Here is a 72,089-nt window from a genome sequence, read left to right on the forward strand (position 1 = left end):
ATTTCCCTTCTTTTGAAAATTTCCGCCCTTATGGAATCCAATCCTATTTACATTCCGATCTTGTAAATTTCCGGCTTCAGACTTTTCTCCATAAAATGGAATATTTCTCTTCTTGTTATCCCTTTCCTTTCTTGACTGCATCTCATTGTTCTCAATCAGAGCAGCTTTCTGTACTACTCCTGCATAAGTATCAAGCTCAAACATAGCCACTCTATCTCTGATCCAAGGCTCTAATCCTTGTTGAAATCTCTTTACTTTTTCCTCCTCACTGCTGGTATACTTTGTCACAAACCTTGACAACTCTGTGAACTTCTTCTCAAACTCCAGTACAAACATATTCCCTTGCTTCAATTCAAGAAATTTAAGCTCCATCTGATTCTGCATGTACTTAGGGTAATACTTTTCCAGAAATAACTTCTTAAATCTTTCCCAAGAAACTTGTTGAGTTGCTTCCATAGCTTTTACTGATTCCCACGAATAGATGACTTCGCCCTTCAAGAAGTAAGTAACATATGGTGTCTTCTGATCGCCCCCTAACTGTACCAACTCAAAAGCCCTTTCCATTTCCTTAATCCATGCGTTAGCTATTATTGGATCATTAATATCATGAAATGCAGGTGGATTCACATTCTGAAAAGCCTTGAAAGTGACAACTTGTCGAGGTGGTACTGGTGGATCAGGTGGTTGGTGTGGTTCACGGTTATCTTGGTTTTCAAATCGTTGTTGAAGAGTTATTTGTTGTTGAGCTATAGCATTGGTTTGTTGTTGTAAGGTTTCCAGTAATCGAAGAATATTTGGATCCGTGGTAGATGTGGTTGTTGGGTTCTTCTTTTTGGGTGGCATGATCCTGAAATAAGAGTTATGTCAAAACAGGTATGAATGATGAAATAATTCGAGGGTATCGCATGGCATTCTTATTTACATATGAGGTCAAGTTTCAAATTAAACAAATATGGTGATGCATATAAAGGCATAAAATAACAGTTGAAAACAAATGGAACGATAATGCATAATAATTGAAATCTAAAGGTCTCAATACATCAAGATCAGGATAAAGTCTGATTCTAGGAATAACATGCTTATTTAAAGGAAACAACTGGGAATTCTATGAAGTCCGATAATATAACAACATGAAAGGTAGATAATGGAAAGAACTAAGGCTCCACTCAATCGGAACGGGGCTTGGTAGTCTTCTCCTCTCGAAGTGTCTTCACAATGCTCTGGAGCTCATCCACCACCATCTGGATGATATACTGGCTGGTGCGGTCTCGGTGCGATGACATCTCCTCAAGCTTAATGTTGACGTACTGAACCAAAGTCTCAAGTCTCGTAGTCATCTGCTCCTTAGGCTTCCCTTCATAGTTTTGGCTGTCCGGATACACGTTCTTCAATCGGTCTATCAGTCGGTCGTACTTGCCCTGAAGCATGTCAAACTCGCGCCTTAACTCAGCATACACGGAGAAAGCAATAGTGTCGTCCGACCCAGAGGATGACGAGGAGTGCGCCCTTTGCTGACAAACCAATAAGAGGAGTATTAATAATAAATTTACTTAACCTACTCTCTCACATATTATTTATAACCTATATTTTATAACCTAATTGGGTTGTCCAGGGACTCTAAACCGTAGCTCTGATACAAAAACCTGTCACACCCCCAACTAAAAAAAACATAATATATAACTATTACAATATTTAAAAGAAAGTAAATACATCTGAATCCAAGATTTTACAGTTTAGGGTATGGAACAGCCCAACACTACTAACTATTACAACTAGTTTTAGCATCGTATCCTCACACAAAACTATCTCTTATTCTACCTGAGCTCGGACATACGCATCGGCGTCACAAGTCTTACGTGCTGTCTGCTTAAATCTAACCATAGCTGTTAGCTGTAATATCAGGGTTAAAGCAAGGAGTGAGCCAAATGCTCAACAATTGCTAAACAATATGATACAAAACATATATCGAGATATATATATTAAAGAATGACAATGCGAAGATATAACTAATAATAACAAGAGATGAAATTTTGGGTGATGGCATCATTTGCTTGAATCAAAACATTTTCAAAATCATATCTTAATAAAAATCATTTTATGACGCTAAGGCGTTACAGCCGGTGATCAGTCGCGAAGTAATCCCGAACCTCGCTGGGTTCTAAAATATTAATGGGATCCCTAGGCAACTTTTAAGCCTACAATATAAGTGTGGAAATGACTCGCGTCTCAGTCCAGATCCACTATTCAAAGAAAGCATTTATCCCCCTTTGGGACTGAAAATCCACATTTTAATCATTTCAAAAACTGATGTCGATTGATAATAAATTTCTTAAACAGTAAACATCTTTATCAAGGGATTATAGATCAACTTTGAAACACTGGAAATATGTCACAAAATCTCAGGGCCATGATCCACTAGACTTTACTCTTTTAGGGTAATTGAAAGGTTTCCATTTACAAGAACTTTGACAAGGAGATTTAGCAAGGCTATTGTATAATATGAAAGAGTAATGCCAAACTAGGCTTAAAGCAATAATTTTAGATAAGGTATAGGTATTAGAACATCAAGAAGATAAGCATTACTGGTTCCAAGTATGATAGAGGTGTTAAAATACAAAGAAAGTGATCATCAGCTCAAGGTATAACAGCGTATCAAGATTTAGGGTAAGGATAGGGTTATCAAACAATCATGAATGACTTTAAGAAATGATTGGCTTTTAGGTATCAAGATAAAGTTTCTATCGAGGTTATTACAAGAGTTGAATCAAAGCATCAGGGTGCAATATCAAGATTTCTCAGGAATCAATAGCATGATAATCAAAAGGATCAATAAAGTATTATAACAAATCTCTATTTTATCATGGCATCACCATTACTTTGGTATACTAGCATGGTATGACTTTTGATCTACTTGCAATATGTACTTGAGGGTTCATGGCATTTCTATATAATACGAAGATAGATTTGAGAATCACTTGGTTCAAGTATAACATGATAACTCAGGATACTCGCATCATATTTATATAGGAACTAGTTATCACACATTTGCAGTATAAACGAAAAAAAAACAGGTTGAATCACTTGCCTTGAGAAAGGCTGGACTGGACTGGAAAGTAGGAGCAACTGGAAGCTTTACTCGACCTTTATAGCAAGTTTACCCTCGTCTCGAGATCCTACACAATTAATAATAACCTCATTATATTCTCACCAACGCAACCTATTTACAGCCTAAAATTAAACACAAATGACACTTAGGCCTATATGCACGCAATTTATAATCACCTTATAAATACAATAGTACACATAACCACATATACTCACATATCATATTTTAATACCAAATAATATCACACACACCATAATGCAATACTAGGCTTGGATGATCTTGATCCCCAACTAAGTCACTTGATCGCTAAACTAGACAAAGTCTTCAACTTTGGTCTCCTAACTTGATGTGCCTTTACTAAACTATCCAAAACCTATTGACCCTCACTTGGGCCTTTCACTCTAATGGCTTTATGCTATCTTGCAACTATAGTGGTCAACCTAGGTCTCACTCATAAGTGCTCTAAAACTATGTGGTACGTGAAAGTGCTTACTAAGGTAAATTTCAGAATGGCATCTATGGTTTCTTGAGTGCATTAGACACTCTTACACTACAAGTTTACCTACAAAAATTCTACACTAGACTCTTCTGATCATAAGGAATCTCCCAAACTTTATGTGGCTCAAGGGCCTAGCTTGGGCCTCCTTGGGCCTAAGCTTAAAGTCCATGGTTCCCCTGTTTTTCTGGGCAGAAAATGCCCTGACATGAACTAACTTGTGACATATGATTCTAACTCAAATCCTATAAACTATGGCTGAAAAAACTCATCTGACACTCCCTCTAACTAAGGCTCAACAGGGCCTAATGAGGGCCTACCCATGACATGGTCAAAACTTCCTATTTCTAAGTTGCAACAAAATTGTCCCCTGCTGGACAGATTTTGTGATTTCACTCGTGCACCTAACCAAACGACTTACAAACCTCCAACAAACACCTAAAACCTTTTATATAATCCTAGTTCTAGCTTCTGGTGGCTTGGGCTTCAAAGTGCACAACAAGTGCTCACTCAAAACTTCCTCATAACTAGTGCATCAAATCTGGAAAAATGCAAACACTAACTACCCTTTCCACCTTGACTCCCACTTATTAACCAAACATCCAACCTTTACCAAAGCAAACCTAGTGCATCAACATCCTAAAATAGTGCCTCAACAGGAGTGGAGATCTCCATGCCCTAGAACACCAACATGCAAATAAAAATATAACATGCAACTCATGAAAAATACTTAACAAGATTTTGTCTAAAACATAGAGTTTAAATTCTTGTAAATTCGACTTGTACCTATTACTCAACCTTAATAATCATGAAGTATATCTTCTCTTAATTATTATTAAGAAATATATCATGGAAACAATCTATTTCAAGCATAAATAATTCGAATATATAGATTTTTAAACATGAAAACATGATTTCGAGAAGAGTAGCATACACATCATGGTTGATCATCATATTAACATCTTAAAACTAGCATGCATGGCTAAACATGATTATATAATGAAATTTCAGTAGCATGCAAAGGATTTTAAAGCATGGTTTCTCCATAAAACACTTAGCTAACACATATATAAAATGTATCTCATAGAGAGCTCTTGAATTCACAAGAATCAAGAGTTTCTCTTTGGAGATCACACAAGAACTACACATGCAACCATGAAACTTCATCTTCCAAGTCACAAAACTCTTGGGAAGTATATAAAATAAATGTAGGTGGAAGATTTACACTAGGGAAGATGAGAAATGGAATGAAAAATGGAAGAGAGTGGGGGAATGGGGGCTTCGGCCGAGAGAAAAATGAGGTGTGTTGGAGTGTGGAGTGAGTGAAAAATGACTTCTCCCACTTTGTTTTTGGTTTTATTGGCAAAAAGAATGAGTGGAATTGAGAATGTACAAAAATGACCTCTAACTAAAGTTAGGCCATTTTGCATGCAAGGTTAGTGTGGTAATTTGGTAATCAACAAATGAGTTAGTGGGGTTGGAAATGTCTCATTTGCCCTTTAAGAGAATAGAAGAGTGATTTGCATGCAAGGGCTTCCATGTAATTTGCTAATTATAACAAATAAAATTTTTAAAGATTTATTTTTATAAAATAAAATACAAGTTCAAAAATTATAAAATTTATACCACAAAATAACTTGGATTTTTAGAAATTTTATAAAATCACTTTTGAAATTTGTGAACGAAATAACTTTTAAAAGAAAATTTCTCCAAGGTTTAGAATATTCCTTATAAATCAAAAATAAGGGAAATAAATAAACTTTTGCTTTGAAAAAAATCATATTCTATATAAAGCAATTTATAATGCAGAAATTTTCATTCACACAACGTACAATCATTAAGTATATATACATTCGGCTCTAATATTATACCAAGTCCACAAATAATATTACATAAAATGCCGGTCGTAACAGGAACACCTCCACAAAGTGGTCATCAAACACTGATATGGTACTCACACCAATTTCCTCATAACTGAAGAGAAGCACGTTAAATTTTCTGAAGTTTTGAAGGCCTACTATGGAGCAAATTTTACTTAGACCGGGAAATTTCCCACTTTCAATATTATATAATCCCTCTGTCTTCTTTCCATTACTGAAAAGGAAGTTCTAATATCCCCGCAAAAGGCCACATTTGTTTTTAAATGAGTAGGGAGGCTTCTAAAAATATAAATCCATGTTATACATATGACAAGAATGTTGGATATATTTGAGATGTCATGTCTAATATGTTTCATGTTTAGTTTTCAGATCTTAACTAACAGGAAATATCAGTTCTTACTGGAAGTCAGGACTTAAGGATATCAGGATTTAGATTATCAGAAGATAATATCAGAAAATGGATATCAGAACTTAAGTACTGGATGACTAACAGTTAAGTAAGGAAGCTGATTTACAGGAAAGAAGATCGAGACTAATACAAAAAGAAGATATGCATGAAAAGAGTTAGAGGACTAGAAGAATTATATAAGATATCTGATTGATATATTATAGGAGACAGAATTATATTCCATATCAATTAGAAGTTATCTTGTAATTGTGTGTCTATATAAACACAAACATATGTTTACTCTATAAGAGTTACGATCATCGAGAAGATCATACATTGTAACCTAGCAGCTCTCGTGATATTTGTTCATCACTTAGAGAGAACAGTTCCATTATAACAGAGTTTATTATATCGAATACATCTGTTTTCTGTTACTTGTGTTTTAAATCGATTTGATTGTATTCTACACTGTATTCAACCCCCTTCTACAGTGTTGTGTGACCTAACAAAGAATGTACAAATGTTCCAATTCGGAAGTACATAAGGGTACTTATAAACTCATCATACAGGGGGTCTTCATCCTTGACAAAATGAACATACTTCAAGCCACTAATCGATCTCTGTAAGATAATTCCCTATAACAAACACATTGAAATCCCGCACCCTGTTGTACTCGAACAGTAGCATTTCGCCCCCGTTCAAACCGAAATCGTCAAAAAATGTAAAACCCCCAAAAAGTGAACCTCTTTATTTGTTAAAAACTATAGCAATTTCATAACCATTTCAAAATTTCAAGAGTATGCTTTCTTCAAGCCTTGGACCATTTTTTCTTAGAAACTCTCTTGACATTTTCTGTGAAAAATACAAATTAAGATTTCAAATGTAATTGAACTAAACACACAAACAAAATGTACTAACCATCTCATCCAAAGTAGTATCAAAAGCAGTGAGAACCTTGATGAATTTCTCGACCACAACACCCGACCATTCCATGTCTACACAGAACAATGAAAATAATAGTTCGATACTACTTGCATGCAAACAAAAAGAACACACCTTTTAAATACCCACAAACATACTTTATCAATTCGCCCAAGCGGAGAGAAGATGCTTTTGAAGATTGAAGAGGGCTATAGTTTCAACTGTTACAGTCTTAATGGACATTGAATTTGTACGGTTACGAGGTTAGCAGGCAGCGCAATGAAAATGTAAATGTTGTTTAAAATTGAGATTTCATTTCTTTGAAGTTATTTCCCTTAATTGATTTGTAATTTCTTTCTAAATTTCTAAGAAAATATTTCAAACTTAATACCTTAAAATATTTTTTCCTTCAAATTTATTAGTCCCAATATATGTGAAACAATTTTATGTAAGCGTCTTATATATTTTATGTAAGCGTCTTATATATTACAATAGTCATTAGGCAGCAGCTTAGATATAACTTTTACTTTAAGTATATCACATTTACATTTATATTTTTGTTAAAAAAATGCAAAGATATAAATTTGCATTTAAATTGACAAAATTCAAACAAGGGAATTTTTAAAAAAAAATGGAAAGTCGATTTGAATACAAATAGATTTGTGCATTGGTTAATATATATATACAAATAAAATACAATAAATTCGTTAACATAAAAGATTGTAACACATCATTAACGAATAATTATTTTCATATTTCAGAAAGATTTAAACTCATGTCCGGAAGATACCGAGATCAATGGTTATCACATATGTTCAGGTATTTAGTATAATTTTAGTTTTAATTTTAATATATACTTTGGTAATATGATTTTGTAGCAGTAATATTTTTAACTACCAAAATATATAATTTAATATTAATATGGTATTTATTTAATGATATCATATATATATTCCATATTTCTTATTCAAACTGAAAAATTAATTGTTAAGTTCAAATAAGTAGTGCAAAGTAGAAATTTTGCACAATTATATTCTGTGACCACATATAATTTAAAATGCCAGAATTTAAATGAGCATTACATATTTCAACTTTAAAATAAAACCTATCTTTAATTTTCCAAAATAAATAAATTTCAATGAATAAACAGTACTACACATCCACCCAAGTTGTTCACTTTCCCCCGATGCTTCTTCCATAGCTTCACTGCCCGACGACAAATCTTGTTCCTTATTCCTCCGGATTCAACTCCCCCATACCTTCGTTAAAGTCCCCTTCCTTGATTTTTCTGTATTGTTCTTCCGTGACCAGATCGAAACCCATATCTGTGGTTCCTAACCCCATGTCCCGATGCCAAATTTCTTTCACCCGACCAAATGGCCTCGCCATGATCACAGGCAATGTCCGATTAAGAGCTCCGTCCTTTGCAAGAAACCGTGCAAGCTGATTCTTGCTCTCATTCACTACAGAGACATGCAGTTTGAGCCTTTTGTCCGTCCTTCTCTTAACGAGACTTCTTATCACATCACTGTATCTTGGATCAATGAAAGAGCTCCATGCTTCCCATTCTGCAACGGCTTCAACATGTTCAGTCTCAAGAATTACTTTATGTTTCCAAACATACAAGCAACCCCTAAGACCCAGTAACAGAGACCACAGTTCATTCACTCTCTCATTCAGAATCTGGAGCGACCCTGTCACCATTAGTAGAATATCACCATTTGAATCCCTAACATCAATCCCCAGCCCTGACCTATTGCCATTTGGCAACGGGTTCTCACAGAAAACCCCAAACATATTAACTTTGACAAATCCTTTTGGTGGCAAGCTCCAACCCATTTCCATGATTTTTGAAAGAAAGATGAGGGTATTGTCGTTTGTTTGTAAGAAAGATAAGGGTATTGGCGTGAGAGAGGTTAAGTCTTTTCTGTTTTCATAAATTTATAGCCATCTTTATTAACCATTTTAAGTGCCCCATGTAGCATGTGTGTCGTGACGTGACTAATGGCTATATCAAACAGTCATTTATTGCAGGTATATGCAACCCTTTCGCATTCGGAGGGGGGTGCTTACCGTCTCAAGGATTATAGTAATGGTTCAGAGTACTTCCGTTTTTGGCCCACAAAACAATGTCCGGCCCAGATCCATTGTATTACATACGTAAGTTTATTAAAAATTTTAAAAAACATCTGATTATACAAAAAATAATAATGCTGAAATGACTTTTTCTACATGTTCCGAAATTTCTTCCCCACTCAACTGTTTTATTAGAAGATTAGAGGATAACTTTCATTTAAAAAGAGTTGAATATTAAATTTTTACTCCCGAACTCAATATCAAAATAAATATAAAAAAATTTACACTATACAAGGTAAAAGCGAGTTCATGTTCCCCTTCCTGGAAAAAATAAAAAAATCGAGTTTACAAACAATAAGAAGTAATTTTACTTTTGGTTTAAAATATTTATAAAAAATGTCTCAGACGAAAATTTTAAAAATCTTAATAACAAAGAGTTTTTAAAAACTTCTCTTATTTGCCTTGAATATCTGTTTTTGTCAAATCAAATATAAATTCCATATCATATGATTACAAACATTAACTAATGACAATTACACTGTATATTCTAATATTATAAATTTTATTACAAATAATAATAGTCCATTGAAAAAAATACAAAAAAAAAATAATCTTATAATACTACTCCTAAGGATGGTTTATAAAGTATGCACTATAGTCTGAGGAGTGATGGCAGATGTCAGATATGCCAAGTTAAATCACAATAAGTAGGTGGACAAGTTATATAAACTTAAACCAAGTAATCATAGTCAGTGGCAGATCCAAAATTTTATTTATGGTATGTCAAACATTTATGACATAAATATAAAAAGAAACTGATTCAAATAATAATAAAAAGTACTTGAAAGTTATTACAATTGTTCTTGACAAATTTTTATATTTTGATACCTATCTATACTATCACTTATCTTAATAGTCGAAAACAGATCTTTCTCTTGATAATACATGTGAATATCCTAAAAAATGAATTAATATGATATATTTGGGTGTTTATGGTATAAAATTAATTATGAAAATTTGGGTTGAAGGCATAAAAGAGGGGAGTTGCTTGGGAAAAAAATAGGGAATGTTTGAAAAATGAAGAAGAAGTCACCTATCTATATTATAATATAACATCGCGCGCTTTAATTTTTTTAAATGAAACAGGCCTCATCGAAAAGCCCACTATCTTGAAGCCAAAGCCCACAATAAATATCACAGATAAAGCCTGACTATCAGTTTAAAAAAAATTATAAAAAAATTAAAATTTATGGTGTGTCATGTGACACACCTTGAACAATGGTACATCCGCCACTACTGACCATGGTATAATCAAGCCATGTAAGTGACCATAATAAGTCATGAGAAATATATAAACATTTTAGAGATGGTTGCTGATTAGAAGTTACATATGACCACAACATCCGCAGATCACAGTAATGAAACACTCAAATTTAAAGAAGTGTAAGAACTTGACACTTTAACTTTGTAATAGAAAGCAAGTGCAATGAACAATAGAAAACAAAGCAACATGGTTACTAGGCACTCTGTAGAATCTACAAAGCATTAAATTCTAATAGACTGCATTACAACATTTGATAGCAAAAAATTAAAAAACTACAGAACTTTGCATACTACATAACATTAAATTCTAATAGACTACACTAAAACATTTGATAGCAAAAAATTAAAATAAGATATAAAATCCACATTAAGAAGATTCCTAAAAAATGCAGAATTATATAACATAACAAATCGTGTAAAATAGTACAAGAAGTCAATTAGATCAATGACATATATACAGTCTCCTACATAAGTCATTAACAACAATAGAAATAATTCCAACCAACATCCATCTACGAAAGTAAAGGAAACTACCAGGTTGCCTTCAAAACAAATCTAATTATTTGAAAAACTGCCTTCACAATTTCAACCTTGAAATGATGATCAGATTCATCAACCCATCTGAAATAGCAAGAATCACCAACATTAAGTTGCATCGCATTACGGAATTCAATCCATCCTCCATGGATGGATGTTCGATTCCCTGGACGTCGCTTTCTGATTTCAAACTCCCATGAAAAACCACTTTTGTACACATGCAATTTGTCCTTTTTTTCCCATAACGCAGTTAGGCGGTGGAACTCAGCTGGAACACACTGCATAAAACAGAAAAAATGTTAAAAGCTTCTTACAAGTCCAACAAAATGAGATATACAGTAAACAATACAGTTATCATACATACCACACCATAACAGTAAAGTAACAGATGAGATTGCACAACCTGGATCTTGAAGTGTAATGGATACCGAAGTGTGAACCGTAGAGACCCTGCAATTGAAATCAGAGAAGGTCAAGTTTTACATCGAAATTCACAATTAACAACAAAACTCATGACACTTACCAGATGAAACCACATTAACATCCAACCCTATATCCCCATTCTGTCCATCAAATAAGCTGAGCTTAAAAACACGCCCCGCATCATAAGTAAAAACCAACAGTTCCGATAAACTAAAATCAGGCAGTCTCAACCCCTCGCATACGCTCCTCATTCTAGAAAGCTTACGGTTAACAAATTCATAATGAGCACCAAATATGGAATGATTCTTCAGATTGTAAGTTAACCACTCAGGGATTACTGAACCAAACATGTGCATAAAAGATCTAGGGGGCGCCTAAGAAGGATAAACAATCTAGGTCAGTCCTAAACAACAAATGCAATTTTTTTAAAATATGTTGCAAAACTTAATCATAAAAATTTACTCACAACTTCGTCCACTATTGGATCAGCAACACTAATAAACTTAACAAACCTCCACCCTCCATCATTGGTCGAAACTATAATCAATCCAAAGACCAGAATCTAAAAAACCACCCACAAAAAAGGAATCAACATGCAACCAATTAAAGTTTCTTACCAGCCACCGGAGAGGCTTCCTGGGAACTATGCACAACTGCCGGATACTGGATCTCGCAACCGTCCTCACCCACTATATATACCTTCAAATTACGGAAATCCACATATTCAAACAGCAGCAGATCAGAGAACGGATCCCCCACCCCGAGCAACTTCCTATTTTCGCGATCATATACAACATCAATCTTATACCCATTCCTAATGGAAAGGATCCAATTTGCACCAAGATTATTCCGCTGCATGTCACAGAACTTTTGCGGAATAGCCTGAAATAAAAATGAACTGTCATATACCAATACGCAGATAGAGCATATAAAGATTAAAGAGGAACTCACCAATTCGTTTGAAGAACAATCAGCACATGTTAGGAACTTGAAAAATTCGCGCATATGTGTTGGCCACTCCATTTGTGTTGATTAGACAGTTGAAGAGAGAACAAAAGATGAAAGAGAAATAAAGAAAACTCAAACAAGGAAGACAGTACAAATGTCTTGGAATGTTGAAAATAAAGTTGTAATACAGTTAACAAGGTCTTTGTTATTCCCATATAAACGATTCAAATTAAAAACCGTCAGCACTGTTAAATGAGATTAACTGTTATATTTTATTCACAATTTTACTTAAATTATTACTTTCCCTTAATATTATTATTATTACAAATAGTAATTGTACCCCGTTCATTTTTAAATATTTCACGTTTTCGGATTTGCCACATATCTTTAGGTTCGTTGACCCGAAAATAAAATTTATTGTTAAGTTTTCCTTTCTCTCATTATTTCAAAAATCAATAATTATTCTTACATCAAAAAAGAATTGTTTGCAACAAGATAGGTCTATGATTTAGAAAATTCGTCATAAATTCATAGATAGAAGAGCCAAAAATGAAAGAGAAAAGATTTATGCCTAATATAAAGAAGAAGAGTTAGTACGGAAATTAATATACATGCATACAAATAGAGAAAATAAATAGCATTAAATATATTATATATAATCGCGAACATTTTTATTAACAAATTAAATCAATAAAAAAATTTTTTTTACCGAAAACATATTGCCTGCCAATGCTTAGCCGGCAAGCATACTTGTTTATTAAAATTTCGACCCAGTTCATCTCGTCGAGGGGCCATGTCAATATAGACTGAACCCAGTTTATAGTTCACTATTTATTTTGTGGGACCCAGTTTTTAAGAATAATCACTTGGGCGGAGTTTTTACAAGTTGCCAGCATAAATTAAACAAATTTTAATGCCTTTTATATTTTTTAATTATATCATATTCCCCCTTCTTAAATAAGAACTTTTATTATTTTTTGACATGCATAATTAAAAGTAAAACTTAAAAATATCTACTTATATTTATGTAAAATTCTCATTTTTGTATCAAAATAAATTTTTATTTGATAAAAAAGTTAGCAATTTATTTTAAATAAAATTATGTATATTTTGAATGATTAAACTTATAAGTTTTTATGTTCTCACAATTCTCCTCATTAAACAAAAATTAAAATGAATATATATTCTAAAAAATTGTTGGATAGAGCAAAAATCGAAACTAAAATATAAGAAATGATATAAAATAATTTTTTCCAATCTGAGATATCCTTTGCCCCCAATTTACTTATTCCTGTGTTGTCAAAAAAGTCGATATATTAAGTAAAACTCAAGTAATAAAAATATAAAATAGAGTAATATATTTAAAACGGAGATAAACAGCAGAAATACCGTAACCTCGCATTTAAAATACACACACAACTATGCCGACGTCGGACTCTCCGCCGCCGGCTCCGACCGACTACGCCGCCGAGCAGGCCTGGCTGTGGACTCAAATCAAATCCGAGGCGCGCCGCGATGCCGACGCCGAACCAGCACTAGCGAGTTACCTCTACTCAACGATTCTCTCTCACTCATCACTCGAGCGTTCACTCGCTTTTCATCTCGGTAATAAGCTCTGTTGTTCTACTCTCTTATCTACTTTGCTTTATGATCTCTTTCTCGATACTTTTTCGAATGATGTTGAGCTACGCGCCGCCACGGTGGCTGATCTACGCGCCGCCAAGCTCAGGGATCCGGCGTGTGTTTCGTTCTCGCATTGCTTGCTTAATTACAAAGGATTTTTGGCTATTCAGGTGTGTGTTTTTATTGTGTATGTTGATTGAGATTTTTGTGTAATTGATGTTTGATTAGGTGAATTCAGTTTGTGATTGTTTGTTTTTGATGTGGTGTGATTGGAGATGGATGATGAAATGAGGTTAATTAGGATTAATGAGGTGGTTTTATTCGATGATTGTTTCATGATTTACGAGTTTAGTGTATGTAGTGTAACTGCTTCTGGTGTGTGTTAGTGTTGCTGCTTATAGTGTCTGTGTGTGTATTTTGACTGTAGTTTGAGTGTCTGTGTCTGTGCGTTTCGATTGTGGATTGAGTGTGTGTGCGTGTGTAATTGACGAGTTTAGTACTTTTGTGTATGCAGTGCAATTGCTTCTAATGTGTGTGTGTGTGTGCTCGTGTAGCTGTTTTTAGTGTCCGTGTGTGTATTTGAATTGTAGATTAAAAGGGTGTGTGTGTGCGCGAGATAACTGCTTCTAGTTTGTGTGCATGTGTATTTGGATTATAATATGAGTATCTGTTTTTGGAAATATAAATTGAGATGTAATGCGCACGATTAACTGCACCTATTGTGTGTGTTTTTGGATTGTAAATTGAGTGTGTGGGCGCGCAATGCCTGTAATTGTTTATACTGTGTGCGTTTTTGTGTGAGTCGATTATAAATTGTGCGTGTGTGCGCGCGGTAACTGCTTCTTTTCTCTGTAATTTTTTTTGAAGTTAAAGTTTGTGTAATTAATGTTTAGTAAGTGAAAAAGTAGCGTGCAAATATATAGTATTCGAGTATCGTTGTAATTGTAAAAGGATAAAAAGTTGAGCTAGAGAATGTGATGATAATTTATGACGTGATTTTTTTTGTTGATTATAGGTGTGATTGACGAGATTAGTATATGTAGCCGTGAACTGAAAATATGAATAAACTGAAATATGAATAAATAGTTGAAATGTGATTTAGTTGGAGGAAGACACAGTGTATGAAGTAATGTATGAAACTACGTGACCATAGTGATGGAGAAACTGGATGTAGGTATTGTCGAAATGCTTCAAACCTTGGCTGACATGGTTATTATTTTTGATTTTGTGTGCTTTAGATTTATATTGCATGAATGTGACGTGTGACGTGAAGTGTGGGTAGTGATTGTGGGGCATCATGATTGCTATGCTCTCACTTTTAGCTACATATTTTTTTATGATTAATTGATGTGTAAGCATCCTCTTGTGTTGCGCCCCGGGGGGGGGGGTTGGATTTTGTTTTGGTTTAGTACGTTGCGGACAAACTTTAAATATCCTTATTTCTGTGGCAAAGGGGAGAAAGTTTGACTTTTTTGTTGGTTCAAGTCATCATTTTTAACTCTTTCCGGAAAGGGTAAATATATTGACTTATGTTGTGGTTGGGCTCATTTATATTCTTATTTGCAAAGGGGTAAAAATTTGAATTTTGTTTTGATTAAGATCATTTATATTCTCCAGAAAAAATGAGAAAGTTTGGATTTGGTATGGCTCATTTATATACAAACTTTCTATATCCTTAATATGGAAGAGTTTTTGTTTGTGGTTTGATTCGGGTCATACATACACAAACTTTCTATATCCTTATTATTTCTGGAATGAGAAGCATGTTTGAATATTGTTTTGGTTCAACTATTTCCACCATCATATATGAATTTTATAACCATATCAATTCTGGAAAGTGAAAAGTACTGTTGTTTTGGTTTATTGACTGCATTGAGAAGCATTTGTAAGTGTTTGTCTTCGATGTTGTCTATTTATCTCAATAAAGAGGAAATGACTATATTTATCACAATTTATTTTGAGAGACTGCCAGCAGATGTTGATAGTTGCACAATTTACAGCTCTTTTGTGTTATGTAAATGTTTTGTAAAGCCTTTGACTAACAGTATATTGTGTTGCAATCAGGCCCACAGAGTAGCTCACAAGCTCTGGACTCAGTCCCGAAAACCACTTGCGCTTGCACTCCAATCCCGAATCTCTGATGTATTTGCTGTTGATATACACCCGGCTGCTACAATCGGGAAGGGCGTACTATTTGATCATGCTACTGGAGTTGTTGTTGGCGAGACTGCTGTGATTGGTAACAACGTATCAATTCTCCATCATGTGACATTGGGCGGGACTGGCAAGGCAGGAGGTGATCGACACCCGAAGATTGGTGATGGGGTGCTAATTGGAGCTGGAGCAACTATATTGGGGAATGTGATGATTGGGGAAGGGGCAAAGGTTGGTGCTGGGTCCGTGGTTCTTATTAATGTGCCTCCTCGGACAACAGCTGTGGGGAATCCAGCAAGACTGATGGGAGGGAAGGATCATCCATCACAGCACAAGGATGTCCCCGGGGAATCAATGGATCATACATCTTTCATGGCTCAGTGGTCTGACTACATCATATAGTTTCGGATGATTTAACCTGTATATATACCTTAATACCTAATAGTATGGTTCATCTTAATGTGTTAGTTGTTGTTATGGTTTAACTTAAGACTCGAATAATGTTGGTTGTATGCTATGATGTATCGTTCAACAACTGTTTTGTTTTTCTATGAATTGCGGGGCGGCACATAGAGTGCTGTGAGCTCTTGCTTCTGTACTTGTTTACCCGGAGAAGGGTTGTTAGCATTATATTTAGTACTTCAAGCAGCTGTTGATTAGTTTTCCATTTGAAAGACCAGAATATTTTCCATCGAAGTTGGTAGAGTTCAATAACCCAAAATGAGGTCAGTTTTGATATTATGCACCTTGTGCTTCACCTAGATTTATTGCATCATATATCAAATTCTTGGGGAAGAGTATGATACAGTAGATGGTTGCCATCTTAATTCCTTACATAACGATATTACACATTCACTGAACTACACAGCAGTAGATGCCACTGGAGCATCTACGTACAATTTATTTATTATGAAACATAGTACAAATAGAAAGGTAGATGCAATGATACGTGCACTTGGAATTGGCTCAGCCGATGTGAGGAGCATAAACAACGATTCCATGGGTGTTAACCACAACCCGAACTCTGTCACACCTGTAATCCTGTGTCGCAGCACTTCCCTCCAACATCAAAACTGCATTCACTTCAGGATTTTCTTGCTCCACTTTCGCAGCTGCTACTTCTCCCTCTTCTCCCACCAGCTCCGGCCAAGAACTTTTACCTGTCCCAATTAAAATTATCAATCACAATTCACAACGCCGTGAAGCTTAATATTAATAATCAAATGATATATCTGCACAGCCTATGGAAACGAGCTATTTGTCAGAATGGTAAAGTCAATTTTAATATTATGCATAGTTCTTATTCGAGCCGAATCATAAAGAAATTCTATGCATAATTCTTATTTGAGCAGCATCATAAATATATAACAGACATGAACATATGTACCTATACAGTGAGTTGCCATTTGTGTTGCTCAGTAGGTAGACTCCGGTAGTTTGTAATTTATTCTGTACAAAGTGAAAGATGAAGCCCTCTTATGTATAATAGAGGGCCTACCTTGTTGATATAGATTAAAATCGTCAGCTTGACACATGTAAACAGTTAAACATGAACGCGTGCAATTATGTTGTCTCAGCCATGAAATTTTCAGTGTTTTGATGTTTATCATTCGAGTCTGATGTATCATGTTTGAACAGTGACGTACATGTACCCTTCAATACGCTTCTGCATATTTTTTATTTAGCCTGACAGTTAGGGATGACAATCGGGTCAGTCGAAACGGGTTTAGCAAAAACTAAATCCGAACCCGATTATTTTTGCCAAACCCGAACCCGAACCCGAACACAGAAAAATCCGAACCACTAAACCCGAACCCGAACCCATCGGGTTCGGTTCGGGTTCGGTTAGGATTTGGGTTTGTAGATCACTATCAAATTGCACCTTAATTTACACAAACTTTAGTGAAAAATTACTATGATCTGGTTTGAGCAAAGTGCTCATTAATACGACGATATTGAAATTTTTGGGATTGAATTAGAGGGTTTTGAGAAGACAATGGATAATATACCTTTATGAATAAAATTGTTGGTGAAATAATGCAACAATCTTGACCTTTAGTATACTTGCAGTGAAAATGCTACTAAAAACATATTTAAACAACTTTAATGCAATAGTTTGTAAAAAGTATAATTTTTTAGTACTAATATTAGTAATATATTATATTATTACTTATAAAATATAAAATATTATTTATATATTAACACCGGTTTCGGATCGGGTTCGGGTCGGAACGAAACGGGTTTCGGGTTTTCGGGTCGGGTTCGAAACGGTATGCCTTAAAACCAAACCCGACCCGAAAATGGTTCGGGTTTAAAAATCAAACCCGAACCCGAATCCAAACCCAAAATATTCGGGTTCGGTAAAACCCGATCGGATCGGTACGGATCGGGTATCCATCGGTTCGGTACAAATTGCCATCCTTACTGGCAGTTCCGGTCATTCTTAATTTTTTTTTTTTTGTGTCCTTGCGCACATATTTATCCGGTGATACACCAATTTAGAGGTGAGCAGAAAAAACCGAAACAGAAAAAATAACCGATAAACCAAACCGAAAAAAACCAAACTGCTAAAAAAACCGAAGAACACCGAACCGACAAAAATCGAATTAGCGGTGCGGTTTCGGTTCCGGTTTTCAATCAAAACCGAACCGAAACTAACTGCACCGATATTATATATATATATAATATGTTGGTAACTCTTTTGATCGGGTAACTAAGTAACTGTCGGATTGATTGTATATTGATGGTCCAGATCATCTGAAAAACCTAAGAAATTACTGTCAATTTTAGGGAACAACGTTTAAAAAACTAACTTGTCTGTTGAAAATACAAAACAAAATATGCATATTATATATTTACTTTTCATGTGAACATCTTATATTTTAATTTTTTTTCTTCTTCTTTTTATATATTCTAATCTAACTTATCTTTTTAAAATATATTATGATCAATTTTTTTATTATTAAATTTCTAATTTCTGAAATTACAAGTATAACATTAACCAAAAATTTTAAAAAATAATGTGACATGCTTGACACTTTTTTAGATTAATATTCTTTTCAAATATAAATTTTAGTGAAAAAATTCTTTAAATTCAATATATATTTTAAGTTTAAATTTTAATAAATTTAATTCAGAAAAGAAAGATATATATTATACATATGTCATACAAATTTTAATATATTAAATTACAATATTTTAAACAACTTTTTACATGTTCTAATTATAGAAGACATATAATTTTTTATTTTTTTGATAAAAATATGTTTATTTGATTCAAAAAAAATTAACTACAACACAATAAATTAACTTTTGTAATGAAAATAAAAAAAATGTGTTCATGCGTTCAGTAATTTTTTTTCATCAATTTTTTTTTCAAATATTTTTAATCCCTACCATAAAGGATTGAAAAATAAGAAAAACTAAAAAGAACATTAAATAAAGAATTCAAAAAAATACAGGACATGCAAATAAAATTAATCAAAGAACACAAAAATAATACAGAACACAACATTAATAAAAATACAGAACACTAAAGAAAAAATAAAATTACAGTACACAAATAATAAATACAGAACATACAAAATAGACACAAAATATCATTATAGTACATATAGATACATAACATCTTTAGAGTACATAGGTACATCTTTAGAGTACATAGATACCCAAATTTACTATACACAAATAAAAAATTAACTAACACTTAATTATAAAAAAATAAAATACAGTACACATGCAAAATAGTTAGAAAAAATGTATAAATTTTACTGGACCTATAATAATATATGCTAGATATATAAAATTCTGGAGTAGAAAAAGTAAATAATATAAAAAATAGTAGACCACAATACATAAAATACGTGTTCAATTATAATCTAATGTGTTAAAATAATTAGAGAACATAACATTAATAAGAACATAAATAAACTTAATTATAGAACACATATACAAAAATATTGAAGAACAATTAATAAAAACACGTATAAAAAGTACAAAATAAAAGATAGAGAGAACAACAAAATTAGTAAATGATGTTAAAAGTTAGGTGTAAACGTCGTTAGTGGGTGTAAACATTGTTATATACGTGGACCTATCAAAACTAGTTACTTAGTTACTTTAATAAATAAGTTACCCACTGAATCTGACCTATATTATGTATTTATACATGTATATATTATCATAACTTAATTAAGATTAATATGTCAATACTCTTAAATTATAATTTTTAACATGTATATAATTAATTTTATCATATGTTTTGATATATACTCTTTTTTTCATTGTTGTGAACATATATTGCTATCATATTTCGTATCTATTATTTAAAATAATACGAATTATACATTCAAAAAATAACTTTATGAAATATCAATTTTATTTAACGAATTTTAAAGTGACAAATCTTTGGTGATTAATATAATATTATCATTTAACTTAATGTTATTTTTTTATCCAACACATTACCAACAAAAAATCGTACAAATAAAAAATGTATAAAAAAACCGAATAAAAACCGAAACCGATGAATGGTTAACCGAAACCGAAAAACCGTCTTAAATGGTTTGGTGGCAGTTAATAGCAATTAACCGAACCGAACCGCATGTATTGGTTTGGCTACGGTTAATGCTAAAAACCGCACCATGCACACCCCTACACCAATTAAATATGTTTTAATATTCTTTAACTAAACTAGGCATCAATATTTGGAGTATTTCATCTATTATCTTTATAATACTGCAACATTAAGTTTTTAGAAAACATTTTATTTTAATAAATATCAAAAATAGTTGTTGTTGATAGGAATCGATCCTATGCCAACTATTTGCAAACTTATTTATTTACACGAAATGTCTTGCATTACATTGAATTTTATATTTATATAAAATCTGTTATCTTTATAATCTACAACATCACTGTTATCTTTATAATCTACAACATCAAGTTTTGCTGATAGGAATCGAACCTACGCCAACTATTTGCAAATTAAACACATCAATCACTTGAGCTAGATACACTTTTGGTTAAACTTTTATAACATTAAGTATTGAGTTGGAACTTACTTATTTACACGAGGTGTCTTGCCTTATATTAAATTTTATATTTATTTTAATATTTATATAAAACATAATGATTTGAGACTTGATTGAATAACTCATTTCAGCATGCTAACTTTACACTTATAACAAACATATAACTTCAACCGATTGAGTTAGAAGCTCATTTGATTAAATTTTGATAAAATCAAGTATCGGGTTACATACTTCTTTCTTTATTTTGGGTTACTAAACCTATATAATTCAATATTTATATAGAATAAAATTATTCTAAGACTTGGTTAATTAGCTGATTACAATATAATAACTTTACACTCATGAGCAACAACGGGATTATAATTTTTTTTAATTTATACATTCAATAAATAACTTCTTGTTGATAATATATTATCATATTAACTTGTTGATAATATCTTACCATATAATAATAATTTATTAATTATCAAAAATCGGATAATTAACTCACATCGAGATACTAACTTTATACTCGTGTAACAACTAAGGTTATAATCAATCCGAGTCGAGTCGAAAACTGTCAGGCTCGTACTCGATTAAAAATGTTCGGGTTCGAGCACAAACTCAAGTTCAACCGAACTTTAGATTTCAAACTCGAAATTTAGGTTTCGATAAGTTCAAATTTTTTAGGGAAACATATAATTCAAAATTAATATTTTGCACCCTTATTTGAATAAATATGGAAAAATATTATTGGCTTGTAGAATTGAACCTGTGACACCTATATCCAAACATTTGACTTCAATCGATTGAGTTAGAGGCTCATTTGATTATATTTTGATAACATCAAGTACCGAGTTATATATTTGTTTATTTATATTGATATATAATAAAATTATTTTAAGACTTGAGTAATTAGCTCACTACAATATACTAACTTTATACTCATGTACAACCACGTGATTTTAATTATTTTTTTATTTATAAAAAAATTACAAATATTAAATAAATAACTTGTTGATATTATGTTACCATATTAACTTATTGATAATATATTACCATTTAATAATAGTTTATTAAATATTGAGACTTGGGTAATTAACTCACATCGAAATATCAACTTTACAACAACTAAGGGTATCATCAAGCCGAGCTGAATTGAAAACTTTCAGACTTGAACTCGATTAAAAATGTCTGGGCTCGAGCACGAGCTCGGTTTCACCCGAATCTTAAATCAAGCATGAAATTCGGGACGTAAATAGTCCGGTAGCCTCAAGTTCGGCTCGAAAACTTGAATCAATTTCACCAAATATTGACAAAAACTCGAAATATGATAGGTTATGCTCGAATTCGATTCTAATAAATATATAAAATATTAATAAAATATTAAATATTTAGATAAAATTATAAGTCTATTAAAAAATAATATCGGCTCAATAAGACTCGTGAACCTTATGAGCCGAGTAATTTGAAGTTCGAGTTCGACCGTGCAAATTTTTTTACTATTTTGCCCCCATATTTTGATAAAGATGACACCTAAACATTATAATATTTTTGGTATCTAGAATTGAAAAAATCATTGAGACTTGATAGATAACCATTATTTTTAATGGTAAGAGTGCACTCTAAATTTTACATTCGCGACATACTATAAATTTAAGGATGTTCATCGTTATAGTAGTCCTTCTAACATGAACCACACAATATGGTATGAAACAACACGCAAATATCATAAAAGTACACAAAAAATAGCAATTTTTTTATAAATAAAGCTAGCCCGTGCCTTACACGGGTAATAAAGCTAGTTAAATAAAAATAATTAAACATCAATAATCAGAAATCATGGAGTGTGATATACCAATAAAAATGGACTCATAATAAATGCGCTCACCCTAAAATTTATTGAAATGAATATTCAATTATAAAATACATAATTCCAACTATGCAAAAAAGTTATCAGATGTTAAATGAGCACCAATAAAATTTCAACAATAAATAGGTGAATACATTATTATTTTCTCAATAAACATTGCTGTAAATTTTATCCAACATCCGATTGTAGCATTAATCGAATATGTAAAAATTAAAAATATAAAAATATCCGATTCAACAAGTTGGTATATCGGGAGCATGTCTTATGACTATGACCGTAAACTGGGTTTAGCGAACCGACTTTCGAGTTAAAATTTCTATCCGAACTCAGCTTGTTTAATTTTACGAGTCCAGTTCATTCAAATTCGTTTAACTAAATAAGCCAGAACCTCTACCCTAATTTCGAGCCTGTTTGGCATCCTCTGTTTAAACTACTTATCTATATAATCTTAAAGGCTACTATTGCCCATATAAGATTTACCCACTAATTTACCCATGACCCATTACCCATGACCCATTTTAGTTTTTAACACATAAAACTTTATATTATACAAATATCCATGGATCTTTCACATTTAAATCCATCTTAACCCATAAAGAAACTAATCAAACATATCAATCTTTACCCCTAAACTGCTCCCTGATTATTGCAACTTAATAGTATGTTTGAATTTTTTTAAATTCTATTTGTCATACTCTTTGTTACAAACAAACAATTTCTCTCAGCCTATTTTCAAAATTCAAAATTGTAAATGATTCTCTCATATATCTTTCAAGAATGACGATACACACGATCAATCAATTATTTCTTCTTCTTTTTTTATCTCTCCTTCTCTATCTTTGTTCTCTCTCAATATCTATGTTCTTTTTTTTTGGTTCTGTGCACTTTAAATTCATCATGTTCTGCTTTTCTAAGCTCTGACTTTACGAACTAATATTATATATATATGTTTATATATGGGTGATTGATTTGTGATTTATTTTTCTCTTATCAAATCTTATTATTGAAGCCTGTATACATCAAGATTCATCATGAATTAATCCAGGTACAATAGACTACTTTTACATACTTCTAAAATTTGTATTTATGATACAGGTTTGGATTTATTTTTAAGTTTGTGTTACTCATTTGTATTTGATTATTTTTTTATTGTTTTTACAATTGTATAAGTACCAATATGGTGAAAGACATTTTTTTTATCAAAATACGCGGAAATGATACGAGTTCAACCAAATCAAGTAAGTTCTTAGGACAATGATATTAAGATTATGGCCTTATATATCCTTTTAAGATTTTTTTTCGTGATTTTACGTTTAAGTTAATTTTTGATGTGTTCAATTTTTGTTTATAACATGTTTGATGAAATTTTCAACAGAGGTTTGTTATTTTTTTCCGAGGTCAATTTTGTACATATGTTTGTATGAAGCTTGATTTTAGTCCTGGTGGTGTAAAGCATAGGATTTTTACTAAGAAGGCTTTACAATTGCTTCTGGATAATTATCAAGAGTTTGTTGAAAAACATGTATTTTTGTTTTCAGTGATTTATTTGATTGTATAAATGGACTAATTGTGTTTTAATGATATTTTGGTTCTATTAATGCTTTATTTGATATTTGTTAGGACATGTTTCATTGTAAAATTATAGTATTAGTTTATGAATGTAAGACATGTGATTAGATTAGTTTAAAATATATACTATAAACTATAAACTCGCTATACACATTGAAATATGTAAAACTGCAAGAGGTCCAAAGAAGATAAAGTGAGCAAATGTGCAAAGTCATGGAAGCTCCAGAAGTCCCAAGAAGGACACAAGTTAATGTGCTTGCAAATTTTCTTTTTTAATTATTTCTTGCAAGGTTGCCGTGCTCTATAAATACTGTTAAATTGTGTAATATCCTAACATTTTTCTATTGTTGTTGTTATTTATTGTCTCACATGTTCCCATTTGTAGATATTAGGAACTGGATTTGTAACATTTAAGATTGAACAACATGTTTTTGGTAATGTTAACAAGATTTTGGTGGGCAACAAGGCTCACATGGATGAAAGCAAAATAATCTGATCTGTTCTCTTTACCATTGTTCAGCTTCCACTAAATGCAGAATTAAAAGCAGTAGAATAAATGATGAGATCATTTAATCAAAAAAATTTAGCTCTTGGAGGTTTGTAAATTTAATCGGAGCCTTTTATTCTGAAATTTAACTTGCTTTTGGAGATTTGAAAATATATTTTGTGTACAAAATAATTGAACTACTTACGGCCAGACGTGAATGTCCATTATTGTGGTTGCTTTTAACAATGTTTTTCAAATCAGGTGGTACTTTTCTCCAGGAAAATAATTCAGCCACGTGGAGGACACTTAATGACGCACATGAGAAGGATTGTCCGAGAAGGGAATGAGCCCTGGGTACAAATGATGATGCAGATGTTAAGAAAATTAAAGCAAGACTTTAAAACTGGACACTTTCGGACAAACTCAAGGAAAAAGCAGTGTTCAGATACTGCCTTTGAGTGTCGGTTTTGAGCGCTCTATAATTCAAGTGGTACTAATGATTTCAGGTATCTGAGTTTGCATCAGGTAATTCGTATTAACATGTTTTTACTGATTATATGGAAATTAAGTGAACATAAATATGATCATGTATATGCACTTCAATATGTAGTATTGTAACACCCCAAATCCGGGATCAAGATTTGGTGTCACTAAACAATCCTTACATAGAATAAAGAAATAAATAAATAACCCCTTGAATCCGGATCGTTTACAGGTTATGGTATGAAACAAGAATGTAATCTTCTACAACTTACAACAACTAAAATACAATTGTAAATACCTCTGAACTAATGCTCGAATCATATTCTTCTAACTTCTTCAACCTCTCGCAGCGGAGATTTCTCGAACTTCTGCTGTCTATCTAAGCTATTCATTTTTATCCTTATCTGTTTCTGGCAGAAATAAGAATTGACAAAGCAAGAGTGAGCCAAAAATGCCCAACAAGTATATAATTTGAGTTTCAAACATTAATTTCAAAGAAAACTTCCAGATAAAATCTCTGAAATATTTTGAAGGGCGAAACACGAAATCATTTAAAGGATATACCTCGTTATCTTAAAAATCAATTTTATTTGCATTGCTATGAATCACATAGGACATAATGACATTTTTGTAAGAGCTTTAGAGATCGCGTGTTTTCAAAATAGCTTCTGGTATCATTTCATAATTGAGCGATGAATGCAATAACTATTCATAAAATGACGTTCAAGAAATTCCTAACTATTCAGTATCCATCATTATCGACTAAGTTTCCATAGACTTAGCCTGCTAAACCAGCCTGATAAGGACGTGTTGAATAATTAAGAAGATCTCAATTCATTCAAGATCCTAACTATCACTGAGCAACTAATGCTGCAGCAACAATCTGAACCTCGAATATATTTAGAAACATTGTAATTTCCCAAAACTGAGTGCTAAGAAAGAATAACTTTAAACTATAATCACATTTTATTTCAAGAGGGAATGCCATTAAAGGCGAACAACAATAAATTGGACTGGACACTAGAAACCAACATATGCACTATAACCTGCTGATCAGTCAGGAGATAGTGCGGATCTATACCCAACTGCATAGACCCAACCAACATATGGGGCACCCAGGCAACTATGGCCTAATAATTAATGGTCTGGGTAAAACCCAGCCTGTATAGCAACAATCCAGCCCGTAGAGTATTTTGATATCAAATCATTTTGATTTCAAAACATCCCAAATTAGGGTTCGCAAATAACCCGAACGAATGGGTATTTGCTCAAGAGAGCAATTGAATTATAGGAACAAGAATAAATGAACAAGCATAATATGAGTAATTACAGCGAAATGTAAAACATTTAACTATTCTGAACTTAGAATAGTAGCGAATAATATTTGCAGTATTTAAAAGAAATTCAAGAGTACTTGCAGTATTTTAAAAGAAAAATCCAGAATACTTGCCTCAATAAGCTTTAACCGTTATTACTGGTTGACTTTGGTTCGACTTTGACCGTTTGGCTTTATCGTCTACCTTTTATCCTATTCTCGATACGATCCCAACATTCAGACCCTTTGGTTGGAACTTCATTGATCTCGAAGTTTAATCACTAGATCGTTCCTAGTCCGATGTCACGTCTCAGTCTTCTGTCTAAAACCTACAGGGTTGAAATACCCTAATTCAGATAACCGCTTAAGCTTAACATCAAATTATCACCCCATTCTACCCATACGATTTCATAACCAAATTTATATTTATATATATTATCGAAATACACATAGCAATTATGGTTCACATCTTCGAAACTCGTTTCGGTATTTATTTTCAGAAAATACGCATACTCGTCGTTTTGAAAAAAAACAGGGTAATCGATTATTTATAAATTATCTTATCTCAATCGCAGTCAAGTCCATTTAATATAATTGTATATGGTTATTCGATGTCTCTAATAATTATAGGTTACGTTCCCGTATTTTCGGAATTAATTTCTTGAAAATCGGGCAGCGTCTCCTCTGTTTATCGGCCTACCCGTCGAAATCAAATCGACGTCAATCACAACATAACAACAATCAATCATCCAATTCACAATCCATACGCCAAATCCAATCACCAATACAATTCAGTTATTAACTATTTTTATTCGTACATTTATTCATATTTTTATGTTTTTACTCGTATTTTTATTTTATTCGTAGGACTCAGAACCGCGTCATCACCGTCCACCGTCGGCTCGCCGAGGCTCATCGCCGACGGCGGTAAAATTCGCGGGTTCCCGTTTATAACGGGCGTCCAACACGAATCCCACCGATTAATTACTAAGAATTTTCTGCACGAATTTACTTTATTTCATTAAAATAATCAAATAGTTTCCTGCAGGATTTAAGAAACTGAATTAAAATAATATATGATCGTAACAGTAGACAATATTCAGCAAAACTAAAAACAACACAGGACACAATTCCATCAAACTGCACAAGCATTTATATATATACATGTGTATGTATATATATAATCAACAAAACCCAATTAAGGAACCGGAAAGTACTCAGGCGCGGCGGAAATGGCCGGAAACAGGGCAGAAACGGCGACCCAGTGATGGGAACCGAACACAACACACGCAAACGCAGAATCACACACAAACGTGCGCACACGCGCAGACACAACCCTCGCCGGAAAAAAAAATAACCGGCAGCGAGGGAAGGAAGAAGTACAGAGGCGGTGGGGGAGGAGATACAGGGGAAAATGGGGAAAACGGGGAAGAGAATTGAGTTTGGGAGAGATTAAAGTGAGGGATGCGAGGCGAGAGATTTAATCGAGTGAGAGAGATACAGAGAGGAGAGATGTACGAGAGAGAAAAAAAGAAATTGAGAGAGAGAGACGACTGAAATGGGGGTAGGAAAACAGGGGTTAGGGATTGAGGATAATATCAATCGTGTTTATCTGATTATCTGTCCCGAGAAAATCCGAATTTGCATCGAATTTATAAATTCATCGAATAATTACGGGTAATAATATTAACCCGACAATTCACAAGAATCACCTTAAAATTTTCGAAATAATTTAAAACTAATAATATACAATTCTCGAAATTTTTAAATCATTTTTAGAATGCGCTTCAAACCCTTATTTTGCAAATTAACGAACAGATATTCGGGTAAATAAAGTCCAGAAAATTTCTGAAATAATTCTAAAATTCTCCAAATATTTAAAAGTTAATAAAATAAAATTTTCATGATTTTTGAAATATCTTGGAATTAAATATTGATTTTACAATTAAATGGAGTCAGGAAATCATTTTAAAATTAAATAATAAATAAAATATTCATTTCTAAATTTTATAAATCCCTAAAAATAATAAATAAAATTATAGAACAACAAAAATAATTTTAGAAACAATTTTAGCATTTTTAAAAAAATAAATATTTAATAAAATCACTTTAAAATGAATTAAATGCATACAGCTCGATAATTTATTATAAAATTAATCTTCGCGTCTAACAATTTATAGACAATTGGTAATACAGCAACACATAGCAGTCAGAATCATCACACATTTTACTTATTTAATATTTCAATAATTATATTTACATATCGATCTTAAAATGGGTTACTTAGCCGCTAAGTAACTAAATAACGATACAATTTTGATACCCGATTCGGATAATTATCAAAACGGAGCTTCATATAAAATAAATTAGACGAAAATAAGATAATAATGTCTCATCTTTTGAGAATATGGATTCTTATCGATATATAAAATGATTTGCGTATCGAAAATTTTACACCGGGACTCGTATAGATCAAACCGTTCCCCGGATCGAAAAAGTCAAAACATGAAAAGTGTTCAGAATTATCAGATTAGGTTAGGAAGGAGTTTTCGGAAGAGTTTCGGGTTGTAAAAACGGAAAAACGATTGAAGTGGAATGATTTCTGATTCTAAAAAGAAATTTTATAATTATGTAAAATAATCATTATTAATTCTATAAATCCTTATAAAATCATATGATTATTCAAAAATTACCAGAAAAATACCAAAATTATCTAGATTTAATTCTGGATAATTAGAAGTTAAAATATTCACATTTTCATCAGAAGTAAACATCCAAATATTAATATCAGTTATCAAATAATTCACCAAAATTTACATAAAAATCACATAATAATTATTTATTGATAAAAATAATTACATAATATTTCCCAGGCGTTACATTCTTCCCCCCTTAAAAGGATTCTGTCCTCAGAATCATGCTAGAGAACAGACACTGCTACATTTCGAGTATCTACTTAAAACTTCTCAGGACTCATTACTTTAATCACATTTCAATGGTCTCCTACCGTCATCAAATTTATCAGTTGCTAATACAACCTCTAACTCAATCTTTTATTTCTCATATTGAGAGCTAAATTATTCTTCATAGTCATACACGCATGAATGCCATATGGACTCGGTACACTTGTGACAACAAGACCAACTCATTCATAATCGTTCCATCTATTTCACTATTTCAAAGGACTAACTTAATCACACTAACCTTCTTTTCTTTCCAATTCTAATAGATCATGTTTATGAAATTTCTATTTTCACTGACTGTTCTACTTTACATTTCAGGCCTCTTTCCATTCGATTGGCCCGACCCGTGATCGTTTTCAATCGTATTCGAGAATACTTAATCGATCTCTTGCATTTTCTATTCGTCTGCACCCGATATCCTGAGTTCAGGACGTCTGATGCTTCGAAATGTTCTACATCTATTCAAATGCTAAAAAGAAAAATCTCGGCAATTGCATTTACCCACCACTTGGTAGCATACTTCCAGTTTTTTTTCAATCACTATTAAGTAGCTTCATCAAGCGAGAATCCCCTAATATGTAGAAGAAAGTACATTAATTAGAAAAGGAATGAATTAGAATTTTGTTCAAAATCCGGTCTCTTGGTATTAATACTCATTTTGTTGTCCTATCATATTAGATATCAATACGAACTTTGATGCTCACAACGTTTCCTACTGAAGTCAACATCAATCATCTGCATTAATACCACCTTTGATATTCAACAACAAAGTAAGCATCAACATAACCCAGAAGACGGATCAAAATCTATGCTTCAATTTCTAAATTTTTCAATTCTTTTAACCATTTCTCAACAATCTTAATGGTATTTCCTCTTTTCTTTCTATTTGGAACATCTGTTTCTAAATGGACCTTTTCGGTTTGGTATTTACCCACACACTGGAGCTCATAACCAGAGTTCATATCTTTGAAGCTAAGAATGCCGCTGCTATTTTCCAGTTCTTCGCAAGCATATCTTCAGTCGTTCGACTTAGTTTTCCTTAGTCCTTGAATTGGCGAGGATGTTATCAATAAATACGATCACTCTATCTCAATACTCATGGTACATTGTGCTTACTTTAACCTTCAAACTTATAATTTCTGATAATCGACGCGTAGCTTTATACCTTCATTCTCTTTTCTATGACCGCTTTTACGCATAGCGCACGGTACCCTTTATTTCATTATTCGTTCATTCCACATTCCTGAAGTTTTCCTTTACTTATTATTTTATCCCTATTGACTTAGGCGATACAGAGCTTTTGATACCAGTTTGACTCTGTGCAGTAACCGACGAGAAATCCTCACCTCATTCCTTGAGGTAATCTTGATAAGGCGTTCATTCGAACCTCCGGGACTTCACTTTAGTTCTAAAAATTCCATTTTGAGATTCATTGCAACGTGTTTCTCCAATCGTTTGCCCTTAATACCTTTGTTTAATCATTCCTGTTTACACGTATTCCTTGAATGAAATTCCTATCTTCACTTATCGACGTTTCACCTCACTCTTCTAATAGTTCTGGCACAACCAACGTTCCCAACTTGCATATTTTCTGGATTATTTTATAAAATTTCTTTATCATCCTTTTGATTCCACTTCTTGTCTTGATTAGTTCTGCATTCTCATTATTCATTATCTTCTTCATACATAACGAATTTCTTTTTCTTAGTAATATTACCCTGTTTATTATTGGATAGGCCATTTCTGAAGTTCACACTGGAATGAAGACTTTTATTTATACTATTTAAATTCTTACTAACAGAGTTATCGAATTTCCTTGGTAGCTAGTTTCTTAGCCTTGCTTGGCGTATCACAAATCGCGTGTTTGACTTCTCTTCATTGATTCTCATCTCTTTTCCTGAGTTCATATGCGGACTTCATCAATCTCCGTCATTCATTGAATGCTTGAATTTGCGAGCTTTCCATTATTCTACAACAACTTCTATTCAACCGCCGTTCAAAAGAAGTGTACATTCAAATATTTTATTAATTTTTCATTCGATATGGGTACATACCCAAGTTTTTCCTGAAACGCTATTGCAGATGATATATTTTCTTGACTTTATCTCATACCTTCAGGTCTTGAAATATTCTTCTTACTAGCATGAACCAATAACTTCCTATTCTTTTTTTATTCATCAAAAATAACATATTTTTCTGGATCACACCTTGCACCTGATTATAATAACATCACGCTAATTGAACTAGGCCTTTTAATTTACGTTAACGCCATTACTTTCCAAATTTCTTATTGCTTTGATTTCGGAGCTGGAAATCATGTTAGAGCTTGACTCAATCTAATTGGAATCGATTTCCATTTAACTAACCATTAGTTGGCAAAGTGGATTAATCAACTCCTTTAAATGATCACATAAACCAAGTGATAACTAGCTAACTGGAATCAAAGACCAATTACATAAAGTCGGTTTGGTCGTAACAACTTTCTCAAGAACCAAGATCGCAATTATTTGGATTACTGACGAGAACGACAATATACTTCTTTTTTTCTTAACTATAGGGTAATTTCTGAAAATTTAGGCAGAACTTTCCCCAACCCCATTTACTATCAGTCGGACTCAGGCCGACACCATTAATCAACCAAGTCATCCACAATCATATCCACCCACTTTTATTAACCAAAATCATCAATTTTTCCACAATTCACATTTTATCATCTTGATCATCACCTGTCTGGCATATCATATATCCTTTGAAATGAGACTTAAAGTCTTAAATCAACAAGGGTCAACATAACCACTCACTTTCCAGTTCTTTCAAAATCTTATAAAATTTTATTAGTGAACTTTAAAATTTGACTCATTTTTCAAAATTTTATTTCCCGAGTATCTTAACTTATTTCTTGTCATTACCCATTGTGTACAGTTACTTTTAAGAATTAAGCCGCATCATTCCATCTTAAATCTTCACGACAAATATCTTTCAGCGACGAAGGGATGTTTCATGTCGTAATTGCATGTCTGAGTCATCGTTCAGAATTTCCTTGATCTCTGATCGTCGTCCCGATACCCGTTTGCTTCGTCTGACGCACACGGCTTTGCCTCCTTATTTTGTAACTAATTCATTCGTTATAATTTACTAACGATTTTATTTTTCATCGAAGTCTTCTGATTTGAAGTGTATAGCGTTAACGTACTCTACCGTACTGATGAGATCCTCATAACATGAACAACTGTCAGATTTGATGTCTTTGCCACGACCGCGTTGTCGGTGTATCCATTCGTCTTTGCTCACAAATGTCCCCTATTTATCGGCTTGCAATTATATTCTTCTTCGATGCGTAATTCTACATATCGCACGAGACTATTCTATATCTTTCATAATCATCAGAGAACAGACTCGATGCAAGAAGAGATTTTATGAATATGATTTTAATTGAGAAACAGAATAAGGAATAACAATGCAACAACCGATTAAGAGAATTTATAAATCAGAAAATTGAAGGAAGAAAAATGAATGAAGAATGAAACAACCATATTCATACTCAAGATGGCCAGTCTTTCATACTATATGGCATACAGCACATGATTAGGTGGCGTCCCACCCGACTTTTCATCATTTCGACAAAACGTCATATCATAACACTGTTGTCTCAATCAGAAATTAAGGATTTGAGAAGAGAAACAATTCAGAAGGGATACAGGAAATTTTTTTTTTCTTTCATTTTCGCCTCATATAATTTATCAACAGAAGAAGTTCCTACATATTCAAGAATCAAGAAAAATATATACTATCGTATTAGAAGAAAGAATGTCAATGCCGAACACCTTCCACGCTTCACTTACGTATGCCTTCAGGATCGTGCGGATACAGGTTCACGATTCAAATCACATCATTGCTTTGAAATGCTTCCTGGAAATGCCTTCACACCAAATGCTTCAATTATTTAATCTTAATCGCGTCGTTCCGAAGTTAAAATCATGGCTTCAGATTTCATCTATGTCGTGTAAAATACCCATTGCTCACGTAATGTCTCTAATTCGTCGATAGAAATACGATTCTTCTCCATTCATCTGGAAGATTCTGCCATTTCCTTCAATCATCCTCCGTCCATTCGAATCACGAATCGCGTTAAATTTTAATAATTTCATGAATTGGGGTAAATAATATTTTAATATGTTAATTTAATTATTGATTTTATTAAACAATGTTTACTTTCATTTTTCACAGCAAACCTTAAACCTTCCTCCTGCTGATGGGTCTACTTGGCCCTTTGAATAACAACACTGAGTCTAATTCCATTCTTCTTTTTAGTTCATTTTCTGTTTATAATAACAAGAACATCAATAGTAATTTGACAACTAATTTGTAAAACTCATTTTATGTAAAAATCTTCTGAAAGTTGATTACGAGAATCTTTTCCGAAATCTCACTTTAAAGTTTTGGAAATCAATTATTTTGGTCGTCATTACTATATAAGTTACTTGCTATTTTCCTGATTTACCAATGAAATGTCTAATTAAAAGAATGCCCATATAAGGTCTCTCCACTTTGGCACTTCTTCCACTTTTCCCTGGATTATACATGCACTTATTAGCCGACGAAACTCCATTTACCGTTATATGCCATTTTATTCCTAACTCGGACCCAATGCTGACATCTGCCATTGTATTTCCTATTCTTGTCGTCGTCCTTGACGTTATGCTTACAACTATGCACGCGATTCGATGTTCTGTCTGTAGATAAGGGTGCATCTTCTTGCTAGTCGTACCTATACCTAGTAAGGTAAATATTGTTCCATGCGTAGCTCCCGATAAGTGATGAGAATCTTCTTGCAACGGTGGTGCCTTCGAAACGCGCAACGTTGGTTCTTCATCAGCTTCCATCAACTGGTTGCCTTCGACGTGGAGCTCGTCTTACTACCTAATTCTAAGTTAAATCGTACTGAAACTCACGAAGTTCTCACAAGACTCAATCACATTTTCCTTAAAACCACATGAAAGTAGGGTAACATACCCAGTTTCCGTCGATCTGTCGATTTCTCATTACTATAGAATCTGAGAACGCAATATACCTATAATGTTCTGATATTCGCCTTACACTTTCTCAGCAATCTTATCTTACCATCTCCTTATCGGATCTGCTAACCCTAATTCGTACTCAACTCAATTTATCCTGAATATGCCTAGGATCTTTCTTATCTTGTACGACCTATCATTCCTATCTTACTCTCACCTATTCTTATTTCAGTGACCAATAACCTGTAGCTCTGATACCAACTGTAACACCCCAAATCCGGGATCAAGATTCGGTGTCACTAAACAATCCTTACATAGAATAAAGAAATAAATAAATAACCCCTTGAATCCGGATCGTTTACAGGTTATGGTATGAAACAAGAATGTAATCTTCTACAACTTACAACAACTAAAATACAATTGTAAATACCTCTGAACTAATGCTCGAATCATATTCTTCTAACTTCTTCAACCTCTCGCAGCGGAGATTTCTCGAACTTCTGCTGTCTATCTAAGCTATTCATTTTTATCCTTATCTGTTTCTGGCAGAAATAAGAATTGACAAAGCAAGAGTGAGCCAAAAATGCCCAACAAGTATATAATTTGAGTTTCAAACATTAATTTCAAAGAAAACTTCCAGATAAAATCTCTGAAATATTTTGAAGGGCGAAACACGAAATCATTTAAAGGATATACCTCGTTATCTTAAAAATCAATTTTATTTGCATTGCTATGAATCACATAGGACATAATGACATTTTTGTAAGAGCTTTAGAGATCGCGTGTTTTCAAAATAGCTTCTGGTATCATTTCATAATTGAGCGATGAATGCAATAACTATTCATAAAATGACGTTCAAGAAATTCCTAACTATTCAGTATCCATCATTATCGACTAAGTTTCCATAGACTTAGCCTGCTAAACCAGCCTGATAAGGACGTGTTGAATAATTAAGAAGATCTCAATTCATTCAAGATCCTAACTATCACTGAGCAACTAATGCTGCAGCAACAATCTGAACCTCGAATATATTTAGAAACATTGTAATTTCCCAAAACTGAGTGCTAAGAAAGAATAACTTTAAACTATAATCACATTTTATTTCAAGAGGGAATGCCATTAAAGGCGAACAACAATAAATTGGACTGGACACTAGAAACCAACATATGCACTATAACCTGCTGATCAGTCAGGAGATAGTGCGGATCTATACCCAACTGCATAGACCCAACCAACATATGGGGCACCCAGGCAACTATGGCCTAATAATTAATGGTCTGGGTAAAACCCAGCCTGTATAGCAACAATCCAGCCCGTAGAGTATTTTGATATTAAATCATTTTGATTTCAAAACATCCCAAATTAGGGTTCGCAAATAACCCGAACGAATGGGTATTTGCTCAAGAGAGCAATTGAATTATAGGAACAAGAATAAATGAACAAGCATAATATGAGTAATTACAGCGAAATGTAAAACATTTAACTATTCTGAACTTAGAATAGTAGCGAATAATATTTGCAGTATTTAAAAGAAATTCAAGAGTACTTGCAGTATTTTAAAAGAAAAATCCAGAATACTTGCCTCAATAAGCTTTAACCGTTATTACTGGTTGACTTTGGTTCGACTTTGACCGTTTGGCTTTATCGTCTACCTTTTATCCTATTCTCGATACGATCCCAACATTCAGACCCTTTGGTTGGAACTTCATTGATCTCGAAGTTTAATCACTAGATCGTTCCTAGTCCGATGTCACGTCTCAGTCTTCTGTCTAAAACCTACAGGGTTGAAATACCCTAATTCAGATAACCGCTTAAGCTTAACATCAAATTATCACCCCATTCTACCCATACGATTTCATAACCAAATTTATATTTATATATATTATCGAAATACACATAGCAATTATGGTTCACATCTTCGAAACTCGTTTCGGTATTTATTTTCAGAAAATACGCATACTCGTCGTTTTGAAAAAAAACAGGGTAATCGATTATTTATAAATTATCTTATCTCAATCGCAGTCAAGTCCATTTAATATAATTGTATATGGTTATTCGATGTCTCTAATAATTATAGGTTACGTTCCCGTATTTTCGGAATTAATTTCTTGAAAATCGGGCAGCGTCTCCTCTGTTTATCGGCCTACCCGTCGAAATCAAATCGACGTCAATCACAACATAACAACAATCAATCATCCAATTCACAATCCATACGCCAAATCCAATCACCAATACAATTCAGTTATTAACTATTTTTATTCGTACATTTATTCATATTTTTATGTTTTTACTCGTATTTTTATTTTATTCGTAGGACTCAGAACCGCGTCATCACCGTCCACCGTCGGCTCGCCGAGGCTCATCGCCGACGGCGGTAAAATTCGCGGGTTCCCGTTTATAACGGGCGTCCAACACGAATCCCACCGATTAATTACTAAGAATTTTCTGCACGAATTTACTTTATTTCATTAAAATAATCAAATAGTTTCCTGCAGGATTTAAGAAACTGAATTAAAATAATATATGATCGTAACAGTAGACAATATTCAGCAAAACTAAAAACAACACAGGACACAATTCCATCAAACTGCACAAGCATTTATATATATACATGTGTATGTATATATACAATCAACAAAACCCAATTAAGGAACCGGAAAGTACTCAGGCGCGGCGGAAATGGCCGGAAACAGGGCAGAAACGGCGACCCAGTGATGGGAACCGAACACAACACACGCAAACGCAGAATCACACACAAACGTGCGCACACGCGCAGACACAACCCTCGCCGGAAAAAAAAATAACCGGCAGCGAGGGAAGGAAGAAGTACAGAGGCGGTGGGGGAGGAGATACAGGGGAAAATGGGGAAAACGGGGAAGAGAATTGAGTTTGGGAGAGATTAAAGTGAGGGATGCGAGGCGAGAGATTTAATCGAGTGAGAGAGATACAGAGAGGAGAGATGTACGAGAGAGAAAAAAAGAAATTGAGAGAGAGACACGACTGAAATGGGGGTAGGAAAACAGGGGTTAGGGATTGAGGATAATATCAATCGTGTTTATCTGATTATCTGTCCCGAGAAAATCCGAATTTGCATCGAATTTATAAATTCATCGAATAATTACGGGTAATAATATTAACCCGACAATTCACAAGAATCACCTTAAAATTTTCGAAATAATTTAAAACTAATAATATACAATTCTCGAAATTTTTAAATCATTTTTAGAATGCGCTTCAAACCCTTATTTTGCAAATTAACGAACAGATATGCGGGTAAATAAAGTCCAGAAAATTTCCGAAATAATTCTAAAATTCTCCAAATATTTAAAAGTTAATAAAATAAAATTTTCATGATTTTTGAAATATCTTGGAATTAAATATTGATTTTACAATTAAATGGAGTCAAGAAATCATTTTAAAATTAAATAATAAATAAAATATTCATTTCTAAATTTTATAAATCCCTAAAAATAATAAATAAAATTATAGAACAACAAAAATAATTTTAGAAATAATTTTAGCATTTTTAAAAAATAAATATTTAATAAAATCACTTTAAAATGAATTAAATGCATACAGCTCGATAATTTATTATAAAATTAATCTTCGCGTCTAACAATTTATAGACAATTGGTAATACAGCAACACATAGCAGTCAGAATCATCACACATTTTACTTATTTAATATTTCAATAATTATATTTACATATCGATCTTAAAATGGGTTACTTAGCCGCTAAGTAACTAAATAACGATACAATTTTGATACCCGATTCGGATAATTATCAAAACGGAGCTTCATATAAAATAAATTAGACGAAAATAAGATAATAATGTCTCGTCTTTTGAGAATATGGATTCTTATCGATATATAAAATGATTTGCGTATCGAAAATTTTACACCGGGACTCGTATAGATCAAACCGTGCCCCGGATCGAAAAAGTCAAAACATGAAAAGTGTTCAGAATTATCAGATTAGGTTAGGAAGGAGTTTTCGGAAGAGTTTCGGGTTGTAAAAACGGAAAAACGATTGAAGTGGAATGATTTCTGATTCTAAAAAGAAATTTTATAATTATGTAAAATAATCATTATTAATTCTATAAATCCTTATAAAATCATATGATTATTCAAAAATTACCAGAAAAATACCAAAATTATCTAGATTTAATTCTGGATAATTAGAAGTTAAAATATTCACATTTTCATCAGAAGTAAACATCCAAATATTAATATCAGTTATCAAATAATTCACCAAAATTTACATAAAAATCACATAATAATTATTTATTGATAAAAATAATTACATAATATTTCCCAGGCGTTACAAGTATGGTATACATAAGCTGATTTTATATAACCAATATTTTAATATCTAGAAGGACCTGCACATTATATAGCACCGCCAACACTAAAACCTTGATTTATATTTGTATTTGTATCTAGAAGGAGCTTGCAAAGGTATAGTAGATACAAAATATCAGTGTAAGTTTCAGAGGTTTGATGGTTAGTGAAGGAGTGGCACGTGGAACGCTTTACTCAGATTGGGACGCACTTTGATTGGAGGTGAGGCCAATACAGTGTACCAGGAGTGCTTGAGGCATTTATTTGTGAAGAGGAACAAGGTTTTTTTGCGAAGAAAATAAAAAGTCTTATTGATGTTGGAGGAACGAAACATGGTTATTTGCGAAGATCTATATGTACCAGTTAAGAAATATTCAGCATATAACTTTTTTGGCCTAATAATTGAACCAAAATAAAACACATAAAAGAGGATGGAGATGGAAACCGGGAGTAAGATTAGGATGAGAGGTCAGGACTCCCTCAAAACAGCAAATAAGTCTGACATTACCCAGTGACGTGTCTACATAGAGGCAAGTAGTAAGAAATATCTTGATGGTTGGTGTATATATGATTTAAAAACTGCTAATTCCAGTAGAAGAGGGAATGAATGATCGCTAGTGAGGCCATCTACTAGAACTTGGTAATCTTAATACAACAGGTATAATTATTTGCAAACTGTAATATTGTATAAAAAGTATTATCGATGTTGGTGATTTTGAAGCAGCATCTATATTTGAAAACTGTCATTGAACTCGAGCTATTTTTACATAAAGTATTAATATTGTAAAAATTTCTTTAGGAAGTTACAATATGCAAACTGCAGCAACTTTGTGACCTCCAGGTTAGTAAATTCCTCATTTTCATTTTTATTTATGGATTTTTGTACGATTATGCTTTTTCAAATGTTGCACTTGATTTTGATTGACATAAATGTTCACATTGTTCATGTTACAGATCTTTCAAGTTCTCTAAAAGATGTAGTTTCTCTACCCTTGAGCTCGAGCATTGCCAAGCCTAACGATTTTAAAGGTCTTGCAGTTAACTTTATTTGCTCTTGCAACTCATGCATTTCTTACTATTATGGATGAACAATGAAAATTTATTTTATCTATAAATGAAAATATTGAAATTCCTTTGTGTTGTTTAATATGTTAGATTCTGTAGATGCAAGATTAAATTGTTGAATTATAAAATTTTCAGTTCACACAGATTGCAGGGACTACCCAGGTGTGGTCACTGTTGGATGCCATGCATTAACATTTCTATAATATACATGTCCAATGCTTCTTTTTCTTCGCCTCCCTCACCTCTGTTTTAAGCAAGCACATATTACAAATCTATTGCAAATTATATGCAGGGTAACTAACTTTATGTTGTAAGGTAGATCTTATTTCTTCACTGTTTGATTGTTAGTGTAGCTATGTTACATATAAAGTAAGTTTTATCATTTATATTTTTCCTCCTAATTACTAATTACTAATACTGGTGAACAACTTCGCTTGAAGCATTTTTTTATCATAATTGTTATTGATTTGTTTGATAATATATTCAAGGGAGCTATTTATATTTGAAATTGATGGATATAGATAATGTAATGGTGTTCCAACGAAGGTGGCTTGGTGAGAATTTTTGGATTTTTATTTCAGTATGTCTTATTAATTTTATGGTTGCTGGATTTTTTTTGTTATACTAATGACATCGTGTGTTAGATATATTTGAGATGACATGTCTAATATGATTTGTGTTTAGTTTTCAGAACTTAACAACAGGAAATATCAGGACTTACTGAAATCAGGACTTACTGGAAGTCAGAACTTAATATCAGAACTTAAGGTCATATCAGAACTTAAGTGCGGGAAGATTTTCAGATAAGGAATGAAGCTGATTTATAGGAGAAGATCGAGACTAAAACAATAGAAGATATGCATAAAAAGAGTTAGAAGACTGGAAGACTTGTAGAAGATATCTGATTGATATATTTTAGGAGACAGAATTGTATTCCATATCAATTAGAATATATCTTGTAACTGTGTACTATATAAACACAGACTTAGGGTTTACACTATATGTGTTATCATTATCGAGAAAATTATACATTATAACCTAGAAACTCTTAGTGATATTTGTTCATCACCGAGAGAGAATAATAGTTCATATTGTAACAGAGTTTATTGAATATACTTGATCTTTGTTACATACTTGTGTTCAAATCGATTTGATTGTGTAAACACTGTATTCAACCCCCATCTACAGTGTTGTGTGACCTAACAAGTGGTATCAGAGCTTTTATGTTAACACACATACAGTAAAGATCCAAACAATCATGTCTGAAGACGCAAAAACCCCAACTAAGCCCACCAAAACTCAAGAAACTCAAAACACTCAAACCCACAGTCGATATGAGACTATTAGGGTTCCCATACTGAGACCTTCTGAGTATCCCATATGGAAAGTGAAGATAGCTATGTTTCTGGAAGCTACAGATCCAGAATACCTTGATAGGATTAATGAAGGACCATATAAGCCTACCAAGCTCTCTGTTGCAGTTGTAGATCAACCGGCAAAGTCCATACCAAAGGAGAAAGGTGATTACACAGCTGAAGACATCTCATCTATTGCCAAGGATGCAAGGGTAAGGCATTTGCTGCATAGTGCCATTGACAATGTCATGTCAAACAGGGTAATTGGATGCAAGACTGCAAAGGAGATATGGGATGCTTTGGAGACAAGATGTCAGGGAACTGATATAATCAAGAAGAACGGGAGGACTATACTCACTCAAGCGTATGAGCACTTTGACTCAAAAGCTTATGAGTCATTAACTGACTTATATGACAGGTTCGTCAAACTCTTGAATGATCTGTCACTGGTGGACAAGGAATATGATCTTGAAGATTCAAATCTAAAATTCCTTTTAGCTCTTCCTGAAAATTGGGATTTGAAGTCTACTACCATAAGAGACAACTATGACCTTACTGAAACTACTCTTGATGAAATTTATGGCATGCTCAAGACTTATGAACTTGAGATGGATCAAAGGAGCAAGAGGCATGGAAGAAAGTCAAGGACAGTTGCTCTTAAAGCTGAGGAGGAATCTCCTAAAGTGGCTGCCTCAAAGAGGGGCAAAGGAAAGGCTCTCATCATAAAGTCTGATTCAGAGTCATTAAATTATGATGATGATGATTCATAAACTGAAAGTTTATCTGAAGCTGATGTTGATGCAGAGATGATGCAACTGTGTGCTCTTATGGTGAAGGGTATCACAAAGATAGCCTACAGGAAATTCAGAAAGGGCAAGAAGTTTTCCAGGAAAGGTGAAAGTTCTGATAAGAAAGGTTTCAGAAAGTCTGAAGGCAAATGAGGAAAGTTTGACATAGAGACAACTCAAATGTCAAATGCTACAATTGTGGTGAAAGAGGCCACATATCTCCTGACTGAAAGAAAGGAAAAAGTGACAAAGGCAAGGCACTTTTCATAAAGAAGAAAAGCTGGACAGATAATTTAGATTCTGAAAATGAGGTGAACTATGCCTTGATGGCAAATGTTGATAGCAGCCCTGAAACTGCTGAATTGAAGGTACCTCAAACAACTTATGCTTTTCATATTGATGATATTACTGAGTTGAGATTATATCTTAAAACCATGTTCATTAGTTATAGAGATCAGACTTTAACATGTAAAAGATTAACATCTGAAAATCTTGCTTTTAAAAATAGAAATGACTATTTTGAAAATGAGTTAGTTTTTCTTCATCAAACTAAGAAATAAAGAGATGATGCTTTGTATGTTAGAGATGAAGTGTTAAAATTGAATGAATCTCTAAAAGATGACTTAGAAAAGGAAAGAGAGATTATCAGAACTTGGACTAACTCTGGCAGAACAACTCAGAATTTACTAAGTAGTGGAAATTGGAAAGAGAGCTTAGGTTATGGAGATGATAAAAGTGAGAAAGGAACTGTGCAAATTGAGCCAATTGTTGTTAAACAGACTGTTAAGCCAAATATAAATCATGTTAAGTTTGTAGCAAAAACTGTATAGTCTGATTCTGAAAAAATGAAAGAATCTAGGACAGAAGTGAAAGAAAAGTCAACTTCTGACAAATTAAAATAGGATAAACCAGCTGAAGTAAATATAGGTTTAATGACAAAGAAGCAGCTTAAGCATAAGCTGAAAGAGATTAGAAATATGAACAAGGTAAAAGAAGTAAGGAAAAATAGGAATGGAAAGGAAGGTGTGAATAAAAGCAATAATTATATTCATGTTCCTAATGCTCCTAGAAAGAAATGTTACAACTGTAGAAACTCTAACCATCTTGCTTCTTTTTGTAGGAAAAATAAAGATATAAACTCTTTACCTCCTAAATCAGGAGTTAAGAGTCAGTCTGTTAGGTTTAAACCACAAAATCCTTGTTTTTATTGTGGTAGTTTATGGCATTCCATTTATACTTGTAAGGAATATCATAGTTTGTACTATGATTATTATCAAATAAAACCTTCTTTGAAGAAAGTTAGTATTATTCCTTCTAGTGTAAATTCTGATGCAAAGTCTGATACTGTAAATTCTGATAAGAAAAATGTTAACATAAACTCTGATGTTAAATCCGCTGCAAATGTTAACAAACTTAATAAGGCCAAAGGATCCAAGCAAGTCTGGGTCCTTAAAACTAACCAATAGCGGTCTTTGTGATTGCAGGGCAACAGGAAATATATCCTAGTTCTGGACAGTGGATGTTCAGGACATATGACTGGAAATAAAGCCCTGCTATCAGACTTTGTGGAGAAAGCTGGCCCAGGAGTTTCTTATGGAGATGGCAACATGGGAAAGACTCTGGGATATGGCAATATCAATCTTGGGAATGTCATCATTGAATCAGTAGCTCTTGTCTCAGGACTTAAACATAATCTGCTAAGTGTAAGTCAATTCTGTGACAGAGGTTATCATGTGGATTTCTTTGAAAAACACTGTGAAGTTGTAAACAATTCTACAGGCAAAGTGGTTCTGAAAGGTTACAGGCATGGTAACATATATGAAGCCAGACTTTCAACCAACCTTGATGGTTCTGCAATATATTTGTTGAGTAGAGCATCAATTGAAGAAAGATGGAATTGGCACAAGAGACTCTCTCATTTAAATTTCAACAATATAAATGAGCTAGTAAAGAAAGATCTTGTGAGAGGACTGCCAAAATCAGTATTTGCTCATGATGGCCTTTGTGATTCATGTCAAAAGGCAAAATAAAGAAAATCTTCATTCAAGAGCAAACCTGAATCTTCAATTCTTGAGCCTTATCACTTACTGCATGTTGATCTATTTGGTCCAGTCAATGTCATGTTTATTGCAAAGAAGAAATATGTTATGGTTATAGTGGATGAGTTCACAAGATACACTTGGGTGTATTTCTTGCACAAGGAGAATGAAACTGCATCTACTCTAACTGATCATGTCAGACAGCTGTATAAATTGGTCAAAGATTCTGTCAAAAATATAAGAAGTGATAATGGCACTGAGTTCAAGAATTCAATCATGGAAGAGTTCTGTAAAGAGCATGGAATTAAGCAGGAATTTTTTGCACCTGGAACTCCACAGCAAAATGGAGTTGTAGAAAGAAAGAACATGACTCTCATTGAAGCTGCACGAACTATGCTTGATGAAGCAAAGCTACCAACCTACTTTTGGGCTGAAGCTGTGCAGACTGCTTATTTTACACAGAATGCTACACTCATAAACAAGCATGGAAAAACACCATATGAGATGGTGAAGAAAAAGAAGCCAAATCTGAAATACTTTCATGTATTTGGTTGCAAGTGTTTTGTTCTTAAGACTCATCCTGAACAGCTGTCAAAATTTGATTTAAAAGCTGATGAAGGAATTTTTGTTGGATATCCACTTTCCACAAAAGCCTTAAGAGTCTACAATTTAAGAACAAAGGGTTGTCATGGAATCTATAAATGTATCTTTTGATGATAAGAAGATTACTGGACTTGAAGATTTCAATGATCATGATCAGCTGGAAACTCTGATTGTTCAAATCCTGAAGGATCCAACTCAAATTCTGAAGTCTTAGAGAGCATAACTACAGGGGGAACATCAGAAAATGCTGATGGAGACATCATGGATCATGGGGCAGGATACAGTTCTAGTGAAACAACTTCCATCTGCAAGGAAGTGGACCAAATCATATACACCTGACTTAATAATTGGAGATCCTGAAGCAGGTGTCAGAACTAGAACTGCAACATCAAATGAATGTCTCTATCATTCCTTTCTATCTCAGACTGAACCAAAGAAAGTGGAAGAAGCTCTTCAAGATGCTGATTCGGTGCAAGCAATGCAGGAAGAGTTAAATGAATTTGAAAGAAATAAAGTCTGGACCCTAGTGCCAAGACCAAAGAACAGATCAATTGTTGGCACAAAATGGGTGTTCAGAAACAAAACTGGCAGTGATGGCATAATTACAAGAAACAAACCAAGGCTGGTTTCTAAAGGCTACTCTCAACAAAAGGGTATTGATTATGATGAAACATTTTATTAGGAATATGTGTATTAGTTTGATGATAAGTTAAACAAAATACTTAAGTAGAAATCTAGTATTTGTAGCCTCAACGGATAAGACCATCTTGGCTATCCGTTGAAGGAGTAGCTTTACTTAGCAATAAGTTTAGTATTGTAGCACATTTCATTCTCTGGATTCAAGTTGTAATTCTTAGATGTTGTAGGAAATTATCAGTCATATTGACTACTAGTGGATATGCAAATAGGAGGGCTAATTGTAAATATTTCATGCCTTGTAATTTTGTATAAGTGAAGAAGTATCAACTGATATTGAAGACCTTCAACGGATAAGAAACAAAGCTTCAACGGATGTCTCTAAAGCTTCAACGGATAATATCCATCAACGGATAAGTGCTTCAACGGATAAAGACTTCAACTGCTAATGCATCAACGGATAAAGATTCAACGGATAAAGCCTCAACGGATAAGGCATCAACGGATGAAAGCTTCAACGGATGCTTAGTTTATTAGCAGTTGATAGTGACAATTCATAAGCTGACAGAGGCACATGGGTTGACAGAGACAAACTGGAATGTGGAAGCCTCTGGAAGGAATCAAGAAAATGCAGCATTTCCATTCTGGTGCAAACAAGGAAGTATTCAAAGATTAACAGCTAAGCCTAAATTGCATTGGATAGAGAAATGAAGAAGAAACATGTGAAGAGCCTTTTTAATTGTATTTTATAGTTTTGTCTTTACTTGTAAACTTGGTGATATATAAACCAAGTAGCAGCTAGTAATTAGATGTGAATTTTCTAGAGCTGTTTAGAAAAATCCAGAGAGAAAATCATCTAGTTTGTACTAGGAAGCAGCTGTGATTTAATTCTTTGAATCACAGATTTTCTGAAATAACACATCTCTGGTGGAACAACAAATCCACCAGAAAAGTTTTTAAGTTCTTTGTGTTCTTTACATTTGTGTTTGAATATATATCTGTATGTATTAGCTTCAAGCCATTCACACACATTTGCTCACTAAAACACTTAGCCTTAGAAACTACTCAAAACTTAAAAAAGTTTTGAGATTTACATTCAACCCCCTTTTGTAAATCTCATTGTTAGTCCACTGGGAATAACAATTGGTATCAGAGCAAGCTCTTAACATAAAAAGAGTTTAAAGATCTATTCTGCTAACATCATGAGTAAGAAGGATATTGGTGTAAAGATTCCAATCTTGGAAAGAGATAACTATCATCACTGGAAAGTGAAGATGCATTTACATCTTCTCTCTCAAGATGAAAGCTACATCAACTGCATTGAAAATGGTCCTCACATCCCTCACAAGGTGGCCACAGCTGCTACTGCAACAGTTGCTGTCGGACAGTCTATTCCCAAGCCAAAAGCATAATGGACTGTTGAAGATATTGAAGAGGTTCACAAGGACAAGAAAGCCATGAACATTCTGTTTAATGCCTAGATCAAGATATGTTTGACAATGTCATTAACAGCCAAACTGCTAAGGAAATTTGGGATACTGTGCAGCTTATCTGTGAAGGCACTGAGCAAGTTAGAGAAAATAAAATGCAGCTTCTCATTCAACAGTATGAATATTTTCATTTTGAAGAAGGAGAATCATTGAATGATACCTTCAACAGATTTCAGAAACTGTTGAATGGATTGAAGCTGTATGGCAGAATGTACCAAGTCAAGGACTCCAATTTAAAATTTCTAAAGTCTCTACCAAAGGAATGGAAGCCTATGACTGTTTCTCTAAGAAATTCTCAAGATTATAAGGACTTCACACTTGAAAGATTATATGGAATTTTGAAGAGATATGAACTTGAGATGGAGCAAGATGAGCTGTTGGAAAAGGGAAAGAGAAAAGGAGGATCAGTTGCACTTGTAGCTGACAGTGAGAAGGTTGGAGCCAGGAATGAGGAGAAGACAATGCCAAGTCTCAAAATTGGCACAAGCAAATCAGAATCAAGCAAGGGTAAAGTGCAAGTAGCCGAGGATGAAAACAATTCCAGTCAGGATGACTCTGATGATGTTGATGAACATCTGGCTTTTCTGTCCAGGAGGTTTGCAAAGATGAAGTTCAGGAAAAATACAAAATTCACTAAGCCAAACAAAAACATGGTGGACAAATCCAAGTTCAAATGTTATAACTGTGGCATTAGTGGACACTTTGCAAGTGAGTGTAGGAAGCCAACCTCTGATAAGAAGAAATTTGAGCAAGTTGATTACAAAAAGAAGTATTTTGATTTGCTCAAACAAAAGGAAAGAGCTTTTCTCACTCAAGATAATTGGGCAACAGATGGAGTCAATAAAGATGATGATATGGAATATGTCAACCTAGCCCTGATGGCTAATTCTAATGAAAATGAAACTAGTTCATCAAGCAACCAGGTAATTACTACTGATCTCTCTCAGCTTTCTAAAAATGAATGCAATGAAGCCATAAATGATATGTCCAATGAATTATATCATTTGCGTATTTCCCTTAAATCACTAGCTAAAGAAAACACTAGGATCAAAGAGAATAATGTGTTTTTAAGTGATAGGAATGCTGTGTTAGAAGATCAGGTAATTGAGCTTGAAAAGATTAAACTTAGATGCTTGACTGTTGAGAGTGAACTAGAAGAAGCTGTTAAGAAAGTAGAAATTCTTTCTAAACAGTTAGAAAGTGAGCAAGAGGTAATCAAGGCCTGGAAAACATCTAGGGATCTTAGTGTTCAGATTGCCAAGGTTCAGGGAATTGAATCATTCTGTGAGGATGCCTGGAAGAAAAACAAAAAGGAGTTAGAATTAATTGATGGATTGTCAACGGATGTGGAATCAACGGATGATGAAAGTTATCCGTTGAAGGAAGAAAAAGATCATCCGTTGAAGGCTCATCAATTAAAACAGGCAAGTAATTTTAAAAATAAAAATCTCAATAAGAAGGATGATTCAACTTTCAAGAACTTTGTCAAAGAAGGAGCTAGCACATCCAAAGATGCCAGTAAGGTAAATATAGGACACATGACTTTAGATCAGCTGAAAAATAGGCTTAAGTTGGTTGAGGATAAGAAGGAAACTAAAAGAATATCTAAAAGAAATGGGAAGGTAGCGATTAATAAACATAATAATTACACACCTGATAGGTATGCTCCTAGAAAAAGTTGTGTGCATTGTAAAAGTGTTAATCACCTATCTGATAATTGCAAATCTATTAAAAATACTCCCATGCCTTCAAATCCCTCCATGCCTAATATGTCTATGTCACCTCTGCATGCTATGCCTGTTATGTCTCATCAGAATTCCCATGCACATTTTGCAAACATGCTATATATTAATAATCCTTATTTTACTGCATTTAGTATGCCTCAAATGCCATACAATATGCCTATGTAGAATAACATGTTTGCACAATCTATGCCTTATCAAATTCAATCAAATGTGCTAAATGATTCTGTGACTAACCCTACACTTCAACCAACCACATCTGAGATCAAGGTTGACCCAAAGTTACCTAAGTCAAAAGATGCAGGAGGAATGAAGTCTAGGAAAAAGACTAACAAGGCTGGACCCAAGGAAACTTGGGTACCAAAATCAACTTGATTGATTTTGTTGTGTGCAGGGAAAAAGAAGGAATCTATGGTACTTGGACAGTGGCTGTTCAAGACACATGACAAGAGATTTCACCCTGCTCACAGAGTTTAAGGAGAGAGCTGGCCCTAGCATAACCTTTGGAGATGACAACAAAGGATTCACTATGAGATATGGCTTGATTTTAAAAGAAAATGTCATCATTGATGAAGTTGCATTGGTTGATGGTCTCAAACACAACTTATTGAGCATCAGTCAACTATGTGACAGAGGGAATACTGTTTCCTTCAATTCTGAAGCCTGTATTGTCACAAGTAAGAAGGACAATAAAGTGGTTCTAACTGGAGTTAGAAAAGGGAATGTGTACTTAGCTGACTTCAACTCTACAGATGCAGAATCTATTACTTGTCTTCTCAGCAAAGCAAGCTCAGTTGAAAGTTGGTTATGGCACAAGAAGCTGTCCCATTTGAATTTCAAGACAATGAATGATCTAGTCAAAAAGGACTTAGTTAGAGGAATACCTCTAGTAGAATTCACAAGGGATGGACTGTGTGATGCTTGTCAGAAAGGAAAGCAAAAGAAAGTATCATTCAGTAAGAAGCTTGAATATGCAATTAATGAACCATTACAACTGCTACACATGGATCTTTTTGGACCAGTCAATGTATTGTCAATTTCAAGGAAAAAATATTGCCTAGTGATTGTAGATGATTTCTCAAAGTTTTCATGGGTTTATTTTCTTGGATCAAAGGATGAAGTTAGTGAAATCATTATCAATCATATCAAGCAAGTCAACAATTATCCTGATTTCAAAGTAAGGAATATTAGGAGTGACAATGGAACTGAGTTCAAGAATTCAACCATGAAGTTGTTCTGTGAAGAAAATGGGATCATGCATGAGTTCTCAGCTCCAAGGACCCCACAACAAAATGGTGTGGTGGAAAGGAAGAACAGATCACTAATTGAAGCTGCAAGGACAATGCTTGAAGAGTCAAAACTCCCAACTTACTTTTGGGCTGAGGCTGTTAACTGTGCATGTTACACTCAGAATATTTCTCTAATCAATCAGGCAAAAGGCATGACTCCCTATCAATTATTCAAGAGAAGAAAACCAACTTTAAACTTTCTGCATGTCTTTGGTTGCAAATGTTACATCTTAAGGAATCAATCTGATCACAAAGGGAAGTTTGATGCAAAGGCTGATGAAGGAATATTTGTTGGTTATTCTGCTGGAAAATCATATAGGGTCTACAATCTAAGAACCAACATTGTCATGGAATCTGTGCATGTTGTGTTTGATGATAAAAAGATTGATGGACTAACAGATGAGGGACATCATGAAGGACTCAAATTTGACAATATTGAGATATATTATGATGATAGTGAAGATGAGAATGATGAAGAAGGCATCTCAAGAAGAATTCAAAATCTGCCTTTGGATAATGCACAGAATGCTGCATCCGTTGAAAGTCATAATTCAGCTTCCAATGAAAGAAGCAATGCAGCATCCGTTGAAAGACAAAGTGCATCATCCGTTGAAGTTCATAATGAAGCATCCGTTGATCACGGTCTGTCAACGGATAATCAATTCACTTCATCAGTTGATAAAGCTCTCAATTCCTTTCAAAGGATCAGCAACTCAGGGGGAGTTTCAACCAATCAATATTCTATCACACATCATGACAATACTGAGGCAACCTCATCTAGAGCTAATCTACCACCTCAAAGGAAATGGACCAAGAATCACCCTTTTGAACTGATCATTGGTGATGTTACATCTAAAGTGCAAACTAGAAGGGCTACTCAAGATGAATGTCTGTATAGTAGCTTTCTATCACAGGAGGAACCTAAGAGAGTAGAAGAAGCTCTATTGGATCCAGATTGGATTTTAGCAATGCAAGAGGAGCTAAACCAATATGAGAGGAACAAAGTATTGAAGCTGGTACCCAAGCCAAAGAACAAGAGTTCTATTGACACAAAATGGGTATTCAGAAACAAGATGGATGAAAATGGCATTGTCATAAGGAATAAAGCCAGATTGGTTGCTAAAGGTTATTCTCAACAAGAGGGAATAGATTTTGATGAAACATTTGCTCCAGTTGCTAGACTTGAGGCCATCAGAATCTTTCTAGCCTATGCAGCCCATGCCAATTTCAAAGTCTATCAAATGGATGTCAAGAGTGCATTTCTAAATGGGGAATTGGAGGAAGAAGTTTATGTAAGCCAACCTCCAGGGTTTGAAGATCCAAAATTTCCAGACTATGTGTATTATCTGTTGAAAGCACTCTATGGACTAAAGCAAGCACCTAGAGCCTGGTATGAGACTTTGTCAAAATTCCTTCTAGATAATCACTTCACAAGAGGTACTGTTGACAAAAGTCTCTTCTTTAGAAATGTTAATGGCTCTAAAATACTTGTTCAAATTTATGTAGATGATATTATATTTGGATCTACAGATGATAAGCTTTGTAAAAAGTTTGCTAAGTTAATGCAAAGTAAATATGAAATGAGCATGATGGGAGAGCTAACTTATTTTCTTGGTTTACAAGTTAAACAAGTTAGTGGTGGAATTTTCATTAGTCAAACTAAATATATTTATGATCTATTAAAGAAGTTTGACTTAATGGACTGTTCATCTGCAAAAACTCCCATGACCACTGCCACCAAGCTTGAATTAAACAAGGTTGAAAAGTCTGTGGACATTTCAAGTTATAGAGGCATGGTTGGTTCACTTTTATATTTAACTGCTAGTAGACCTGATATAATGTTTTCTACATGTCTCTGTGCTAGATTTCAAGCTGACCCTAAAGAATCTCACTTAGTGGCTATTAAAAGAATCTTCAGATATCTCAAAGGGACTCCAAATCTAGGAATTTGGTACCCTAGAGAGTCTGGTTTTGATCTAATCGGCTACTCAGATGCAGATTATGCAGGCTGTAAAATAGACAGGAAAAGCACAACTGGCACCTGTCAATTTCTAGGGAACAAGCTTGTGTCATGGTTCAGCAAGAAGCAAAATTCTGTTTCTACATCAATAGCTGAAGCTGAGTACATTGCTGCTGGTAGTTGCTGTGCACAGATACTATGGATGAGGAATCAACTATTTGACTATGGACTAATTGTTGACAAAATTCCTATATTCTGTGACAACACAAGTGCCATTGCCATTACTGAAAATCCAGTGCAACACTCAAGAACCAAGCACATTGACATAAAGTACCACTTCATTAGGGAACATGTGATGAAAGGTACAGCGGAACTTCATTTTGTTCCAAGTGAAAAGCAAATTGCAGACATATTTACCAAGCCACTTGATAAAAAACATTCACAAGATTAGTAAGTGAGCTAGGTATGCTTAATTATTCATAAATTTATGTCCTCTTTGAAATCTGCCTTGAAGCCTGAAATGAATTTGTTGCAAGAACAAAGTTGGCTTTGAGTAAGACTTATTCTATCAACAAATATTCCCTATCCGTTGAAAGTCAGAATTGTTCTATCAACGAATGTTCATTATCCGTTGAAAGACAAATACATTTCTGGTAATTTTATCCCTCAATGGATAAAATAGTGTTGATCATCAATGGATAACTATTTACCTTATCCGTTGAAGTGACACATCAGTTACTTTAAGTGAGTCACAGCCGTTGATTCTTTTACCTAACTGTTGATACAGATATACAATGTTGTATGTATTTGTATTAAAGGCAGTTTTCAGAATTTCTGTAGTTTTCTTTATTCTTAAACGGCTGTAATTTATTTAAAAGTATCATTTAATCATTTTATTTACGTTTTAATTCAAGAAAGTATAAAAGCCCATTGAATTCTTATTTTCACTTTACGCTTTCTTGCAATTCTTATTCTCCTTCTCTCCCAAAATTCTCAAGTTTTTCTCTGCAACCTCTACTCACAACAATGGCACCAGTAGTCAAAATTATGTCTTAATCTGGATTTGTTTATGAAAAGAATAATTTCGTAGCCTTGGTTGAAAAGAATGAAGCCCATTCTGATTATCACAAGATGATGGACTTCATCAAAAACTGCAAACTAAGCTATGCAATGCTGGAAGCCCCAACCATCTACTGTGAGGTGATTGAGGAGATTTGGACAACTGCAGAGTTCAACTCCGCAGATATGACTATTGCCTTCTCTCTCAAAGGTACGGATTACTGCATTAACTGTGATGATATACAGTCTTATTTTAAGTTGCATGAGAATAATGCCATGACACCACACACTGATAAAGATGTATCTGCTATGTTAGATTCCATAGGCTATGCTTTTGATTCTTCTAGTTTAGGTAGTATTAGAAGGAAGGGCCTTAGGAAAGAATGGAGTTTTCTTGGAGATGCCTTTATCAAGGTTTTCTCTGGGAAGATCAGCAATTTTGATGCCATAACTTCATCTCTTGTTAATATGCTCTATATGCTTGTTTCTGATAGGTACTTTAATTTTAGCAACTATGTCATGCTAGAATTAAGTTCCAGATTAGGTAACAAAGCTAATAGACCACATAACATCTACTATGCTAGATTCTTTATGTTATTGGCTAACCATGTTGCTGAAGGATTGATTATATCTAATGAGAACAATAAACTCAAATGCTGGGCACAAGAGAAAAGGGTCCTTGCAGGCCTTTTGAGAATGAACCTCAACAGCCAGGTGCCATTGGTATATTTGCCAATCATGAATACACCACAGGTAAGTGAGGTAAACACTTCTATAACTCCTACTGTTTCCAACCCCATTGTTTCTTTGCCTTCCAGTGTGGCAATGGAATCTGTGTCTTTGTCCAAACAGGTTCCTACAAAAGCCACCAAAACTAAAATTTCAAAACACAAGCCAAAGAAAACCACCTCCGTTGTCTCTCAAAAGACAACAGTTGTAAAAACTACCATAAACCCTGAAGGGAGTGAACAGGGTGTGAGTGGTGAGGGGAGGGGTGAACATCAAGAAACCCCCCAGGATAAGGTGGGATAGGTGAGTGGTACCCCAACCAGCCAAGCCACGGTCTCTCAAAAGACTGTGGTGGTTCAAAAGGAGTCAAACACATCCCTAGTTGCATCCTCCCAAAAGGGTGCAACTATTGAAAATAGTCCCCAACCAGGGACACAGAACAAAAGAGGGAGGGACACTGAAGCCACACATTCACCAATCAAAGCCTTTTCAAGGAAGAAGAAGGCCAAGACCCTAGTTTCCACACAAGGGGCACACACAGCACATATACATCCACCTGTATCTTTGCCTTCTCAAATTCAGCTTGATGTGACTCCAGCAAATGTGGAGTCACAGCCCCATTCTCTCATAATAGAAACACATCCATCATCAAACTCTCCATCATCCTCTCTGGATGTGGATATGATATTCACATCACTTCCTGATTCTCCCTCATTAAAACTCAGGGAGGAATCCCACTCAAAACCTGATGATGATCATCTTTTAGATGATTTGTTGGATCATCAGCCAATTCTTTCAGATATAGTTGAAAAATCTGTGTCACCTCACTTAAAATTAATTCACACAGATTCAACAATTATGTCACTTTCAATATCTACATCTTTTCCTTCTTCAATGAATATCTCTCATCCGTTGACAAGTGGTTGTTCTTCGACGGATAAGCTTAACAGCAGTTATCCGTTGATACCATCAGTTTCCACTTCAACGGATACTCCCTATCCGTTGATGGTCTCTACACATATAACAGAAACAATTCCTCTGTTAAATCCACTTTCCAGAAGAAACTGAGCTAAGGTCTCATACCATGCTCTTGGAGCTTGCTTAAGGCCATAAAGTGTTTTATCAAGTCTGTAGACATGATTAGGAAATTTTAAATCTACAAAACCTGGAGGTTGTTCAACATATACTTCTTCTTCCAATTCTCCATTAAGAAAAGCGCTTTTTACATCCATTTGAAAGACTGTAAACTTTTTGTGAGCAGCATAAGCCAAAAATATCCTTATGGCTTCCAATCTAGCAACTGGTGCAAATATTTCATCATAATCAATTCGCTCATGTTGAGAATATCCTTTTGCAACCAGCCTTGCTTTATTCCTTGTAATTATGCCATCACTATCAGTTTTGTTTCTGAACACCCACTTTGTACCAACAACAGATCTGTTCTTTGGTCTTGGCACAAGGGTCCAGACTTTATTTCTTTCAAATTCATTTAACTCTTCCCGCATTGCTTGCACCCAATCAGCATCTTGAAGAGCTTCTTCCACTTTCTTTGGTTCAGTCTGAGAAAGAAAAGAGTGATAGAGATATTCATTTGATGTTGTTGTTCTAGTTCTAATACCTGCTTCAGGATCTCCAATAATCAAGTCAAGTGTATGTGCTTTAGTCCACTTCCTTGCAGATGGAAGATTATCTCTAGAACTAGATGCTCCCCCATGATCCATGCTGTCTCCATCAACATTTTCTGATGCTCCCCCTGAAATTATGCTCTCTGAGTTGGATCCTTTAGAATTTGAGTTTCCAGAATTATCGGAACTTGAGTTTCCAAATTATCAGAACTTGGCCAATCAGAACTTGATGAATCAGAACTTGAAGAGCATGTTCTTGGTTCTGATGCTTCTTGAGATGTGGTTGTATCTTCAATATGCTCCCCCTGTACAGGTGCATTTTCCTTTGGCGTAGTTACCACAGTTTCAATAACATTAGAGTTTAACCCATCAGGGTTTGCAGTATCAGGATTTAGACTGTCAGGATTTTCAGCATCAGAATTTAAGTCTTCATTTTCAAATCTCAGCTGATCATGATCAATAAAATCTTCAAGTCCAGTAATCTTCTTATCATCAAAGGAGACATTGATAGATTCCATGACAACCCTTGTTCTTAAATTGTAGACTCTGAAGGCTTTTGTGGAAAGTGGATATCCAACAAAAATTCATTCATCAGCTTTTAGATCAAATTTAGATAGATGTTCAGGATGAGTCTTAAGAACAAAACACTTGCATCCAAATACATGAAAATACTTCAGATTTGGCTTCTTTTTCCTCACCATCTCATATGGTGTCTTTCCATGCTTGTTGATAAGTGTAGCATTCTGAGTAAAACAAGCAGTCTGCACAGCTTCAACCCAAAAATAGGTTGGTAACTTTCCTTCATCAAGCATAGTTCGTGCAGCTTCAATAAGAGTTCTATTCTTTCTTTCAACAACTCCATTTTGCTGTGGAGTTCCAGGGGCAGAAAATTTCTGCTTGATTCCATGGTCTTTGCAGAACTCTTCCAAAATCAAATTCTTGAACTCAGTGCCATTATCACTTCTTATTATTTTCACAGAGTCTTTAATCAATTTATCCAGTTGTTTGACATGATCAATCAAGATAAATGCAGTTTCACTTTTGTGTGCAAGAAATACACCCATGTGTATCTGGTGAACTCATCCACTATGACCATAGCATATTTCTTCTTTGCAATAGACATGACATTCACTGGACCAAATAGATCAACATGTAGTAGGTGATAAGGCTCAAGAATTGAAGATTTAGTCTTGCTCTTGAATGAAGATTTTCTTTGTTTTGCCTTTTGACAGGAATCACAAAGGCCATTAGGAGCAAATACTGATTTTGGCAGTCCTCTCACAAGATCTTTCTTGACAAGTTCATTTATATTGTTAAAATTTAAATGAGAGAGTTTCTTGTGCCAATCCCAGTTTTCTTCAATTGATACTCTGCTTAACAGACAGATTGCAGAACCATCAGAACTTGTTGAAAGCCTGGCTTCATAAATGTTACCATGCATGTATCCTCTCAGAACAACTTTGCCTGTAGATTTGCTTACAACTTCACAATGTTCTTCAAAGAAATCCATATGATAACCTCTGTCACAGATTTGACTAACACTCGGCAGATTGTGTTTAAGTCCTGAGACAAGAGCTACTTTTTCAATGATGACATTTCCAAGATTGAAATTGCCATATCCCAAAGTTTTTCCCATGTTTCCATCTCCATAAGAAACACCTGGGCCAGCCTTCTCCACAAAGTCTGATAGCAGGGCTTTATTTCCAGTCATAGGTCCTGAACATCCACTGTCCAAAACTAGGATGTTTTTCCTGTTGCCCTGCAATCACAAAGACCACTAATGATTAGTTTTAAGGACTCAGACTTGCTTGGATCCTTTGGCTTTATTAAGTTTGTTAACATTTGCAGAGGATTTAACATCAGAGTTTATGTTAACATTTTTTTTATCAGAATTTACAGTATCAGACTTTGCATCAGAACTTACACTAGAAGGAATAATGCTAACTTTCTTTAAAGAAGGTTTTATTTGATAATAATCATAGTACAAACTATGATATTCCTTACAAGTATAAATGGAATGCCATAAACTACCACAATAAAAACAAAGATTTTGTGGCCTATATCTAACAGACTGACTCTTAACTCCTGATTTTGAAGGTAAGGAGTTTATGTTCTTATTCTTCCTGCAAAAAGAAGCCAGATGGTTAGAATTTCCACAGTTATAACATTTCTTTCTAGGAGCATTAGGAACAGGCTTATAATCATTGCTTTTATTCACACCTTCCTTTCCATTCCTATTTTTCCTAGGTGGCTTTACCTTGTTTACATTCTTAACATCTTTCAGCTTATGCTTAAGCTGCTTCTTTGTCATCAAGCCTATGTTAACTTCAGTTGGCTTATCCTGTTTTGGTTTGTCAGAAGTTAATTTCTCTTTAACTTCTGATTTATCAGTATCAGACTTTACAACTACAAACTTAACATGATTTACCTTTGGCTTTCGTTTAACAACTATAGACTCAATTTCTACAGTTCCTTTTTTATTCTTATCATCTCCATAACCTAAGCCCTCTTTCCAATTTCCACTACTTAACAAATTATGAGTTATTCTGCCAGAGTTAGTCCAAGTCCTGATAATCTCTCTTTCCTTTTGTAACTCAGTTTTTAGAGATTCATTCATTTTAAGCACTTCATCTCAAACATAGAAAACATCATCTCTATCTTTCTGAGTTTGATGGAACATAACTAACTCTTTTTCTAAATAATCATTCCTCTATTTATAAGCAAGATTTTCAGAAGTTAATCTTTCATATTTTAAAGTTTGATCTCTATAACTAATGAACATGGTTTTAAGATATCTTCTCAGCTCAGCAATATCATCAGTATGAAAATCATAAGTTGTTTGAGGTACCTTTAACTCAGCAGCTTCAGAATTGCTATCAGCATTTGCCATCAAGGCATAGTTCACCTCACTTTCAGAATCTGAAGTGTCTGTCCAGCTTTTCTTCTTTGTGACAAGAGCCTTGCCTTTATCACTTTTTCCTTTCTTGCAATCAGGAGATATGTGGCATTTCTCACCACAGTTGTAGCATTTGACATTTGAGTAATCTCCTCTGTCAGACTTTCCTCCTTTGCCTTCAGATTTTCTGAATACATTCTTATTAGAACTTCCACTTTTCCAGGAAAACTTCTTTCCCCTTCTGAATTTCCTGTAAGCTATCTTTGTGATACCCTTCACCATAAGAGCACACAATTTCATCATCTCTTCATCAGCATTCATCTCAGATGGACTTTCAGTTTCTGAATCCTCATCACTATCAGAACTTGATGACTCAGTATCAGACTTTGTGATGAGTGCCTTTCCTTTGCCTTTCTTTGAGACAGCCACTTTAGGGGATTCCTCCTCAGCCTTAAGAGCAACTTTCCTTGATTTTCTCCCATTCCCCTTGCTTCTTTGTTCCATCTCAAGTTCATGAGTCTTGAGCATACCATAAATTTCATCAAGAGTAGTTTCATCAAGAGCATAGTTGTCTCTTATAGTAGTTGCCTTCAAGTCCCAACTTTCAGGAAGAGCTAAAAGGAATTTAAGATTAGTATCTTCAAGATCATATTCCTTATTCACCAGTGACAGATCATTCAAGAGTTTGACAAATCTGTCATATAAACCAGTTAATGACTCATCAGGTTTTGAGTCAAAGTGCTCATACTCTTGAGTGAGTATAGTCTTCCTGTTCTTCTTAATAGAATCAGTTCCCTGGCATCTTGTCTCCAAGGCATCCCATATCCCCTTTGCAGTCTTGTAGTTAATTACCCTATTTGACATGACATTATCAATGGCACTATGCAGCAAATGTCTTACCTTTGCATCATTTGCAATAGATGAGATATCTTCAGCTGTATATTCACTTTTCTCCTTTGGTACAGACTGTGCTGGCTGATCTGCAACTACAACAAAGAGCTTGGTTGGCTTATGTGGTGTAATAACCCCAAAAATTTTGGACTTTTTGTAACCCTTATGAATAGTGATTTTGCTGATTATGTTGAATAAGAAAACTTTTCATGCCACACTTTGTAGGGGTTCTTTTATTGATATTCTGAGATCTTATTAGTACTCTATATGGTATATAAGTGTATGTAAAGATCGTCAGAATCCAAATTCAAACACTTTGATTTTTCCCGAAAACCCACCAGATACATAAAGAATTAAGTATAAGGTAACATGATTAAAAGGATTTTAATTCAAGGATTTTAAGAGAGGATCATAAAAGGAATATAAAATATTGAGAAAGGTTTAAGGGAACCTAAGTAATGAGATCCCGAGTATGATCCCTCAAACGATAAACGAGAACGAAAGTTAAGCGAACCGTAAAACAAATAAACGACCAAGGGACAAGCACATACAAGTAGAATGGGAAGAAAGCTTCCAAAAGAAGCTAAAACAAGTGGTTAAAAGAGAAGGTGACATCATCAAACCATAAGGGGAAGACATGTGGCTTGGAGGTGATGTCATCCAAGTGATGTCATCACTTTATCAAAGAAATCTCCACCAAGTATTCATTTCACAAACACAAAAATCAAAAAGCAACCAAAACAAACACATTTTCTTCTTCCCCCATCTTTTTGCCTCGGCTTTTTGAAGAAAAGCAAGGAAGAAAATTCCAAAACCCAAGCTCCACTTAATCATAATTCAAGAGGTTTGTTTCTTTAGCTTCCATAATTCATAACTTAGATGAGCCATAAGTTTAAGCTCAAGATTCCATGTTTAACATAGCTAATCAATTCATCAAATTTCTTGGTGAATAGTGTTTTCAAGAAACTAATTTATGCTTTCTTATGTTTTCTTCAAGATCCAAGCTTAGTAGAGATAGTTAGTGGTTATTTAAGGCTTCCTAAGTGATTCTCCACTCTCCAAGGAAGGTATAACTTCTCAAACCCTTAGTCTTAAGTTTTGTTGGTTTGGATTTCATAATGTTTAGATGATGGGTTAGTGTAATGGGTGTGTACTCATGTTTAGAGCTTTGTTTAGTAAATGGTTTTGTTGATTTTGGAGTTAGGAGTGATACTTGTTGGATTTGATGTTCTTGGTCACATTTTGACTTGGTTTAGATGAATAAGTTGAGATCTTGAGTTATAGTTAAATGATCTTGTATTTTGATTGAATGATGGTGGAATGGTGTTGATTGGTGGTGGTTTGATGTTGAATTGATTTGGTAAAATTTTGGGAAATCGCGTAAACATAGTCGTCGTAATGCCCGATTTACCTTAGACTGTTTTTGTTCTTAACTTCAGGACCAGTGAACTCACTTTAAGAGTCTGACCATTGCCATGTTTATATAGTTCATGTTACGAGCTTCGTTTTGATATGTGGTTCGCTTGAATCCGATGTACAGTTTAGGAGAAACGACCATTTTAAGTAACGGCGTTTCGCGAACGAACCATTACCCTCGCCTTACTTTGAAACCTTGGTTAAGGCCCTTAAATGACTAATTGGAGTATGAAACAATTATGCAAAGTGTATTAGGCAGTTGGTAGAGTACTCACGAAAGAATCGCCTTAAAATTTTTAATGGTCAATTTATTAAAAATGGTGGAGCCGAGGGTACTCGAACGACTTATGTGATTCGTTAAGCGTAGAAGTGACCATAAGCGAACATTAAGGTTCAATTGGTTAAAGTCTAGTTTCTTAAGCGACCGGGGTTTAATTCCGACTTATGTTGTTGTTCATAGGTTATCGAATCCACTCTAAGCTTAAGTCTATCCGGGAACACTCAGGCAAGTTTTCTACCCGTTATACTGTTGTTGTGATGTAAATATATGTATATGCATTATCTTGTGACAAGTGCATGATTGTTATTAGCAAATCTTGCGATATATTGGAGCATGCTGATATGGTATATATGCATATCTGTTTCGTAATCTTGATATCTAATTGTTGATTCAAATGCTTATAAATTGCATAATACCTATGCTAGAGATAAGCAGTACTTGCGTATACCCTTAGTATAGGGGACCCAAAGGTGAACATTTTTCTAAACCGGGAGTCGATGTTCCCGAGTATAATATATATATATATATTTATATATATATATATTTATATAGTTTTCAAAACTATTAATCGAATAAGGTTTATTCGATAACTTTATTTTATTTAATGAATATTATTTTGAATATTCATTCGAGGACTTATGACTCCGCTTACTTTATTTAATGAATATTATTTTTCAATATTCATTCAAGGACTTGTGACTCCGCTTATTTTATTAAATAATATGCTTTATTTTATTAAAGAATAGTGTTTCGATAATCAAACTTATTTTCGATTATTCAAATAAAGATCTTACTTTCGTATAAGTATATCTTTGGTTATTCGTTATTCATTTCAAGTATGAGTTTTTAAAACTTCTACTTCAATTATTTTTATAAAGATTATCATTTATGGGAATATTATTTAATAATAATATTCAGATATTTTCTAATATATCGGGACTGATTTATTTCATTAAATCAGTATTACTCCAAACATTCTTAAAAATGTTTTCGAGTCTTCAAAATGATTTTTAAGAGTTAGAGCGGATCCCAAAACTCATTTTTATATTTAAGATCTTCCTTTCGAATACTCGCTCAAAACCTGAGGGATCCGGCTCAGTGGTGTATTTTACATTCGCAACGAGGTTGCTGTTTTGAGAAAACATCTTGATTACTTGCCCATCGTTTGGGAAGTAAGTTCATCTATTTGAGTTGGCATAAGCAATATGGGCTCAGTGGGCGTCCATGAAAGTGTAAGTGGCTCAGTGGGAGTCCATCAAATGCGTAAGTGGCTGAGTGGCAGTCCAGCATAAGGTCCTATTGCGGCCAGGGTCATGACCAGTGGGGAATTCGTCCATCTACTAGTAGAAAAGGTTACTTATTGGTATCTTTGCCTGATCAGCAAGATATCAGGTTTATGCCAAGGTTTTCTCCTTTCCAAATTCATTGGATATTACAACTCTGTTTATAATTTTCATAACAGAGGTTTTCAAGGAGTGTATGAAATGTATATATATATAGGTGTATATATATTGAGACTTAATGAAGTATCTCGTAACTTCATTTCTTTTGAATGATATTTCAAAGATTGAATCTATTCAAATCTTATCTTCTAGTCTCATCTATGTGATGAACTTTTGAAACTGATTATAACTTGAACGGTGGTAGTTCAAGTAGTATTTGGAAAAGATATAAGTATATTGGGGTATCTTGTAACTTCATCTTTTCAACTTATATCTAGTTAATGATTATCTTATGCATGACAAAGATTTTCAGAAAAATGTTGAGACAAGGTTAGATATATAAGATCACCTTGCAACGATATTTTTATACAGTTATAAATTGGAACTCTATGTATATTATGCATGGAAGAGGACTTCCAAGATTTTGAAAAGTATATGTACATATATACTGAATATTTTGCGACTTGGTCGCGTTAAGATATCAAACTTGGTCCATTTCTTTTTGACCAAGACTTTCATGAGTACTATGAAAATGCTCATATATTATTAATTATTATACATATTATTTCGGTGGGCTTGTTGCTCACCCTTGCTTTCTTCTTTTATCACACAACAACAGATAGAAAAGATGAACAAGACCAAGCTCCCAATTCGCAAGCGGTTAGGAAATGTTCCGCAGTTTTCTGGAGGCGTTGATGCCGCAGTAGCTGAGGTAGGAATTACCAATAGGCTAGGCTTTCAACTTTTAGTGTTCCAGACTTATGTATCTATATGAATTGTAATAATGGCAAGGAAATGTAAATTTAGTTAGAAACCCCTTCGGGGTATAACAACTTGTAATTGTGGAATGAACGGACTTGTGTTATTTTTGGCATTCATCTCTGAGACTATAACTTGTGGTGTGTGTGTATATTGTGGGGTCACAGTACGCAGTAGTTGATTGTTTATTAAGATTAAGTGTTATTAAGGGAAATAGAACTCGTGACAACCCGGATCCCCGACCCCGGATTTGGGGGTGTTACATGTGGTCCTTCATTAATTCTGTCAAGGTATTCTGGATCTGTAGCTTCCAGAAACATAGACATCCTCACCTTCCATATGGAATACTCAGAAGGTTTCAGTATGGGAACACTAATAGTCTCATATCGATTACGGATTTGAGTCTTTGGAGTTTCTTCAGTTTTGGTGGGCTTGGTTGGAGTTTGTGTTACTTCAGACATGATTGTTTTTAGATCTTAAACTGTTTGTGTGTTAACAGATCTGCTCTGATACCACTTGTTAGGTCACACACACTGTAGAAGGGGGTTGAATACAGTGTTCACTACACTCAAGTAACAAAACACAGATTTTATTCAACATAATAAACTCTGTTACAAAGAACTGTTCTCTCTCAGTGATGAACTAATTATCACGAAAGTTGATACGGTTACAAAAAATAATATCCTCGACTAAGATAACACATATAGTGTAAACCCTATGTCTGTGTTTATATACTACACAGTTACAAGATAATCTTCTAATTGATATCGAATATAATTTTGCTTCCTAATATATATCAATTAGTTATCTTTTCTTCCAAGTATTTTATTCTTCATAGAATTCTTTTCCATGTATATCTCAACTTATGTTTGTCTTGATCTTCTTTCCTTTCAATCAACCGCCTTCCCCATCCGAACGTCACTTTAAGTCCTGATATTATCTCCTGATAAATATCTCCTGATAACTTAAGTTCTGACAATTTAAGTTCTGATATCTTAAGTCACTTCAGTATAAGTACTGATTTCCAGTTAAGTCCTGATTTGTCCTGTTAAGTAAGATCTGAAAACTAAACACAAATCATATTAGACATGACATCACAAATATATCTAACATCAACAGTTGAGGAGCCAGCTCTTCAACAGCTAATGGCCAATCTGGGCTATGAAAATACTTTGGCAAAGCTTGGACAGTTGAAGAGACCCCACATAAGGAGGGAATGGAGTTTCTTCTTTGACTGCATCACCAGAACTTTTACAAACAAATGTTCAAACTTTGATACAATTCATATCCCAAGTCAGAAAATTGGGTATGCTCTGATTACTCAATCTCATTTTGATTATGCTACTGTTGTACTAGGATTCATAGGGGATAGGATGACAGAAGATAGAAATACTGTATATTTTGCTAGATTCTGTCAACTTATTTACAGCTTTTGTTACTCTGATGCACCCCAACTAGCAAGTGAGTTAATTTCACCATTTAAACTTTCTAAGAGAGCATTTACTGACTTATTATATGCTGATAATAAGAAAATTGTTCTAAGACCCCTCCAAATTCCACAATCAGTCAAATAGTTTTTAGTAAACTCTGACCCAGCCACATACACTGCTAAATATCCTGATGTCCAAACAACCCAACCTCCATCAGCACCTCCAACCACTACACAACCAACCACCTCTCAACCTCAACCTACCATCAGAATATACTTCCAACCAGCTCAATCCTCACAACAACAACTATCAGCACCGACCATCAGACCTTCATCTTCCAGGCCTAAGAGGGCAAAGTATGTTCCTCAACCTCCAATGAAGATAAGGAAGATGATTCTAAGGGATGAGTCAGATGATGAAGAAGCACAGGTTCATGCATCAGAACCTGTGACTATTGAAGCTGAAAATGTCAATTTTCGGAAAGAAATAGCATCTGAAAAGGAAGCTTCTCAGATAAATACTGAAGCTGAAGGTTCAGGTAATTTGAAGAGGAAAAGAACTGTAAGTTCTGATGATAAAGCAACTCATTTATTATCAAGGAGATTAAAGAAAATGAGAGCAAGAAGGCACAAGGCTAAGCCTCCATCAAAGAATACTGAAGAAGCTGAGGAAGGGGATCAGGAATCTCTGATCTCACAGCCAATTGTACTTGAAGCTTTGCCATCTCCAACTCAAGCTCAAGACACTGCTAAAGATACTGTGCTCACACCTCCTGTCTCTCCTATTAATGACAAAGCTACAGATAATGTTGAAGAACAAGCTGCAAGTTCTGAAATAGATATTCGCAATCTGAATATACCAACTGTTCTTTATCTGGAAGCTCCAACAACAGCAGCTCAGCCATCTACAGTCAATTCTCCTATTCTACAGGCTGAGATACCAACAACTCCTATTCTGGAGATAAATTCTGATGATCAGAATTTAGATGAAGTTGTTCCAGAATCTCCAGTTGCCTCACATACTCTTGTACTGTCAGAGGATAATGAGTCTTCTTCTAGTTCTGGAGACAGTGTTTCTGTAGATACTCCAGCTCCTATTCTTGGAAAGGAGGCACTCATTGAGAAATTTGCTAAAGAGGATGCACCTATTCCTTGGGAAGATACTCACAGAGGTGTGGAGTGGACCAAAAAGTGGAATGAACTGATTTCATTCCAAGCTCCAAAGTACGGGCAGACCATATTGGAAAAGCTGATGAGTTGCTCACAAATTCTGATTTCAAGACACAACTCAAAGTCACAGCTCTGTCTACCAAAAATCTTCAAGGTCTACACTCTCAAACTCATGAAAAGGTTGACAAACTTCTTGAAAAAGCTGAAAAGGTGGATATGGAGACCAAACTTGATAAAAAGAGGTTTATAAGACATATTTCTGAAAAAGTTGAAGCAATTGAGAAAGTTCAGGAGAAGCAACAGGCCCAAATTGTTGAGGTTCTGCAGAATCAAGCTTCTCAAAAAGCTCAATTGGATGAGATTCAATCTTTAGTAGAACTTCTTCTCTCTCTCCCACTAGCTGATGATGCCAAAAATGGGGAGAAGGTAGTTAAGTACAAATGCTCAACCAGTCAGATACTGAAGAAAAGGGATAATAATGAATATGGCCAGGGAAACCCTAGCAAAGATCAAGGTCAAGGGCGGAGCAGCAAGGTTTCTTCTAGGAAACTGATTTCTGATGCAAGCAAATCTTCTACTCAAAAGAAGACAAGTTCTGAAGCTGCTTAAAATCAAAATCTGATAGCAAGTGCTCAAACTCAAAATCTGATATCAAGTTCTGATGAGCAAAGTCTGATGAAAAAGCCTGATGTTCTGATACAAGGTGGAAGTCAAGACTCTCAGAAGTTTTTGCAAACTCTGAAGCTAAAAGGGAAGCAGAATACAGTCTACTACAAAGATCCCAAGATTCAGACACTTGATGAAGAGATTGCTAGAAGATTATTTCTGAAGCATAATCCTGGAATGGATTTAGAAAATCTCAAGGAGGAAGAAGCTGAAAAGACGAATATAAAGCCAAAAGCTTCTGTTGTAAAGAAACCTCCAAGGCCTAAGGAAAAAGACATTGTGATCAAGGAGAAATCAAATACTGAGGCATCAAAGCCCAAAACAAGATCAGAGACTGAGATTGATCCCAAAGACAAAGGGAAGGGAAAAGTTGATGAACCAATTAAGCCACTGGAGATGAAAATTTCTCAAATCCTGATGAAACCAGTGTGCAAAATAGTTCAAGTTCATGATGATACTCTTGTTGAAGATGAAGATGTTCAAACTCTGAAAAGAATGAAGATAACTGAAGAATCCAAGAAAACCTCTGACAAGGCTCAAGTTGTTCAGAGTGAAGAACAGCAAGCTACAGAGGAAACAGCAAGTTCTGATAAAGTCATCAAGACATCAACCTCTGACATAGCTCAAGTTGATTTAGACAAGATGAAAGTAGCTGACAAAAAAAAACTTCTATGGAAGAATGTCAAACCATCAGATCCAAAGAAAAGCCAATTGTTATCTAATTTCATGACTATTGGATTGAAAGCCATAGAAGCAAGGGATAGAGCTGGACTAGGTTCTGATGAAGCTAAGATCAAAACATGAGTGGAAGTACTTACAAGAGATCCATTTTTGTTGACTGACAAACCTCTTGAATATGTTACACAGAAACACCTTGATAAGGTTATCTCTGTTCAAGTGGTACTGGATGCTCATGACAAGCATAATGTCAAAGGAAATCTGATTCTATTTCTTGAAGATTGAGAGACATATCAAATGTCAGAATCAGATGTGTTAAATAAATCACTGAGAGAACTTCAATTCTTTCATTACCTTTTAGAGGTAAAGTCTGATATTACCAGGAGATGGTCAAATTTCATATTGAAGACCATAAGAGATAAAGCAAGAATTTCTGGTTCAAGGGTTATAGAATTCATTTCTAATATAGTTGAAGATGATGGAAGTGATATTCCAATGAAGAAAGATTATGCTAAGCTTGAAGTGTTACTGAATGGGAAATGTATGTGCCACAATGAAGATTCTTCTCATCCAAGGGTAATAAGATTGGGTGATGGTTTAGAAAGAAACCATATTTCTGCACTAAGGACTGTAATCTATCAGATTGGAAGTCAAGATGAAGAGATGAAGCAAGTCAAGACTACACTATCTCAAGTCCTGAGGAATAAAGAAGAAAAGCTGATATCAAACCTTGTCAAGAATCATTTTGGATTCAGATTGACTCAGTGAGATTGGTAAAAGCTACAAGGACTGTAAGTTGTAGTTAGTTATCTAGTTAAACTCTTATTGCATTTGTACTTAAAATGTTTTTGACATCATCAAATCTATTAACTTGTATATTTTGCATAATTTACAAGTTGGGGGAGATTGTTAGATATATTTGAGATGTCATGTCTAATATGATTTGTGTTTAGTTTTCAGAACTTAACAAAATGGACATATCAGGACTTACTGAAATCAGGACTTACTGGAAGTCAGAACTTAATATCAGAACTTAAGGTCATATCAGAACTTAAGTGCGGGAAGACTTTCAGATAAGGAATGAAGTTGATTTACAGGAGAAGATCGAGACTAAAACAATAAAAGATATGCATGGAAAGAGTTAGAAGACTGGAAGACTTGTAGAAGATATCTGATTGATATATTTTAGGAGATAAAATTGTATTCTATATCAATTAGAATATATCTTGTAATTGTGTACTATATAAACACAGACTTAGGGTTTACGCTATATGTGTTATCATTATCGAGAAGATTATACATTGTAACCTAGAAGCTATTAGTGATATTTGTTCATCACTGAGAGAGAACAGCAGTTCATATTGTAACAGAGTTTATTGAATATACTTGATATTTGTTACATACTTGTGTTCAAATCGATTTAATTGTATAAACACTGTATTCATCTCCCTTCTATAGTGTTGTGTGACCTAACATTGTGTATAATAAATCTAATTTTCTGTAATTAAGTCATTTATCATGACATGGTTTTACTATAGAGATTTCTATAAATCTTTATCTTCAATATGTACAATTTTTATATTTTTTCAATGCAAAAATTAGAAGTTGTTTTGATATATGTTCAAAGAAATTCTAAATAGAAAAGCAGATGAGCTAATCAGGATCGCATGGATTAACATGCCTTATGTTACGAGGGTTTGGGGTGTAGATGTGGTTTAAAACACATGGAATGACAAATAAAATGAAACTTTGGAAGTCCTTGACTACAACACTGTCCCCTGCTATTGGTGAAATTTTGGACGCTAAGGTTAACTTATGTAGCTATGTAGAAGCAGCCATTTCAGTGTCCAACATCGTGACTTGCAGTGGTTCGTATTCTACAGATAAGACTAAGGATTTATTGGACAAATGTGATTTCAGGGATCCAAGAAGGGTAGACTCATGTCAAGCATATCAATAAATGTGATATATTGGATCAGCATGGATGTTATGGTGCAAAATTTTAGGAATCCAATGGCACACCTATGCAGCGAAGGCAATTGGAAAGAACAATTTTATCTCAGGAAAAGCCAAACATGCAGAAGAATGTGTGAGTTCATATGTTTTGCTAAGGTTGTTATTATAAGCAGTTTTAAGCATTAAGTAATAGAAATCTGTGGATCATATAAGTAAAATTTAACAATTATTTCTTCTATTCTTTTTTTTAGTATATTCCTTTTTTTTTCTTTTAGTAAACTGTATATTCAAAAAATATTTAGTAGCATTCTTACAATCTTACATATATCTTTTTCAAAAAGTTTTTTCATTGATTGAAGAGTAGCACAAATGGTTTCTAAGAGGTTTAAAATATAAACACTTAAAACTAAAGTCTAGGACCTGAAACATAATATTAATAGTTTACTACATTTAATATAATATAATAAATTATAGTTTTCAAGAAAACATAATAAAATTTTAAAATGAAATATAAAATTTGTTATTAAGTTTAACATCTTTAATGCAGAAAATATATAAATAAATTATTTTAATTATGATATATTTTTAGATTATTCTTAAGTAAAAATTACATTTTGTATTAAATTTTGTTGATTATGTCACGTCAATTTTGAATAATTCAAATTATTTTTGGGGGTTACTATCATAGTTTCATCTTTTAATCTTATGTATTTTTTTGTCAAGTTTAAATCATATTTTATTAATAATTTAAAAGAGGGTAAACCCCAACTTATCATGTAATTGAAAAATAAATAAAAGATCTAAATAAAATTAATGAAATACTTTTCTTATACTCCAAGACCGGAAAACAATTAACCCATGAATGTTGCAATATTATAATATTCTCAAGTATAGTATGAGATATAATTATACCTTTTAAACATCATAAGCTTGGTATATATTTATATTATTCATCGGGGATTTACTATACTTTAATGTTGCTACAATTTAATATAGCAATTTTATTTTATTTTTAATTAAATGCATAAAAGTGTTCGATAGAATTATATTTACATTTTTAAAATAGCTAATTAATATTTAAATTTGATATTTATCCTAAAAACGCGATTTAGGGCCGAAGACGGGGTTTTAAGAATTATAATTTTATCAGGGTGTTTATTATTCAAAAAATTATACGTTTATATATAATTACTTCTAATACTATTTAAACTTTTTGAAGTTATTAAGTCAATGAAATATTTTAATGTAATATAATTTATATTAAATTAAATAGTATATCTTTATTCTTAATGAAATTAAAAATTATATTGTTAAAACTAAAGATAAGTATAAAAAGAAGTTGAAAACTGAATTGAAATTAAAATTAAAATTGATTATTCATTTTTCAAGCTTATAGAAAATTTAATTAAATTTTCAATGGGATCATGTTAACCACAAAAAAATATTTTAAGAACGATTTACATATGAACTACAAACCAATATTTACAAAATAGTTGTATTAAAAAGTTAAATTGAAAAATATAAACCAAATATAACCCTACCATTAGAAAATATTTTACCAATTAATATTTAGATGTTGCGTTCATGTATATTTCTTATGTTTACTTCTTATTGGTTTGTAATTTAATATTTTTTATTTTTTAAATAAAATGAAAATGTACATTCAGTTTTTAAAATAAGATAAGGTGGAGGGTTTTAAATGTTATCATTTGATTTCTTTCTTCATTTTAAAAAAGAAAAATTAATATTGAGAATATTTAATTTATTTATTCAAAGTTATTTATATGAATTAAGCTAAAGCATGACAATCTAATCACATAAAAATATATTATGTAGTTTTAAATCTTTTTATATAAATGGCTGAGTTCCGAGATAACTTGAACATACCATTAAATTTGTTATATATTTAAATATCATATCGAAAAATTAAATAGTTTTTCAATTATGAAACATATATAATTTTGTTTCTCTTTTATCAGATGCATATTATTTTGCAATACCTTTTAAACCAAATTACATAAAATAAAGAAATTATTATTTTTAATATAAATTAATTCGTAAAATTTGGCATATAAATCAATGAAGTCTAAACTATCACACTAATATTGATTATGACTAAAATTTTAGAAAATAATAAGAAAGTTTGAAGATAGTAATTTATATAGTCTTTTAAGTATTATATTCAAGATTACTAAAAAAAATTCACAAGATTTTGTTAGTTACAAGTAATGTGAGTAATTTTGTGCTTATATTTTCAAAGTCATAGAATTTTTTTTTTATTTAAAGACAACCACTAAAATGAATTTTTTATAATCATTTTGTTTTGAATAATAACATTACTTTTACTTTTAATTACAAAACGTCATGGCATATTTTTTTAAAAACGTAAATCACATATATTTTACATCTATATAATATATCTATCTAATCTTAAAAATAACAGTATGAAATTTCACGATTTTGATTTCATTTCAATTTCAAAATTATTTTATGTCATCTTTCATACCATTTTAGTTGCAGAATACGAGTCGTCATCGACGACGACACTAAAAAACTGCCAATAAATATCTTATATTGACTTTACAATTTTAAAATTATTATATACCCACTATTATAATTTATAGTTATAGAACACAAGGCGTCGTCGAAAACGAAGCTAAAAATTAGTCAATTAATATCTTATTTTGATTTCATTCCAATTTTTAAAATATTGTATATATTCTTTTATACTTTTTTAATTGCAGAATGCAAGGCGTCGACCAAACTGTCAATAAATATCTTATATTAATTTTATTTCAATTTCAAAATTATTGTATATCCTCTATTATACATTTTTAGTTGCAAAATCGACGACGCCAAGAACCGTTAATAAAAATCTTCTTTTGATTTTATTCCAATTTCAAAATTATTGAGAACGAAATATAAGTAAAAATTTAATTTGATCAGATTTTTATAAAATTTAATAATCAAAATTGTGCAATACTAATTTCACATTCTTTTTTAATTCAGACGTGTTTATGAAATAGACATATTATATATATATATATCAAAATTATACATATGTTTTTAACAATGATTGTATATCCTTTATTATACCTTTTTAGTGCTGAACACGATGCAAACACCGAGAAACTGTCAATACATATTATTAATTTTTTTATTTAACATATTATTAATTTTTTTATTTAATTC

The 72,089-nt window shown here is 33.6% G+C and overlaps 1 protein-coding gene and 1 long non-coding RNA gene across 2 annotated transcripts; one reads left to right on the top strand and one right to left on the bottom strand.

Annotated features, from left to right (window-relative positions):
* Positions 1 to 13,447: 13,447 nt before the first annotated feature.
* Positions 13,448 to 16,475, top strand: LOC141690066 (serine acetyltransferase 5-like). The gene is made up of 2 exons (XM_074494657.1): positions 13,448 to 13,891; positions 15,786 to 16,475. The coding sequence occupies exons 1-2, from the start codon at positions 13,520 to 13,522 to the stop codon at positions 16,275 to 16,277; spliced, it is 864 nt and encodes a 287-aa protein (XP_074350758.1). The 5' UTR covers positions 13,448 to 13,519; the 3' UTR covers positions 16,278 to 16,475.
* A 200-nt stretch (positions 16,476 to 16,675) lies between these two features.
* Positions 16,676 to 17,498, bottom strand: LOC141690067 (uncharacterized). The gene is made up of 2 exons (XR_012562646.1): positions 17,263 to 17,498; positions 16,676 to 17,035 (listed from the first exon to the last, which is right to left on the bottom strand). It is a non-coding gene; the product is annotated as an uncharacterized LOC141690067 (long non-coding RNA).
* Between the last annotated feature and the right edge of the window lie 54,591 nt (positions 17,499 to 72,089).

The sequence above is a fragment of the Apium graveolens genome, chromosome 10 (genome assembly GCF_009905375.1).
Source record: "Apium graveolens cultivar Ventura chromosome 10, ASM990537v1, whole genome shotgun sequence".
Lineage (NCBI taxonomy): Eukaryota > Viridiplantae > Streptophyta > Magnoliopsida > Apiales > Apiaceae > Apium > Apium graveolens.

Bases quoted from the DNA above. Each gene is read 5' to 3' on its own strand.
- LOC141690066 (XM_074494657.1), top strand. From the start codon at position 13,520: ATGCCGACGTCGGACTCTCCGCCGCCGGCTCCGACCGACTACGCCGCC. The intron at 13,892-15,785 runs GTGTGTGTTTTT...TGTTGCAATCAG, and splicing joins AAGGATTTTTGGCTATTCAG to GCCCACAGAGTAGCTCACAA.